Source organism: Epinephelus lanceolatus, chromosome 20 (genome assembly GCF_041903045.1).
Source record: "Epinephelus lanceolatus isolate andai-2023 chromosome 20, ASM4190304v1, whole genome shotgun sequence".
Taxonomy (NCBI): domain Eukaryota; kingdom Metazoa; phylum Chordata; class Actinopteri; order Perciformes; family Serranidae; genus Epinephelus; species Epinephelus lanceolatus.
Window position 1 is genome coordinate 8,176,226 of NC_135753.1, and position 72,089 is coordinate 8,248,314.

The 72,089-nt window shown below is 40.1% G+C and overlaps 2 protein-coding genes and 1 long non-coding RNA gene across 4 annotated transcripts; all 3 read right to left on the minus strand.

Annotated features, from left to right (window-relative positions):
* Positions 1 to 1,285: 1,285 nt before the first annotated feature.
* LOC144458856 (uncharacterized) lies at positions 1,286 to 12,432 on the minus strand. The gene is made up of 6 exons (XM_078162528.1): positions 12,263 to 12,432; positions 6,578 to 6,895; positions 6,063 to 6,323; positions 5,579 to 5,869; positions 5,313 to 5,484; positions 1,286 to 5,110 (listed from the first exon to the last, which is right to left on the minus strand). Exons 1-5 carry the CDS (start codon positions 12,330 to 12,332, stop codon positions 5,345 to 5,347), a joined length of 1,080 nt encoding a protein of 359 aa, XP_078018654.1. The 5' UTR covers positions 12,333 to 12,432; the 3' UTR covers positions 1,286 to 5,110; positions 5,313 to 5,344.
* A 3,341-nt stretch (positions 12,433 to 15,773) lies between these two features.
* Positions 15,774 to 29,944, minus strand: LOC144458855 (uncharacterized). Of its 2 annotated transcripts, none has more exons than XM_078162527.1 (7): positions 29,696 to 29,944; positions 26,562 to 26,876; positions 20,817 to 21,083; positions 20,428 to 20,724; positions 18,054 to 18,181; positions 17,912 to 17,964; positions 15,774 to 17,397 (listed from the first exon to the last, which is right to left on the minus strand). In XM_078162527.1, exons 1-7 carry the CDS (start codon positions 29,760 to 29,762, stop codon positions 17,358 to 17,360), a joined length of 1,167 nt encoding a protein of 388 aa, XP_078018653.1. In that variant the 5' UTR covers positions 29,763 to 29,944; the 3' UTR covers positions 15,774 to 17,357. The 2 variants fall into 2 exon arrangements, with proteins under 2 accessions (XP_078018653.1, XP_078018651.1); XM_078162525.1 differs by having other exon boundaries at positions 20,422 to 20,724; positions 29,696 to 29,943.
* Positions 29,945 to 32,974: 3,030 nt separating this feature from the next.
* Positions 32,975 to 34,415, minus strand: LOC144458857 (uncharacterized). The gene is made up of 2 exons (XR_013488226.1): positions 33,614 to 34,415; positions 32,975 to 33,241 (listed from the first exon to the last, which is right to left on the minus strand). It is a non-coding gene; the product is annotated as an uncharacterized LOC144458857 (long non-coding RNA).
* Positions 34,416 to 72,089: the final 37,674 nt, after the last annotated feature.

The following is a 72,089-nucleotide window of genomic DNA, read 5'->3' on the forward strand; positions in this document are numbered from 1 at the left end:
TGACCTGCTCCATCCTTATATCACATGTTGGTCACTTGGGTTTTCTGACCAAGGCTTAATGGTTGTTTCTCATGCTCAATTAAAAACAGAAGGTGATTGTGCCTTTAAAGGTGTGGCCCCAACACTGTGGAACATCATTCCTATAGTAATGTGATCTATGGTCTCTGCTGATGTCTTTAAAAAACAACTTAAAAATCATTTACTCAAACTGGCTTAAATGTATGTGTTTGAAAAGTCTGTTGTTTATGTTTTATTGGTTGTTTCTTCTGTTTTTATAATCTTATTTTTATTACTCTTACACTATTGTTGTGAAGCACTTTTGGATCTTGCTCTGTGAAAGGTGCTATATTAAATAACTTACTTTATTACCAGATTATAGAGTGTTGCAATACTTGAGTGCTGAGGTCATTAAAATTTTATTTAATTTGAAAAAGAAAGGAAGGCCCTCATTTTGGTCAAATGTCTCAGTTCCTCAAATCAGGATGCACCATTTGAGTCATCAGCATAACGCTCTGGGCCAAAAACAACACTGATTGTAGGTTTTGGGCTAACATCACATAAATTAAGAATAGCTATATGTTGTTTTCATGACCCACGAAAGTTCAATCAGAATTTCTGAACATGAGCTACTCTTTCTCAGAGACAGAAACCAGAGAAGTAAGTCTCCAACTTTGGATGTTATAAGTATAAAATCTGGAGCTGCTCCATAGACAGTAAATGGGAGACTGATTTTGTTTGTTTTGTTTTTATACCCAAATGAGCTTTATTCTGTTGTAGTGTTCTCAGCTCTGTAACAGAAGATGTACCCATATACCCAGAACATTGCTCTGGGTGCCTTTTGGACTTTCGATTGAGTTGTTTACGACTACAAATATTTTATTGTATATATTATATATATATTCTTAGACCACAGGAATACCAATGTGTAGATTTCTAAAATGCTTCTGCTGAAGGGCTATAAGGTGTAATAATAACAATAATAATAATAACAGTAAAAAGGAGAAGAAGAAGAAGAAGAAGAAGAAGAAGAGGAAGAAGAAGAAGAAGAAGAAGAAGAAACATTATTTATATAGCACCTTTCATACAAGAAGTGCAGCACAAAGTGCTTTACAACAAGAGCATGAAAATAGACACAATGAACATAAAACAGACTAACAAAAAATTCATAAGATGAAATAAATCATGAAAAATCATAAAATCATAGAATTGTAAAACTAAAAATCATAAAATCAACTAAGATACAACGTTTAAAAAGAATTGTAGCTACGTGAAGCGTATAAAGAAATATATTAGACATGATTTTATTTGAGCATTAACAGAACTACAAAGGGACAGACCTATACACCTGCAGCGGAGGTATATACAGAAACGGCACTCATAAAAATCACCAACGACCTCCTCATGGCAGCTGATTCTGGACTACTCACTATTCTCATCCTCCTGGACTTTGACACCATCTGTCACACCATCCTCCTCAACAGATTATCCTCCATCGGTATCACCCACACTACACTAGACTGGTTTAAATCCTATCTCTCAGGCTGCACTCAGTTCATTCAGCCAAAATCTTTCACATCCCAACCTTCCACTGGCACTTCAGGTTTGCCCCAGGGCTCTGTCCTGGGGCCCCTTCTCTTCATCATTTACCTCCTTCCCCTTGGCAATATCTTCTACAAATATAATATCAACTTCCACTGTTACACGGATGACACCCAGCTCTACCTCACCAGTAAACCCACTTCTAACCTCCCACCCTCCTCCCTCACTGACTGCTTGGCAGAATCAAAATCCTGGTTCTCTTCAAATTTCCTTAAAATAAACAGTGATAAAACAGAGGTTCTCCTCATCGGTACAAAATCAACACTATCCAAAACCAACAGTTTTTCCCTTACTATCGATAATTGCTCTTTTTCCGCCTCCCCAAAGGTTAAGAGTCTGGGTGTCATCCTTGACAGTACCAATAACATTACCCGGTCAGCATACTTCCACTTACGTAACATCAATTGGCTCCACCCCCCATACCACTGCTATCCTTGTTCACAGCCTTGTCACTTCCTGTTTAGACTACTGCAATTCCCTCCTCTTTGGTCTCACTCACACATCCCTCCATAAGCTTCAACTGGTCTAGAATTCAGCTGCCTGCATCATCACCAGAACCCCCTCCATCCACCACATTACTCCTGTTCCGCAGCAGCTCCACTGGCTCCTGGTTAAGTCTCGTATTGAATTTGAAAATCCTTCTGTCAACATTTAAGGCCATTCACAACCTTGCCTCTCCATATCTGTCCGATCTCCTTCATGCTGCCACTCCCTCCCGTACCCTCAGATCTTCCTCCTCCTCCCATCTGACTGTCCCCTCCGTCCATCTCACCACCATGGGGAGCAGAGCTTTCAGCCAACTCAGAAATTTCAACTCTCTATCCACTTTTTAAATCCACACTCAAAACTCATCTGTTTAAGCTTGCTTTCTCCCTATGATTTCTATTGCTCTGTCCAATTTCAATTATTTTAATTTTAATCTGTTTTGTGTATTTCTTATGGCTTCACAGTTTGTTCTGTATTTTCCAATTTATCATACAGTGTTCTTGAGTGTAAGAAAGGCACCTTTAAATAAAATGTATTATTATTGTTATTATTATAATACTGTCTATAAAACCACAACTCTGAGTAATCTCTGGATAGAAAGGTAAAGAAACAAAAATAATTTATTAATCAAGAAAAACAAATGCTTTTTTTTCTTCTTCCTGTAACATTGACACAGTTACAGAAGGGTGAACTGAAACAATAGAGTAAAAACTACAGGTACTCTCTGACTCCATCTACTGTTCAGTCTTGGTAGAAGATATGACAGTTTGACTAAAAGCTACTCAGTTTCCTCTGCTGCTGTAGCACTACAGTCTGCTTGTCTGCTCATGCTGTGACTCCAAACATTTAATATATTTGTGAAAGAGTCCTTAGACAAGGAGATTGATAATTACCGTAGATACTTAACTGATGCAGGTTTGTTGTCATAAACCAGAGTATTGGACAAGATTAAATTTGAACCTGATAATGGCGCTAGATGAGAAGTCAGGCATCTTGTACATGCAGAACTATTTCAGAAGTTAAAAGTTTGTCCTGCGCTAGAGGAAAAGTCAGAGGTTGAATGTAACTAAGTGCATCTAATCAAGTCCTGTACTTAAGTACACATTTGAGGTACTTACACATTACTGGAGCATTTCATTTTATGCAACATTATACTTCTCTACTACATCTCAGAGGTAAAAATGTATTGTACTTTTTACTGCACTACATTTGTCTGACAGCTTTAGTTACCTCACAGTTTTTCATCCCCTTCCTGTCCAGTGAAAGCCTTGTATCTCCAGATGTGTTGATGTTGAAGATCTGTGATAAAATGAAGGATGAAGTGTTCCCATATGTGTTGAGAAAGTTCACCTACTTCTCAAGTTGGATAAACTCTTTAAAACCTTCTTGGATCAGCTGGAAAATCCATCGTCACAAAGCTGAAAACAGGGCCGTTTTTCTGACGCCATGAGAAGTTGACTTTTTAGAGATACATGGTTCTTACAGGACAGCCACGCTACAAACATATGATGATCTTATAAAATTTGATGCATTACTGTAGATTAAACTACCCAACAGTTTACAAAGGAGTTAAAACGAGCACAACTACATCTACAGCAGTAAAATGCAACACACACATTATATTTATCTGACAGCCACAGTTACTAGTTTTGTTTCAGGTTAAAATTTTGTAAAATAAAAAACATAAAACATATGAAATACAACACAGTAGCATGTTTTCTGCTTGTGACCTCTTACAAAAAAGCAGCATCAACTTCAGTCTCTTGTCACCTTTCAGATGTTGCCAAACAAGTGACATTTCCCCGCTTAACTTCATTTAAATTATTGTTCAAGGCCCAAAGAACTGAATTATCCAATACACTCTATATAATGTAGTTAAAACTATCTCACTTCAAGCAGCTATAATAATAATGTGCTACTTACACAGAAGTGTATTTCTATTGATATAACCACTCACCAAAAAATGTTTTTTAGAAAAAATAGAAAAAATATTATTTAGAAGTCCAGTGTGTAGGATTTAGGGGGATATATTGGCAAAAATTAAATATAATAAGTATGTTTTCTTGTGTTTCTTATGTTTCTACAGTAGTCCAGAGCGGACAAACCAAACACTGGCTCCAGGTAGGGACATTTCACATTTTCACATTGGCCATCATAGTTAGAAGCCTGCACGTGGTGAGTGTCGTAAAAACATGAAACTGCTTTATTCAGTGTTTTTACCTGTTTAAATCATGTGGTCTGTTTGTTTCAGAGAGGAAGAGACCTCCGTGGATAATTCGGCTCCTGGAAAAGTTTGAGCTGGTTGCAATCTGCAATCCTCACCACTAGACACCACTAAAGCGTCCTAAATCTTATGCACTGGTTCTCTAATGTGTTGGTACTTTTACTTACTTAAGCAGAGGATCTTTATACTTGTACCATTACTGGTAAAGCTTTCCACATGAATTTGCTCTATAACACTTTCTGCCTTTAACACTTAGACAGGTTACCAGTAACCATCAGTAACACTGTGCAGTATTTATAGTGCATCAATACTTATCTACATAAACACTTGTTCTATATTTACACATATCAAACATGTACACATAATAAAGAGTGCACAGCAAGTTTTGCAGTGTTTGTGTGAGGAAGGTGTGTGTGCAAGCATACAGCTGATAGTATAGAAAAAATGGCTGGTGTTGAATGATAATGAAATAGTGTTGATTTTTCTACTAAAGCAAATACTGCAAAAGTCAAGACACATAATAAAGAACAGAAAAATGTACAAAAATATATTTAAAAACAATATATAAACAATAGCTACATGATAGATATAAAAAAGCTGCCTTAATTATGTACATTCATTTACGGTCTCCATGGGAGATGTGCTCATTTAATACAGTCACACTTCAACTTAACTGAAGTCTTTTTCCATGCAGTGAGATGTGTTTGTGGTCCATCCTTCAGACAAGATGTGGCTCCATCCATATAATCACCCTGCATCTCATCATGTACCTCTCCTGTCAGTTTTTCAGTGCTTTTTGTCCTGCAAACAAAATGAACTCAAATTCAGGTTTGAAAAACTCAACTCCCATTTGTTCTTCTTCATTATAAATAACTTTCTGCAGGGTAAAATTAACCATCTCAGCAAATACAAGCAACATACACAAGGCAAACTACCCCAGTGCATGCTGGATTTGACAGTGTGACCAGTGCTTTATTGTTGCACCAAGGTGGGATATACTTACTCTCAGTTTTGGCTGTTTGACTGTTGCCGAGCTCATGTGTTTCTTGTTCCTGTCTGATTTGTGGTCTTTCTGCATTTTTTCTGTCGATACATAAGGAGTACTGCCAGGCCTATCATTACTACCAAAATGGCTCCAATCACTCCAACTGCAATTCCTGTATGTGTCTGCTTATCTGCAGGAATTGAATGGTACAACAGAAACAGAAAAAGAGTCTGTTAATTTAACGTTCTACAAACCAAACGTCACTTCTCTGGACTGTATCTTACCTTCTCCAATTTTCAATAGAGTGTTTGTCACATATGTCTCCTCATCATCACTGAGCTCACAGGTGTATATCCCCTCTTGACTGGAAGATAAGTCCTGTACTGTGAGACTTCCTGATTCAGACACACTCTTCACCTGCTGCCTCCACTCCTCTGAGACTGTGTAGGAGATGTTGGCCCTGGTCTGGTTCAGGATGATCTGACTGTGGTTGAACCTCCAGATGAGGCCTGTTCGGGAAGTATTTGAAGAAGTGCAGGGTATTGTTGTTTCAGTGCCCAAACCACTGATTGAAGCTGAAATGATACAACACAAAAACAGTGATGAAATACTTTTTATTTCTCATAAAGATGTGGCTCCAGATTCTGAGTAATTACAGGAGGACAGTGTAGCCTTGGCAATATGAAGATTTCATAGCAGCTGTTTAGGGCAGCCTGACCTATCACATACAGTTCTTTAGTTACTGCAGGTCTCCTTGGAAACACTTACTTGAGTTAAACAAAGTGGCTCTCCTCCTGTTTCTGCGAGTGCTGACGGTGCAGCTGTAGACCAGATCAGTAACTGAAACTATCAGATAACTGTTGATGTTGTAGAGCTGCTGTTCAGTCTGATGGACTGTGGTTTTGTTCTGGAGGGTCACGTTGGATGGAGGGTTGGTGGACCAGGTGAGCTCAGGTTCAGGGTAGATCCCCTCTGAGCTGCAGGTGATTCTGTTCTCTACCTGCTGAATGTCAACTTTTCGGACTGGAGCTGCAGGAAAAAAAAAAAAACGTATCCCTTTTATGACATTACAGTGTTTGCCCTAGGATTTTTACCAGCAGCAGTGCTGAGGTGCGTATGTTTTATTTTGAGCTGCCAGAAGATATTTAGTCCATTCACTGACACAAGAAGGGCCTAGATGTTGAATGATGTTTAATAAAATACTCCATAGCCTACCCACATGCTGTTACTATCACTCGTGGGGGTAGATGTAACATTGAAAACTGAGTAACTGTTTCTAATACCCTCCACTTTCAGGTTGATAAATGACTCCTTGGTGCCAGTTATGGTGCTAGTGTAGCATCTGAATTTGCCCTGGTCTTGAAGCTCCACCCCTGTTAGCTGCAGCGAGGCGTTTCCTCTGGAGATCTGGTCCTTGAAAAGTGACGTCCTGCCTCTGAAGCGCTGGTCCTGGAGGGAAAGCTGGTCTTGGTCGCTGTAGAAGGAGTGGACATGAGTGTCTCCTGCTGTCAACTGCATCCAGTGGATGACCATTTCAGCGCTGCCCCAGAAAGTGCACGGTAAGATGCAGCTCTCCTCTAAAACACAGGACACCTCAGAATCTGTAACACGTCACATAAAGAGACAGCCATCAGGTTAGTTTAGAGAACGAACAATGAAATCCAAGTTAACTCCCCTTAAGTTACTTGTTGACCATATCTGAAGTGTATTTACTGAAATAACAGAATTAGGTCATTCTTAAAATACATTCTCACGTCACACCTGATTAAAAAAATCATCACTTTAATGTGAACAGATGTTGTTTAAGGGGAACAGAACAGGACAGGAAAATCTCTGCAGTGTTGGTCAGCCAACTACTTTGGTCCAGACTGAAATATCTCAACTACTAAATGAAATCTTTTATAGACATTCATGGTTGCTAGAAGATAAATCCTGAAATTAGATTTTTAAACTGTTTTATAGGTGGAATTATGTGGAGCTACATTAGGGTCAAAAGTTTTGTACTTGAAAAAAATAAAATTTGAAACTGAAAATTCATGTGTTAATCTTGAATTTTGAAAAATACAACAATGTATTCAAAATAAAAATAAGTGTATGAAATGTTTTTTCAGGTTAAATATAATTTTGATTCACTTTGGTAATTCTTTTGAATGAATAATGTATTTTCACTTTTCACTTCCATATATATTTTGACATTTGAGGTCTTATTTTTTTCAGTTGCATGTTTTATCTTTTCAGATTCAGATCTTATTTTTTACAGTTTCAAATCTTATTTTTTCACTTTCAAATGTTTTTTTCACTTTCAGATCCTTTTTTTTCAGTTTCAAATCTTTTTTTGAGTTTCAGACTTTTGACCCTGATGTGGCGTGGGGGGCGTGGCATCTACTGAGAGGGGCGTGGAATCATGAGTGACAGTGCCTTCAGGGAACGTAGGAACTAAAAAAATTCTGACTCAACACTTACATACACCATATTCATGTGATTGGCAGTGTAAAAATTGATGCCAGTGACAAACTTCCATTTAGAAATCTGTTTTAGACAGTACTGAGCACCAGTTGCGGTATAAGAGCGATAAATTATGCCAGATTTTGCAGTTCAACAGCCACATTTTAAGTGCTGATATGTCTGATTTCCACATAGCACTGTGAACACAGCGTAGTGTCCGTTTTGCTTGCGATGATGCCGTCCAGTCGGTCGGGTCAATCTGCTGGAGCCCATACATCCAGCACACAGGTGAGAAATGTTAACTAAGTTTTGGGAAATCATAACAAATATTAAGGTGTGTATTAAATATTATTAAATATGTTTTTAGTTCCTACGTTCTCTGAAGGCACTGTCACTCATGATTCCACACCCCTCTCAGTTGATACCACGCCCCCCACGCCACATCAGGGTCAAAAGTCTGAAACTCAAAAAACAGATTTGAAACTGAAAAAAAAAGATCTGAAAGTGAAAAAAACATTTGAAAGTGAAAAAATAAGATTTGAAACTGTAAAAAATAAGATCTGAATCTGAAAAGATAAAACATGCAACTGAAAAAAATAAGACCTCAAATGTCAAAATATGGAAGTGAAAAGTGAAAATAAATTATTCATTCAAAAGAATTACCAAAGTGAATCAAAATTGTATTTAACCGGAAAAAACGTTTCATACACTAGTTTTTATTTTGAATAAATTGTATTTTTTTAAAAAAATTCAAGATCACATGAATTTTCAGTTTCAAATTTTATTTTTTCAAGTACAAAACTTTTGACCCTAATGTAGCTCCATAGCATGACAAATAAACTTGAATGCTATGAAAAGACAAGTTATACATGAATACACATTATTTTTGTTTATTAGAATTGTTAAATTTTTTTACATATATTATTTTAAATGTTTTGGTATGATGAGGACGCAGATTTGGTTATTACAGCAACATTGCATTACTTTTTGTTGAGTTACATTATGTTTTCAATATCATGTATATGCTCATATACATGCTTTCTTTCACTCAGGTTTCACTGTTTGTGTGAGTGGAGTAATGTATCCTGACTGGTTAAAGCTGGCAATTTGATGCTTTCAATATCTTCCCACTTTACATTATACACTGTTAAAAACATTAAGGGAACACTTAAAGGACAACTTATTACATACGCTATTTCCCCATGTGTATGTGTGCGTATGATTCATGGGTATAACTCGTTCTAAAATTGGTTCAGTATTGAGGGAGGCGGATGCAGCCGGAGCCGCGAAACGAGCTAAAATGGTGACGGGGGCAAATGCGTCCCGTATAAGTTTGCACATTAAAAGTGCTTTTTTTCGCCACTGACCGGTTCAGATCACCAGTGCTATGAGTGCTATGAGTGGAGTCAGCTGTCAGTCAGTGTTGGAGCACAGAGGGGGAGGGCTGCCCCGCTGGGTACTGTAAGTGAGTATGTGTGTATGAAGTGTGTGTTTTTTCATCACTGACCTGTTCAGATCACCAGTGCTATCTCTGTAAATAGCATACTAGCCTTTCCCTTACCTCTGGGCTGTGTGATGTCACGAGCTTTGCTCCACTGTGTCTGTAGCTCTCTCTACTGGTGGAACAGCTGTTTTCTTGAGGAAGAGGTGTTTCGGGATTGGATGTCTTCTCTTCTTCGAGCACTGCAGACCCGATGGTCTGCAAGGCGCAGTGTCTGGACAGGAGTGTTAGCATCCATTTGTAGCACAACTAGCCACAACTTCAGCATCTCGCCATCCGACAAAGACAGCCTGTGAAAGCTGTACGTGGTGTTGCGCGACATCCTGTTCTTGCGTTCGGGAAAAAGGCCCATTTATTTGAGCACTCTAAAAACTCTGGTAACACTCCAGGGGGTAGCACGTAAAAGACTCTGGCCCAAACTCTGACTCTTCTAGCGTAACACACACACTTCATACACACATACTCACTTACAGTACCCAGCGGGGCAGCCTTCCCCCTCTCTGCTCCAACACAGACTGACAGCTGACTCCACTCATTCACACTCACCACTGCCCCAGGGCCACTACAATATGCTATCTACAGAGATAGCACTGGCGATCTGAACCGGTCAGTGGCGAAAAAAAGCACTTTTATACAGGACGCATTTGCCCCCATTACCGTTTTAGCTCGTTTCGCGCCTCAATACTGAACCAATTTTAGAACGAGTGGTACCCGTGAATCATACACACACATACACATGGGGAAATAGAGTCCAGGTTGAAAAATACCGAAGTTATCCTTTAATTCTCACAGTATAAAACGAAGTCACTTAAACTTCAGGGATATCAATCTGTCCATTTAGGAAGCACAATGACAATGAATCAGTTTCACCTGCTTTGGTGCAAACGAAAGTGACAACAGGTGCAATGGAGAAGTAAAAGCAAGACAACCCCCAAAAAGGGAATGGTTTTACATGTGGTGTCCACAGACAGTTGCTCTCTCCTTATCCTTCCTTACTGATTCCTCTCTAGTTTTGTGTTCTGCTAGTGTCCTTGTCACTACTGGTAGCATGAGGTGGTACCTGTAGGCCAATCAGGTTACACAGGTAGTCCAGGTCCTCCAGGATGGCACATTCATATGTGCGGTTGCAAGACGGTTTGCTGTGTACAGCACAGTCTCAAGAGCATGGAGGAGGGGACCAGGAGACCGGCCGTTACACGAAGAGAGCTGGACAGGGCCGTAGAGGGGCATCAACCCAGCAGCAGGACTGGTATCTGCTCCTTTTGTGTGAGGAGGAACAGGAGGAGCACTGCCAGAGCTCTACAGAATGACCTCCAGCAGGCATGTTTCTGACCAAACTGTCAGAAACAGACTCCATGAGGGTCTTCTAGTAGGACCTTTGCTCATTTATTTCTGGGATTCACCGATGTTTTTATTTTCGCTCTTCTCTTAGGTAAGATACAGTGATGCACCGATTGTGAAATTCTGGGCCGTTTTTGATTTTCCTGTAACACCAGTACTGACACTCAGTTTGATTCACTACTGCAGAGTTCTTCCTCCTCTCACACCCTTTTTGTTGAAATCACTGCAGTCTTGGGCATGTGCCAGAGCACACAGCACAACACCTGCCCTTATTCAGTGTTTAGGGGGTGTTAGGTTACTGACGATTACATGGAATTGATTGATTCAACACAGCTGATCTGTACAGAGCAGATCTGGATGGAGAATGACGTTATCATGTTGTTGTTAGATGGGTGACCTTCCACAAACGCTCAGCTCTGCAACAGCTAAGTTTAAAGAATTGTTCATCCAGGATCAGGACAGCAAGGAGCCAATCTAGTCTTAATAGGAGCAACTTCATAAAAACAGTGCTCATTAAAAGACTGTATTTGAGAATTCACATGACTATAAGACATAATCAGAGGGCTATTGTGAAATTAAGCAGAAAAACTTTGCTGCAGTGAAATGGTTTAAGATGCCAATGCATGATCAGAAGGCAATATATCTATATTAAAAAACAAGTCAAAGAGAACAAAACTGTAATCTGAAATAACAAGAGCATTGTAAAAAGACAATCAGTATTTAAACAAAGATTAAAAAAAAGGTCCAGAGTGCCCTGGAAAAGTCTATAGGGCCTTACTCATGATGAAGCATCAATATGAATATTAAAATGAGTAATGAGCAGCAGACTGACTGAATGTTGAAAAACTGAGACATATTGCTTAAATTGCACATATTTTCATCTCAGGCTGTTTATCATCTGTTTTGTAAATGGATGAATTTTTTCAGAAGGTATGTCTTTACACAAAACAAAAGGAAAAATGTAGGGGTTGTTAGGCCTATAGGCCAGAGATGGGCAAAAATACATCAAAATGTATTTTGATACAAAATACAAAATACCCCTCAAATAAATGTATCAAAATAAAATACAAAATACTGGTGCCAGAAAATGTATCAAAATAAAATACATGTATTTTGTATTTTCAAATACAGAAAAGACTTTTTTCTTTCTCTTTTTAGCAGCGACCCGCAGCTTTATAGGTCACTCTGTCAGTTGGTTGGTTGGTCGGTCGGTCGGTCCACAAAGCTTTTCATGAATAACTCAAAAAGTCCTTGACCAAAAATGCTCAAAATGTACATGCTGCAATTAGAGCCCACAAGTAACTATGAAAGAAGGAACAACTATGATTCGTCCATTAATGTAATGTTTAAAAAGTTGAAAACCAAAAAGTATGGAGAAATCTCAGCACACCCAAAAACAAAAGGTGCGTAGGAGGGAGGCTGCAACCCCAAAATATTGACCGAGACAGTGTGCGGGAGCCTCTTTTGATTTTTAAATGTTTAAAAAGTGAAATGAATGAATAACACCTGAACCATTTGAAAGATTAGACAGCTTACCACTTTCCTGTTTTACTGGAAATCTAACATCATTTATTGTTTCTTGGTTTTCTTGCATTCCTAATACAAAGTACCAAGCTTTAACACGCCTGTTATATCTGCTCAGACTGGATTACATCAGACCTGCTATAAACATTTAACTCACCTCCTCTTGCAAGACCCTGCTGCAGAGAGGACAGGACAACGATGAACACGACACACTTGACTCCTATCATCCCTCTGTTAGATTTCCTCTGTTGATACTGTTTTAATGTCCAGAAGAGAATGTAAATCCACAGTGCTAACAACTCTTACAGGATCTTTGTCTGATCTGACAAGTTCTGACTCGTCAAAAATGAATACCTGCTCACTGTAATGTGGGAGTGGCATGTCACATGCTTGGACTTGAATTGTCAAAATATACATCATATCACTTCCATTCTTGCTACTAGATTAAAAAAAAAAAAAAAGCTGCTCTTGGTAGAGGATATGAGGTTTTAATTGTGATGAGTAATCATTGACAAAATGCACAGCTGAGGCTGATGGGAATATGATTAGTTCTGCAGGTATTCGGTCAGAAACCAAAGTATTGGTCAAAACACATTTTGACCAGATGAGAGATTTTGCAAGATATTTTAAAGGTTTGACCAGCAGAGGTGAGGTTCTCAATTTCCTTTTTGCCAATGACTCTTTAAAAGAAAAATAATATCTCATGTATGTCCCTTGGAATAATTTGACATAGCCTATTTTTTACACTTCTTAGTTACATGAAGCCACATCTGCACTAATATGTTTTTGTTTAAACTATGATCCGTTTTGCGCAAGGGGTTTGATTTTGGACTGGCCCAACCCCCCACTGCATCAGAAAACGTTGTTGCTGCTGTCAGTGGACACCCTCTCAGTAATATATTTCAGTAATATTGTGATTCCAGACCTATCTCATTTCCACAATTTCATTAAGTCTGGATGAGTGGAAATGGAGAGTAGGGTCTTATCAGTTGCAACTTATTGAGCTAAAACGTCATTGCTAGGTCCACATACTGTATCTTTTGTGATTTCATCCTTCTTGTGTGGGTACTCCTTTCCCTTGGCCATGGCTTCCTCCAGGGAGGTATATGTCGCTGTATTTGCTTATCAACAACTCCCACTCTGTTTTCTGCTGCACTGACTGTGTTACTGCAAAGAAATCTCTTGTCCCACTTTTTGCCATCTCTGAAGTATTTTCTGTAACTGAACAACCAACCAGAGAGTACACAGTGTGCTTCCTTTCACACCAGGTCAGGCCATACCCAGTGTACATGAATGTGCTCAAACGCTCATGTGTCCAGGGATTGTTTTTGTTTAAAGCACCTTTTTAAAAACATATTTGTGTAGGCGTGGCCTGAGATTAGAATGCAATCTATGAGCTATTAAGACATTTTTTTTAAATCAGAATAGTTGTTGAACTGTAAAGCCTTTTGAAATATATAAATGTCGCAGTGATGGGAAAAGTGGAACTCTTTACCCAGGGCGCTAATGCCCTCAAAAAGCCTGGAATGAAAAGTATTTGTTGTTTTTTTCCTAAGTAATTAGTGACATAACCAGGGCTGGACTGGGACAAAAAATTGGCCTGGGCATTTTGAGCCTAGTCCGGCCCACCAGGTATTGATGGAAAGACAATGAAGCCTATGAATGAAAACAAACTTTCTTGTGACACTGCTTGTACGCTGTCTTGTTGGTGTATACAGTGGTGGAAAAAAGTTTTCGGACACCCCATGCATTTGTGAAATATTGCATTAAGAATCACTCTTAGGTCTTCAAGTGCAATTTCTTTTAGTACAGTCACAGCCAAAATACTAAATAAATCCTAAAAAAGCCATTAACAACTTAAAATTGATTGGTTCCATAAAAATACATAAGAAATTTTGAGTATTGGGTCATTTTGGTACCAGTGATGAAGGTCGTTCTTTTTATTAAAAGACACAATTTTTGTTGCCAAGCTTCGTGTCTACGTAAAGCCAGCACATTTGAAAGTTCTTCAGACACAAAAATGGCTAAAACAAGGAACCTAACGCAGGAAACACGCCTGAAGATAAAGATTCTCAGGGATTCGTCTCTAAGTGCAGCTAGAGCCAAGTGAGTGGCTGCTCATACTGCTGGATAACCAGCGTACACTGTCATGTCTTTCCCCAAGACAGGGGTATAGGGTTTCCAAAAATGTAAAGAAAGACAAAAAGGAAAGGGAAAGATAGCCAACAGGCTTTGTATAAAAAAAAAAAAAAAAAGATTAAACGGTGTGTGAAATGGATAAAGAGAGAAAGGGCAGGGGGCCCACAGAGACTAGGGCCCAGAATTTTGTGCTACTCCCCTGCTAACACGCACATGCCCAGTATACATGAGTGGTTATGTAATACGTGTTTTCAGGCATGTTAGTATGGATGGAGATTGAGTCTAAAACAGTGCTACAATGCACCTGTGTATGGAGATTGTTTTCGTTGAACATCTTTTTTAGGTCTGAGACTAGAATATAATCTATGAGCTATTTTAGATTCAAAAATTATATTATTTGTTGAACTTTTGTTACAAATAAATGAATGTTCCTCACTTTGAGAATCACTGCCGTAGAGGAAAAGTCAGGGAATCACCAAAGTTCCTGCCTTGTGAAAATATGCACAAAGCTGACCCTGAATGTGTGAACAAAATTTCATGGCAATCCATTCAAGATACTTCAGGCTGGACTGAAACACCTCTATCACCAGAGCTGTGCTGCTAGTGTGGCTAAAAATAGCACCAAATGCAAGTCTGTATTTGTGTTGTGTTACATATCACAGAAAACACCCCTCATGTCTCACTGATGGCAGCTCCATGATGACAAGTGAAAGTGAAACAGGTGTATTTATTGGAAATATACATGTCCTTAGTGTAAGGGGTGGTCACAGTTGTGATATAACCAGATAAAACCTGTAGTCTGTGTGTGGTAAGATTTCTAGAACATCAAACCTGTACAAGTACTGCTTCTGAGTAGATGTGAAATTAGAATTAAAGTAAACTTTCTCACAGTGTGGTATTTTATATATCACAGTTATTGCTGAAAGATCCCATAGCTTCTGTTTTTATTTCTGCTGACTGATAACAGTTTATTGCTCAACCTTTTTCACAAATACAAAACCATATAAAATAAAATCATAACATGACTGCCATCAACCTAAATATTACACATGGCAAATACGCGCATCTATTTCTCCCACTCTACCTCACTGCATTCTCAAATCTAAAACTTCAACAAATTTGTGCATTTAACTTAAGTTTATAGAGTGGTAGTATGTTATCCTGTGGATATATTTAATATAATAGAATTTAGTGTTTTAGTATTTTTATTATAGTATATTTAAAGTGTATTATAGCATATTCTTTATTTTGTATATTCTATAGATAAGTAGACAAGTACCGTATTCTTCCAGAATATGCTTGTGCATAAGGTTTCTTTATTTAGTGAGACACATTTTTTCTCTTCTAGTGTGATTTGCATATTACTGTGTTTTTTTACTGCTCCTGTGCAGTGCCTTTACAATCTGCTGCTGTAAAAGATCTTCCCAACTTGGGATCAATAATGAGCAATCTGTCTATTTATGGATCTGTCTGTCTGTCTGTCTGTCTGTCTTTTGGCAGTTAAATAAAAAAAAAGATACCAAAACAGATTTCAATGAATGTTTTTTTATATAAAACCTTTACAACAAAAAGTCCACAAAGAAAAGCTTGATTTCATGTCAACTGTTGGTTACTGCAAAGTACAAACACACAAAAAATACTTCATTTACATTCTTACTCCAATACTATAACAAGATTTGTTCTTTCACATCTTTATCTAATCAGTAGTGTTTATTGTAAATTTATTGTATGTATTCTAGACTTTTATGATCTGAGGCAGCTCAGTTAATGCTAATAAACCTCAGCTGAATGTTGCAACAGATAATGAAGCTTTCATCCAGAAGAGGTCAGTAAAACAACATGTCTGATCCAACACTTGTTGTATTTGCAGGTAGTCAAGTGAATGCTTGTGTGATGTACGTCTGGTGCACAGTGTTAAGGCAACAAGCATGTAGAGTTTCTCAGATGCTTTTTGGTTTATCTTCATACAATAAAACATAACATAAAAACAAGTGGTATCAAAAAATACAGCAAATGGCAGCTGAACACATTTAATACTAACAATTCATCACAAGTTATTATTGGGGCTTCACAGACACTCACCCTTTGTAAATAAAAGAAACATTAAAACAACAAACAAAACCACAAAACAGTTTCTTTTTAACTGTACAACATATTAAATCACGATCACACCTGCAATAATGTAGATGTGACAGAAAATATCTTAAATCTGTCATATTTGTACCAAGATTCAGAACAATCATGGGCTACTTGGATGTTTAACTCTGAATCACTCTTGTTCAGTTTACAAAACATTAAAGGTCCAGTGTGTAGGATTTAAGGGCGATATATTGGCAGATATGGACTATAATATAATAAGTATGTTTTCTTTAGTGTATAATCACTTGATAATAAGAATCGTCATGTTTTCGTTCCTTAGGATTTCCAAATGGCACTGATGATTGAGCTCTGGAAAGCCAGCTAACGTGACAAACATTTAATCAGGATGACTTTACCATTTATATAAATAACTCGTGATTTTTTTATAGACAAATCAGAATATCACAATACTTCCTTTTCTCTGCGTGAGTCACTTTTTCTCTTCTTCTTTTCGTGTGTGTGTGTGTGTGTGTGCACGCACAAGCGCTTTTTTTAAAATTACTTCTTTTCTATTTTGTGTGAGTGTGGAGCACAAGGATGTCAGGTAGAGGAGGAACAGCAGGCTGTACTTCACGGTCCAAAGTCTCCCACATAATAAATAAATTAAAGATTTGTACCATAGCATAGAAACAGTGTAGTGCAGAGTCAAAGTCAAAGTGGCCTTGTACTTCATTTATCAGTCTGGATAAAGATGTTTGCAAAACTTCTATAAAACAAAGAACTGAAGGTCTTGTTCTTTTATGTTCTCACTGAAACTTCAGTTAAACTGATATCCAGACTTATTTCAGCCACTGTTTTGGCTTTGCTACCTCAAATTCCCAGTCAAGCAGACACACCAAAGAAATCCTTCCCTGAGATACTGCAGGACAAAAAGCTCGTGTCCACTTCAGTGTATCCAAGTGTGGATTAATCCTTCAGTCCCCGGTGGAGAGGTCCATTTGCCTCCAGCTCTGTTAATGTGTAACGGCTCATGTTCATTCATGTCCTGCACTTTCTTCAGTTTGACTAGAGGTGCTGTTGGATGACATGATTTTCTTTTTAAGTTCCAATGTTATTTTCATCAACACTTTGCCAGCAAATACAATTGAACAGAATTCAGCCCGGAAAAACATCAAGCTCAAACTCAAAATTATTCTGCTTTGTTATAAACAACTTCTGAAAGGACAATAAAAAGTGACAGCAAACATGAAGACATTTGTTTTTGGTCAGATCTTATTTTTTATGCTCACTCTATTAGGTCACTACAATTACTTCATATAATACCTAATGTTATGTTTCTCTTCCCAACACCCTTAAAAACATGCTGTTTTAAATACGAGCTGCTAATTTCAGGCTAGATTTCAACTTTCAACTGAGGAGAAATTCTTGATTGATTATTCATTAATTAAATGGATTACAGCATGAGATGCACTGCAGAATGATCACTGCAAATGTAAACTAGACTTGACCACAGTAGATTTGGCTGCAAGTTAATAACAACACTATTCTTCTTTGGTGTAGCAGTGTTGTTGTTATATCCAATACTTACTTTAAGGGCACTTCAGCATTTTGCTCTTTGTCCTTTTCTTTACTCGTTCCTGTCTGAGTCCAAAAGACATAATTATTGGTACAAACTGCACACACAAAATAAATGAAAAAATGGAGGCTGAATTATTATTATTATTAATTACCTTTTTAAACAGTCTACAGCTGGGTATTTTATTTTTCTTGTAGAGCACCAGAAAGGCTAATATTGAAAGCACAATGGCTATAATAGCTATAACCACTCCAACTATAATTCCTGCAACATGACCAGCGCCTGAAACAGAAAAAGATTTAATTAAGGTTTCTGTCGAACAATCTTCCAGAAGTGGAATTATAACAGCTGTAGCATGAAGGTGTGATATGTGAACCTCTACAATGGGCAGATTGCTGTGTAATCAAATTTAAGTTAAAAAAAAAACCAATATATTGATATAATATTAGTCAGCTGAGGAAGAAATAGCGCCACCTCCATAACGTCAAGCTGGTGTAGACCGAAATCTGACAAAAGTAAACAAAAAACCCTGCAAAATTCAAAAATATACCCTCCTCCTGCAGCTCCCCTCTCTTTGTCCAAAGATACTCCCACCAGATGACCACAGACATAATGCACGCACTTCATACAGTAACCCAGTGTTTCTCACGCATTGATTTCATTAATCTTATCGTACTGAGCACTCTCTGTTTATCAGACCACAAATGAGACACTAATCAACAAGCCAGCCTCCCTCATGGTCTCTCCATCTTGCTCCACACTGTTGTGGACTGCTTCCCCAAGGAGGAGAGCAGGAAGCAGCTGCAGAGACAGCGGCAAGATTTTGACTAGCACAAACCCCCTACTGCCAGGGGTTCACAGCAGGCTGGTGGCCAGCAGCAGTGCCAGGTCCAACCTTTGCCCAACTGAGACAGCTAACCAAAATCAGATCATTCCTCTCTCCTGCGGATTTAGAAAAGGTCAGCCATGCTTTTATCACTCCCAGACTCAACTACTGTAATGCACTTTATTCTGGTATCAGCAAACGAAACATTAAAAGACTACAGTTGGTATCTGCTATCTCCTTATGAGCCTGATTGCTACCTGAGATCCTCCAGCAGGGCTCCTATAGTTCCAACTTCTCGTCTTGTCACTAAAGGTGACCGGGCCTTTGTTGTTCGGGCCACTCAGCTCTGGAACTCCCTGCCTGGAGATCTCAGGCAGGACAACTCAGTGTCTTCTTTTAAATCTCTTCTTAAGACTCACTTTTATCATATGGCCTTTTCTTAATTGTTGGTAATTATTGTAACTGTTTTTAAATTATTTGATGTTTTATTGTGTATTAATTGTTTTTATTGTTAAGCACTTTGTAACTCCGTTTTGAAAGGTGCTATACAAATGAAGTTATTATTATTATTATTATTATTATTATTATTATTAGTGTTATTAACCTGTGTACAGCAGCAGCAGAATGTTTGCTGATCCAGTGGGGTCGGGCTGCCTGGCCCCCCAAACTGGGATTTGAGCTGGCTGGATTTGGGTTTCTGTAGCCTTGAGTGGCAGTATGTCTCCAAAGCTGCTGCCTGGTTTCCTTCTGGCAAGGTGGTCCGTAGCGTCACAAACTGAGGCAGAGGACATGCTGTGATTCAAGGCTCTAGCTAATATTAGCTACATAAATGTGACCTTGAAGCCACAGCTATGAGCCTTTAACTTTGGTTAGCAGAGGGCTAACTATTAGCAACATTTCTTTTTCTCCATCACTGATATTGGTACATGTTTGTATTCTGTTTATTGTCAGACTCTTTTTGATAAGTCTGTCTTCCTATTTAGGGTTGCTTTGCAGTGTAGGCAGTTTTTTTTTTGCCATATAAGCAAAGTTCAATCTTTCACAGAGGGGACGTGGCCACCGATCTGCATTCGTAGAACAGCCAATAGGACCGTCCTCTCTCTGGACTGACTTGTGATTGGCCAGTCTTTTGTCACAGCCTAGATGTTTAAAAGCCTGAAAACAGAGCCATGAGGAGCTGTAGAAGTCGTTTGTCGTTTTCTCTCAGTCCACTTGAATTACAATAAACTCAAAGTTTATTATGAGATTATTTCCCTTTGATGTCAAATGAAACCGCCCACCCCAGCTTCAACCGCATAAAAGATAATACACTTACATGACAAAAATGTAACATATTTAAATAATTAGTTCATTTGCTCTTTTGTTCAATACAAGCACATTGTTTACTACCAGCCAGTAAAATTTATTATATTATGTGCAGCTGTAATGTTTAAATTTACCTCATGGCATTTGTGTTAAGCTTTTACCATCATGACTCGTAGCTCATGTTTTATATGTTGTAGGTTATACAGGAGTGTGAATCCTGTCTGGGATTGATAGTTTATGATTTCATGATGCACATCAGCACAGTAACAAAACAGTCTGGTAACAGTTTCCAAACTGTTTAATACCTGCCAAAGGGTTTAAACTTAAATATGAAAGATGATAACAGTTCTTGTTCAGATAGAGTCAAAGTTCCCACCTCATGCTACCTTACCTTGACCTTGACCTTTCTCTATCCTCAGAAAGGTGTTGGTTACGTATGTCTCCTCATCATCACTGAGCTCACAGGTGTATATCCCGTCCTGATCTGAAGATATGTCCTGTAGTGTGAGGCTGCCTGACTCAGACACACTCTTCACCTGCTGCCTCCACTCCACTGACACTGTGTAGGGGACGTTGGCCCTGGTCTGTTTCAGGATGATCTGACTGTAGTTGAACCTCCAGATGAGGCCTGTTAGTGGAGTGTTTGAGGCAGTGCAGGGGATTGTTGTTTCAGTGTCTGAACTATTGATAGGAGCTGAAATGACACAATGCAAACATAAAAAGAAGTGATAAAATATCAGGTATTTCAGGTTCCAGATTAAAATCATATGTCTTAGGAAGGCTTACTAGGTTTAAACAAAGTGGCTCTCCTCCTGTTTCTGCGAGTGCTGACGGTGCAGCTGTAGACAAGGTCAGGAGCACTGTATGAAACTATCAGATAACTGTTGATGTTGTAGAGCTGCTGTTCAGTCTGATGGACTGTGGTTTTGTTCTGGAGGGTCACTTTGGATGGAGGGTTGGTGGACCAGGTGAGCTGAGGCTCAGGGTAGATCCCCTCTGAGCTGCAGGTGATCCTGTTTTCCACCTGCTGAATGTTGACTTTATGGACCGGAGCTGCAACGAAAGTTCAATAAAATTTTAGTTAAGTGGTGATGTGAAACCTGACTTTGGTGCTTGTGCTGTGTTTTTTCTGCTTTGATTTACCTGCCAATCAAACAGTACTATAACACAGGGGTTCCCAGACTCTTCCATGCCAAGCCTCCAAACAACTTTAGCTTATGGACAGGGCTTCCCTTTTGATGTATTTAAAAACCCATGGAACCCATTATCAGGATTTCAGGATTACTTTGCAGTGCAGCTTTGTGGCAGGCACAGACTGTTCCCAGTCAACACTGACCGTTTATGACGAGCTGAATAATGTCTTGACTGGCAGACAATTAGAAAGATGGACGTAGCAAATGGACATGATTTAAATATGTCATACATTATTATGAATTGCAGTATGGTGGTGCAGTGGTTAGCACTGTCACCTCAAAGCAAGAGATTCTAGGTTTGGACTCGCTGACCGGCTGGGGCCCCTCTGTGTGGAGTTTGTACGTTCTCCCCGTGTTAGTGTGGGTTTTCTCAGGGTTCTCCAGCTTCCTCCCACAGTCCGAAGTCATGCAGGTTAGGTTCACTGGTGACTCTAAATTACCCACTGGTGTGAATGTGAGCCTGAATAGTAGTCTGGCTACCTATCCAGAGTGTACTCAAAGAGGGCCAGGGCTTCCACTTTGAAAATCACTGCTGTAATTAACTCAACAGCTAGAAGAAACCATGGATATGTTACATTAGCACGTCATTATGTCACGGATACGTCGCTGAAACCTAAAAAAACACTAAGTTTCTATAGACACTGTGGTTTGCTTTAGGTACAAAAAACACTTGGGTGAAAAAGATCATGTTTTAGCTTAAAATGCCTGGTTTTGGAGGCAAAGTTTCTGCAGGAAACGCAGCGTTGTCTTGGTACAATACAACCACTTTTCAAGGCACTATCCCCAGTGGAAAAACAGCAATGGGTCCCTAACAAACACCCAAGTTTTGGGGCTGAAAAGTCGCAAGAAGCACAGCAACAGTTCCCTACAAAACACCACCTTTTGGGAGCTAAAAAGCCAGAAGCAATGTATCGATGACCTACTAACATCCAGTGTTGCTGTTTGTTCGTTTTGAACAGTGCTCTGCAGTGGTCTGCAGCCTGGCAGATGTTTGGTCTTCCACCACCCCCTCCACCTCTTGATGACAAAGCCAGCTCATATACTAAGTCACTGTAGAAATATTCATATGATAAATGTAACACATTCATGGTTCGCAGAAACTGGTGATAACATATCATAAGTTGTTCCCTTCTTTGCACTTATTACACCTCCCTCTAAAATCATCACAGCCTCCAGGACCTAGAAACAAGGCTCTTATGATTAAGGATATTTAAACTTTCAAAAAGCCTTTACAGCAAAATAATCTGTCATTCTTTAAAATATGTGGGATGTTAGGAATTTAAATGGCTCTATTGAGGCCATAAATTAGTACCCAGTGAGTGTGCAGTCATTTTACAGCATTTGCACTTCAGCCTTTCGATCTCTTCTCAGCACAGAGTACACATATTTTTATTACTTTATGTTGGGTACAAGGATTCGTTTCTTTGCTTTATATAAAGTGATTAAGGAAAAAGTTTTCACTGTTCATGCGTATTATTGCTGTCCTTCCAAAGAAAGCAGAAGTTCAACATTTATTACGTTTTAACTTCCAGAAAGGCTGATTTGTTTTAGAAACAGGGATTAAAGATATTAATCTATAGAGGTGTATAATAGACTTTTACAAAATGTTTAGTAAAGTTTATTTGCGCATAAATGCATTTACTTGTGTGGTGGACAACAGGCATTGGACGCTTCAAATTTAACTTTTAAGAGAATTATAACTTTCCCTTTAAGATGTCACTTTATCTAAACTTCTCTCACACAGACAATATCTGCTTATATTATGTTTTTTTCCTTTTTCTTTCAATGAGCACATTTAGTTTCTCCCCCTACTGTGAGATAAGATTGAGTATGCAGGTGTCCTATATCTACTAGATGACCTCATTCTCACAGCCTTGAATGAATATCATGCTCTTCCTCCTGGGAGTGAAACATTATCAGTCAGATGTTTGCGTGCTGTAGCTGAGAGAGCTCAACACACTGCAACATGAGAAAGTGGCCTCTAGCAGTGAGATTTACAGATGACATCCACCTGAAACTACAGGAACTACTGGAAACATGGTAGTGCAATATGGTGTTTTCCGTAGATATAAACGGCTCATGGTAAGGTAACAAAACACAATGATTCTTATTTTCAGGTGATTATACACTAAAGAAAACATACTTATTTTATTATATCTGCCAATACATCCCCAAGCCCTACACACTGGAAATTAAAACATTTAAGTACAACTTAAAAACATATTCTAAGTTTACCTGCTGCTTTAAAAATGTGTTCTCAGCTCATTTGGTTTCATAATACTCAAGTTCACTGAGCTTACAAAAGAAACTTTAAGTGTTTGTCACACCACCAACTCTCAGTCATATGCACTGGAGTGTGCGTTCACATGTCACTGAGTGAGCTGGAGAGAAAAAAAGTTCAAACAGAAAACATTTAGGCACACTTATTCTAATACCACTATGGAGCAGTAATCGGAGCTGATGTTCCACAGGCACAGTTTAGCCTACTTTCATCACACTGAGCTGAGCCAAGCCATAAGCAGACATGTTTTCCCTGAAGCTATGCAGCAAGAGATTGCTGCTTTGGGACGTGCTGTTGTGGTACTGCTTGGTACAAGGCCAACCAGGGCCAAGCTGAGATGCTGCCTCTAAATCAAGCCATGTTTGGCACTAAAATGATTGGATATAGTATGACTGAACTGGCAACTAGAGAAAGCTGTGTTTTTAGTGTGTCCAGCTCTGAGTATTTGTGTTGCTTTCAATTGAATCTCTTTGGTGTTGTATTTGGTTTCACTCTAACATTAGACGGACTGCATTTATAAAATCATTTAAACAATCTGTCCTCTCACCCCTGTATCCCCTCATCACTGTCTACTTGGTGTGGCTGTGCAAGTAGAGCAGGTCGTTCACTGATTGGAAGATTATTGGTTCAATCCCTGGCTCATCCAGTCTGCATGTCAGAGTAACATGGACAAGATAAGGAACCCCAGACTGCCCCAAACACCAGTGTATGAGTGTGAGCGAATGGTTAACTAAGTAGCAGGTGTATGGTATCCTTGGCCACAAGAGTATGAATGTGTGTGTGACTGGGTGAACTTGACATGTAGTGTAAAAGCACTTTGAGTCACTGAAAGACTAGAAAGGCCCATTTACCTTCTACTTTCATCTCTTGATGAAAGGTGAAATAACTGAAAACATGTTTTATATTCTAGTTTCTTCAAAATAGCCACCCTTTGCTCTGATTACTGCTTTGCACACTCTTGGCATTCTCTCGATGAGCTTCAAGAGGTAGTCACCTGAAATGGTTTCCACTTCACAGGTGTGCCTTATCAGGGTTAATTAGTGGAATTTCTTGCTTTATCAATGGGGTTGGGACCATCAGTTGTGTTGTGCAGAAGTCAGGTTAATACACAGCCGACAGCCCTATTGGACAACTGTTAAAATTCATATTATGGCAAGAACCAATCAGCTAACTAAAGAAAAATGAGTGGCCATCATTACTTTAAGAAATGAAGGTCAGTCAGTCCGGAAAATTGCAAAAACTTTAAATGTGTCCCCAAGTGGAGTCGCAAAAACCATCAAGCGCTACAACGAAACTGGCACACATGAGGACCAACCCAGGAAAGGAAGACCAAGAGTCACCTCTGCTTCTGAGGATAAGTTCATCCGAGTCACCAGCCTCAGAAATGGCAAGTTAACAGCAGCTCAGATCAGAGACCAGATGAATGCCACACAGAGTTCTAGCAGCAGACCCATCTCTAGAACAACTGTTAAGAGGAGACTGCGCCAATCAGGCCTTCATGGTCAAATAGCTGCTAGGAAACCACTGCTAAGGAGAGGCAACAAGCAGAAGAGATTTGTTTGGGCCAAGAAACACAAGGAATGGACATTAGACCAGTGGAAATCTGTGCTTTGGTCTGATGAGTCCAAATTTGAGATCTTTGGTTCCAACCGCCGTGTCTTTGTGAGACGCAGAAAAGGTGAACGGATGGATTCCACATGCCTGGTTCTCACTGTGAAGCATGGAGGAGGAGGTGTGATGGTGTGGGGGTGTTTTGCTGGTGACACTGTTGGGGATATATTCAAAATTGAAGGCACACTGAACCAGCATGGCTACCACAGCATCCTGCAGCGACATGCCATCCCATCCGCTTTGCGTTTAGTTGGACGATCATTTATTTTTCAACAGGACAATGACCCCAAACACACCTCCAGGCTGTGTAAGGGCTATTTGACCAAGAAGGAGAGTGATGGAGTGCTGCGGCAGATGACCTGGCCTCCACAGTCACCGGACCTGAACCCAATCGAGATGGTTTGGGGTGAGCTGGACCGCAGAGTGAAGGCAAAGGGGCCAACAAGTGCTAAACACCTCTGGGAACTCCTTCAAGACTGTTGGAAAACCATTTCAGGTGACTACCTCTTGAAGCTCATGGAGAGAATGCCAAGAGTGTGCAAAGCAGTAATCAGAGCAAAGGGTGGCTATTTTGAAGAAACTAGAATATAAAACATGTTTTCAGTTATTTCACCTTTTTTTGTTAAGTACATAACTCCACATGTGTTCATTCATAGTTTTGATGCCTTCAGTGAGAATCTACAATGTAAATAGTCATGAAAATAAAGAAAACGCATTGAATGAGAAGGTGTGTCCAAACTTTTGGCCTGTACTGTATATATGTGTGGTTGTGGTGGATGGTGGACATACAAAGTGCAGGAATACCAGAATCCCAGGTCTGGTCCAGACTCCTGTTGGTGGTTATGTTAAGGCAACAAAGGAACTTTGGTTAAGGCTACCCAGCAGGCACCGAACATCAATATGAAGAAAGATGTAGAACTCTTGCGTCGGACAGATGTTAAATTTAGGTTGGAATGAAAATCATGTTGAAAATATTTCAGACATCTACTGATGTAAGAATGTCACATTGTGTGGACAATAACATTATGACATTGTGCAGACGTTGAGTTTAGTTCTCCAAACTTCACGACTAAATCTACATCTCAAGATGACAAGGGCATGAGAGGTTTAGAAAAGGCTGAATTTTGGTTATTTAACGTCACTTAAAATCAGTAAAATATCAACATCATCTGTCGTCAGTATTTTACATCAAATTGACATTGCCATCAAACGTTGTCCTGACATTAAATTTTGGTCACCCGATGTCACAACCAAAATTCAACCAAATATCAGCGTCTAACAATGTTGGTGACCAGCTGGCTAGAGAAAGAGTTCTGCTGGAAATTTGAACTTAATAAGAAATTATTGTACAGTTAGTTATCTCACAACATTCCAATATGTTTTAAAGAAATGCATTGCATTCACAACATCAGCAAACAGCGGTATCATATTCGTGTTTTCTCATACCGTCCACATTTAGGTTGATGAATGACTCCTGGTTTCCAGTGATGGTGCTGGTGTAGCACTTGTATTTGCCTTGGTCCTGAATTTCCACCCCTGTCAGCCAGAGCGAGGCGTTTCCTCTGGAGATCTGGTCTTTGTACAATGATGTCCTGCCTCTGAAGCGCTTGTTCTGGAGGGTAAGCTGGTCATGGTTGTGGTAGAAGGAGTGGACAGATGTGTCTCCTGCGCTCACCTGAATCCAGTGGATGACCACTTCATCACCAGCACGAAAAGTGCACGGTAAGATGCAGCTCTCCTTTAAAACACAGTCCACAGCACCTGTAAAAACATTAAATGAAGAAACATCCATCAAAGTTCAGTTCAGCCTCTTTAAAAGCCTGACTATTTACTTTTTTGACCATATCAGTCAAAACCTCACTAATCACTGATGTATAATTGAATTCGTCTATAGCGCCCCCCTTTGGCTAATTGATGTAATATCGCTTCATTCACATCCTCCCATGACTCTCTACCACTGTGCCACATTTCACATGGATTGACCAAGTCAGTGAGGAGAAAAACATGGAACAGACACACACACACACCCTCAGACAGAGTTTTCATCATTATATAGTAAAGATATAATGTGACCTGGTGGACAGTGTTGTGCACGTTCACATTTTACAAGAACTAGCTGAAATGAACTAGTTTTAAATCTTGCGATGCGATGACACGCAGCTGGTTCAATATCAGCAAAGTTTCCCTGCTTCCCTTCACTGGTTCCTGTACAGCAGGGTCAATATTTGTTTCACTGTTATACACATTAAAAAGTAAAAGCAGCATGTGTATACATTAAGTAGGCTACATCTTCCCTAACCCTACACTTTTCAGTGTGTGATTTTGGTTTTGGAAGGGGGAAGAAACCAACATCTTTTTTCAACCTCTCCGGGTAACGAGTCTCATTAACACATGACGTGCCCCAGGTACAACATTTAGCTCAAAATCCACAAAACCAGCCTGAAAATGAAGGAAATCTGAAACGATTACATTAGAGTCAATGGAACACAGCTGTGTTGTCGGACCCTGGTCTGAGAGGGGCCAATGCTACATTATGATTGGCCAGTCTGCGTCCAGGGGCGGGACTTAGTGAAGGGTCAGTTGTCTCTGTCCTTGTTTTAGTCTACAATACATAAAGCTGACAGTATGCGGCTCGGATCCATTTTGCTTGCTTGTCACCTTTGTTTAAACAATATTATCGCTTATCAGTGTGGATGCTCATATTTTTATCATTACAGTCATCACTTTAGTTATTGTTCCTGGTGTGGATGCCCTTATAATTGTGCCTGCCTGCTGTCATTTGATCCATGAAACTTTAAAAGTAGTAGGTACATGTTTAGAAAAAACACAACATTTAAATTTCAGCAACTCAACACTGTTTGGGATAAAAAGGAAATAGGTTAGTTTGGCAGTGAGAAGTAAATGATATTAATTAAGATGTTGCATTTTGTTTTTCAGTAACTAGAAAACAAAAACAAAAGCATTTATCTGGTGTGTGTGTGTGTGTGTGTGTGTGTGTGTGTGTAGAAATGTGGTTTGGCAGCTTATTCAACATTCCAGTTGAGACTGAAAGCATGACGCTCTTAAGCTTCTTTCCACAGAACTTCATAACAGATTTATTTTATTGTTTCACATTTTGAGTGTCAATAAAAATGTTTTTTCTTTATCCATAAAAATGGGACAAACATGGTCACTCTGAACTTCGCCACTTTGCTGTGACTTTCTCAAAGTATGATTCAACCTCTTTCCCACAGGACAAATAACCCACTAACACCCACCACTAACATTCATCCATCCATTTTCATCCGCTTATCCGGGGCCGGATCGCGGGGGCATCAGACCAAGCAAAGCACCCCAGAAGTCCCTCTTCCCAGGGATGCTTTCCAGCTCCTCCTGGGGAACCCCAGGGCAGTCCCAGGCCAGATGAGATATGTAATCCCTCCAGCATGTTCTGGGTCTGCCACTGATCAGATGCCCGAACCACCTCAACTGACCCCCTTCGATGTGATGGAGCAGTGGTTCTACTCCTAGCTCCCTCCGGAGGTCTGTGCTCCTCACCCTGTCTTTAAGGCTGAACCCAGCCACTCTACAGAGGAGGCTCATTTTGGCCACTTGTGTCCGCAATCTCCTTCTTTTTGTCACTACCCAGAGCTCATGACCATAGTTGAGGGTTGGGATTGACCAGTAAATTGAAAACTTTGCATTCCAGCTCAGCTCTCTCTTCACCATAACGGTCCAGCGCAGCGCCGCATCCTACCACTACTAACATCTGGTTTTTATCTTTAGGGGTAAAGGTTACAATCGGCATTCATTCTTGGGAAAAATGACTCTGCACTAGTTATGGATATTTACTATTTACATGACGCACCACCACAGATTCCATCAGCATCCGTCCAAGCAGTGTTGCAATATCCTTCCAAATAAGTCTACACCAAGTTTGAAAGAAAGACTGAATAAGAATAAGTAGGTCTATAAAGTAAAGAGACTAAGTAACATATAAAAAAGAGGTAGCCACCATAACATTTTCACTGGCCTCCATGATGCTTTCCACTATTTTCTGGCCAGTCTATAATGCAGAACGTGACACACCAGAAAGAAAAAAAAAATCAGGAAACATACTCCTCTACTGCAGCTCTAGTCTACTGGCAGTGGGAAAGGAGTCTATCGTCTATTATTAGTCTGTCGTCCCGTGTCATTTTGTTTTGAGCCAGTGAAACTCAGCAGCAGTTTATTTTTCATTACAATTCTTATGAGGTTTATAGTAGGCCTACCATAAATTAAACTGAGTTCACCTCCATTGTATTGTGGGCGGAGGCTTAAGTTTAAGATTACAATATCTGAAAACTTTGACATATAACACCCAAACTATCTAAATGTCACTGAGAGGGAAAAAGACTCAAAACAAAAGGGTTTTTTGGTTGTGATCTGATGCGGATTGACCTCATAGGTTTTAATATACATCTATCTTAATTATGTTTCCTGGTATTCTTACTGTCCCTGGCATGAGCAACCAGTGTATCAAATTATAGTAACAAGTTAAACAAATGTGATTTAAGATTAGACTGGAAGAAGATCAGATGGGCTGTGAACGCCTCACTCACCTGCTCTGTTTAAAGTCCAGAGAAAGGTCAAGACCACAAAAAACACGACACACTTGCCCACAGCCATCCTGCTGGTAAATTCCCTCCGAGGCTACTGTCGTGTACTGAAAAAAAAATCCAGTGTGACTGTCATACCAAGGCTGACTAACCTGTCTAACTACTGTACAAAATCAGAGCAGCTGAAGGCTGTTAGGGCTGGCTAACTTTAGCCTCTGGAAAATATTCAAGAGAGAGTCTGTCTGTGTGTGTGTGTGTGTGTGTGTGTGTGTGTGTGTGTGTGTCAGCTGACTAAAGTTCACAATGTAGGCCTGGGTACAAGTTTACACAAGGAACACTTGTAACATATTAACTGATTTCAAGGGCAGAACCTGCTCAAGGAAAGAAACTTTTCTGCTGCTGTCACATTAACATGCAGCAGTCCAGTCCTCAAATGTATCCCCACCCTAGGCACCCCTACAGCACCCCATAGAGCAAGGGTGGCCAACCCGCGGCTCGCGAGCAGCATGCGGCTCTTTGCCTATCAGTGTGTGGCTCTTCGATCCATTAATTAAAACCATCGGCGTGCGGCTCTTCCGTCATAAAAAAATCAATTTATTGTTATGAGTGTGTACATGGACGTCGGAACTATTTTCTGAGAGGGGGGCGGGATTTTTGTTGGGAGGGGCAGGGGAAGCACGCACACTTAACAATGATTAAGGATTTGATTTGAAGTTATTTTATAATAACGTGGTTATAAGAGAACTAGAATGGATGAACACGGCATCTTTATTGTTAAGAAAATGAAACTTTGATAACTAAGTCAAACCATTTAAGGAACATAACATTATTTGTAACCTTGAATGCAAAAAAGAAAAGTCTGCGCTCCTGACTCAGGGCCGAATTCACAAAAGGATTGCGTGGCTTTTGCAGCCGCTAAACCGGTAAAAATGGAGCAAACACAAAGCACGCGCAGAGGGTGAAATGCTCCACTAACTGCGCTGCTAAGCAGATTGCGTCTCAGTGCTCCGGTGTTATTTGCACGTATATAAATGAGGTAATATGCATATATTTGGCGCAAAAATATAATATATATATTCATGCAAATGAGCCTCATTGATAAACAACGTCTAATTCACTAACACCAGCGCTAATAGCCACATGCAGTTTGAGTGAAGTAAATAACATCTTTAGAAAGCTGGTGCAAACTGGGCGCTCCTCTGTGGAAGCCTCTCGCCCAGACTTTCCAGTGATCATGGCAGCAGTGATCGTCTGTTAAATCAGTCTGTAAATAATATTTTGACATTATCATTATAATCATTATTACTTTAATGGTATCCGAAGATACTGATGCATTGAACAGGTGACAGTCTGTGGTCGTTCTCAAAACGCACTTCTGTCACGCACTTCAAAAGCAACTTTCAATAATTTATTTTACGAAACCGGGGAAACAAACGTGAACAAAAACGGTTCCATAATTCATATTAAATTCAAAAGATAACGAAAAACAGCTGCAAGTGAGAGGGAATAGTGATCAAGTGGTCAGACTTGGTCAAATCCACAGCCTCAACCCATCCGACACTGTTAGACTGACTCACCAGCAGACATCACTACATGAGGGTATACAGTATTCAGTACTTTGCCAAACAAAGTCTAATTAATACCAGGGCTAATAGCCACACACAGTTAAGTGAAAAAAATAGCTTTGCCATGTGGCTAATTGCAATCAGGGGCAAATCAGGGGCAAACTACACTCAGCTGCCAAACTTTGTGGGCGTGTTTGCGCTGGTATATCATTAGCGCAATATCCTTTGTGAATAGGACCTTAAGACGGCGCAAACTGCGGGTGCAAGTGAAGTGCAATTCAAGGTGCTATCAGCGGCCGCAGTTCATTCTTTGTGAATTCGGCCATCAGAGCTTTCATGCATTTCCAAAAGTGGACCTTCTCTCACTTGACCTACTGATGAAGATTTTAAGCAGGGTCGAGACATCGCTTTCATCCATAAGGTCACTGTGAGCGTTCATAATGGCCAAATGTGTCTCTCCTGCGTCATGGTGTTGCGCAGCCAGGTTTTCAGCCTGCGCAAGGCTGAGAAAGAGCGCTGGGATGCAGGGCAGGGCCAGACAGAGCTTAATGAGCTTCTCCACCTCCGACAGCATGGAGCGGGTTTGGGACTGCAAGGTTTGCAGGATGGACACAACATCCTGGATGCCAAGGCTACTGTATGTAGTCAGGCAGGTTGAATATCACATCAAAAGCATAGATCTATGCATTAATGATATGAAAGAGATAAATGTAAGTCAGACAAATTGAATTTAAATTCAGATTCTTTTTTTTTTTTTTTAAAGCGTAATGCAGTGGGTAGGGAGGCTGGGGTGCGGGAGTACGGATGGGAGGGGGTGCGGCCGCACCCCCCGCACCCCTAGTTCCGACCGGTTCCGACGTCTATGAGTGTGTATGGCCCTTTAAGAAATGTAACAGGCTTAAGTGGAGCGAGTGAGAGAGAGAAGAGTGCGCACGGGCAGGTGAGAGGGTGTGGAGTTCGGGAGGAATGCAGGACTGCCGCGCGGTGGCGATATCGCACAACAAAAAAATGTCAGGGAAGAAATGCTTGTCTTTGTGTGTGTGTGTGTGTGTGTGTGTGTGTGTGTGTGTGTGTGTGTGTGCGCGCGCGCGCGCGCGCGTGTGTGTGGAGAGATGAGTATGAGAGAGGGAGAGACTGTGTGTGGATGTGTGTGGAGTAGTGTCATAGATATATAGTCATAGATATATATGTAGATGCTGCATTCAACGGTGCTCCTCATTGGAGCCATACGTCAACGCGGCCGCCATCTTGCCCAGGTGGAGCCGCGCTGCCTAATGCATGTATGTCTATTGAGGCAGGAGATTATTTATGATTAAAATCATCATTACTCGCTGAATTCTCAACCGATTTTCATGCGGTTTGGTTTGTTACAATTGTCAGACATGTAGGCTAGTTATGATACAGGATACTTGGTTAAATAAAAAATGCAGCTTTTCATACCAAAATATTTGATCTTATGTAGATAAAGTAACAGTAATAGTTCTACAACACATTTAAACTAAACTTTCCCCATGTAATAAATATTCTGTTTTCTTACTAGATGTACAATGCCCACCATGATGTCATTTAATTATTAATTTTGACTATAAATGTTTATTCACATTTCACACAATGTGCAAAAAAGTGTATCAGCAGGGTTGTGCCGAGCTGCAGTGCAGATTCTGATTAACAAATGTTGGTTTTGTACAAGTGAAAATAAATGACTTAGAGCTGCATGTTTACACAAAATTTTGCTTTAATCTCATATGTATAACACCACAGTGCTCATGGGAGCCTGGACACAGAACTGTTTACATTATTAGGTCATATTTACAAAAAATACAGTGTACAGTAGCTAGTATTATTTTTAGGAGTCTGCCCAGTCCTGTCGAAGTCCGCAGGTCTGAAGTGACAGCTGCAGATGACTGAGGAGTCACTCGGGACAAAGTCCTTTCTCCTCACTGCTGCTACCCATGCCCGTCTCCTATCTGTGCTTTTTGGGAAACTACACACAAAATAAGTGTGTCAGAAAAACGCAGTTCCACATAATATGTAGTTACAATTCAGGCCACAAATTAACTACTAACGTTATACTGCGTTATGTCACGTTGGTGCCATGAAACAGATAGTTGACAATTTGGAATAACACATACACCGACATAGCTGTTTGACAAAGCATCATAATTTTATAAGTAATATTATATAAATGTTAACTTTTTTCTTTAAGTTGTGTGACATAGCCTTAGCTTAATTTGGCATTAGGACCAGATCAGGACAGTTACTTTACTTGATTAGCTTAAAAGAAGGATCACTTTTTGAGATATATATCTCATTAAACATGTTCGTAACAGTAAAATATTGTAAAACAACTTCTTACCTGTGGAATGTTATTCCCTTCTGCTTGGTTTTAACACTTCTTTCATTCGTACACCCAAATGCAGAGCAAAAATGTGGCATTTTTGCCGAGTCTGACATGGGTCTGAACCGGTCAGAGCACCTAGGCAAGATGGCGGCGGTATTGACGCATCCCACAAGCCAGGGTGCGGCATCTATGTATATATATCTATGGAGTAGTGTTGCATGGTATACTGGTACCAACGGTAGACCACAGTAGGCTGTTACTTAAACACCACGGTACATGACATGGTGCCACTACTGTGGGATAAGTTCAAAGTCCAATCAAAGGAGAGTGAGTGTCCATGCGCTGGCCAATAACAGCCATAGTGCTCCGCGGCGCAAGATAATGGCTTACCGGCGACCGAGAAGCCCGGCTCCAGGTGAATAAATTGGCGTCATGACTGCCCAGAAATACCTAAACAGCTGAGCCGTGGCGGCACACAGGTATGTTGTGTGTCAGAGGAGAAACAAGCCATTCACATTTCTCTCTATGTGGCAGGTAACGGCCCACAAACCTCACCGCACTTTAGGGACTGTTCTTTACTTGTCAGGGGAGGAGGGTGGCTGGTTGATTTTTATTTTATTTATTTATTTTATTTTGATCCCCCCCTATGTTAATCACTTATTGATGCTGTTTTTGAAGTATGAATAAGTCAATAAGTAATTTATTCCTTTGAAATATCAGTGATGTATTATAGAAAAGTGATTTATCTTTTTATAAATGACAAAAGGCACATCTGCCTCATTTTTGCTGTGGTATCGTGATACTACTCAGAACCATGATACTTTCACTGGTATGGTACTGTGGATCCCAATTTTGGTACCGTGACAACACTAATCTGGAGAGAGTATGAGAGTGGGAGAGACTGTGTGGATGTGTGTGGAGAGCAGGGGCGAAAATCCCATTTCATAGTTGGGGGGGACAATAAACAGTAAAATTTTAGAGAATAATTCCAGGGGGGGGGCAAGGAAAAAAAGTTGTAGCCTATCTTTTATACAGCATCTTTTACTGCAATTTGACGCTTTAATCTTCTCTCTATCTTTCCAACAGGCAGAGTGAATATCTATACTTATGAGAAATGGCTTAACAACTAAACATTTCCTGCAATTAAACTGGTAAACTGGTTTATAAACAGTGTGTTGTCAGATCTGCCGGTGCGCACCTCACAACCGTGCATAATAGTTGCGCATAATGACCGCTCCTCGTCCATTTGACAGCACGTCTCTCATGTTTGTCTAACTGACAGGTGGAGAGCCTATAGACAGGTACCCATTAGCTACGAGCCGCCACAACCGTGCGTAATAGTCGCGCGTAATGACCGCGGTTAGACTGCACATCTCTCATGTTTGTCTCACTGACAGGTGGAGAGCCTACAGACAGGTACCCATAGCTACGAGCCACCACAACCGTGCGTAATAGCCGTGCGTAATGACCGCGGTTAGACTGCACATCTCTCATGTTTGTCTCACTGACAGGTGGAGAGCCTACAGACAGGTACCCATAGCTACGAGCCACCACAACCGTGCGTAATAGCCGTGCGTAATGACCGCGGTTAGACTGCACTCTCTCATGTTTGTTTCACTGACAGGTGGAGAGCCTACAGACAGGTACCCATTACCTACGAGCCGCTCCACCACTGACTGCTCTTGTCCTGTCCTCTCCCTCTTCTTTCTCTCCTGTCCTCTCTATGACTAAACTCTGAGCTTAATCATTAGCTTTTAGCTTAGCAGCACTGGTAATTGAGTAGGCTTTTGAACAATGCAGGTGAAATGTTGCAGACAGTTTATATTATCAGCCTGGGCCTGGGGCTTGTTGTAACAGTAAATGGGATGTGTTGTAACTTGTGTAAGTTAAACTGCGTCTGTGTGAGTGAACATCTTACCCTGCGATGCGCAATGTAGACAGCGGTTCCAGCCACACGCTGCTGCTGCTGCTGCCAAGCAGCCCCGCCCATTGGAAAGAGTGTGGGATATACCACTACTAGGATTTAAATAGCACATTATTGCGCGATTATAATGAGCACCGCTTACATTGTGCTTTCAATAAATACTACTGTATTGTTCAAAAATTATTAATTGTGTCTCAAATGATTCCAGGGGGGTACAGCTTTACTGAAGGGGGAGTCATGTCCCCCCTGTCCCCCCCGGGATTTCCGCCCCTGGTGGAGAGAGTGGGAGAGGGAGAGACTGTGGGTGTGGAGGGGGGATGGAGAAAGACAGTATGAGAGGGAGAGACTGTGTTTGTGTGTATCTCTGTTCATGGTTATTCATTTGTGTGTGTGATAAATAAATCTGGCTTTGAAAATTGGAAATGTATGGATTTTGATTTTATGTCATTTCGTGTTTGTGTGGGGAGTGCGTTTGTAAGCACACGTGTATGATGTGGCTCTTTGTACTACCACGGTAATTTTTGTGGCTCTTGGTCTCTGACTGGTTGGCCACCCCTGGTCTAAACGGTGATACAGTGATGTGAAAAATGTGAGATATTCATATATATATGTAGCTAAACTCTGCTGGTTTTCTACCCAGAAGTATTTGTAAACAACAAGGTGATACCCTCCGAAGGGACACTAACAACTCAAAGTACACGTGAAATAAAATTTCTCCAAACATGTTTTTTGTTATTTTAGGTACTCATTATCACACTAATGTATGTTCAAGTGTTCATTTCCCCCGATAAGTTGGTTTTAATTCGTTATTTGATTCTATAAACACAGTCTGACCATCTCAAGCTTTTATTTTGGTACTTCCGGTGACCGGCAGTGTGAATTTGCATATTAGCTAAATATTTAGTTTTCCTAAGAACATTTAGATTTAACATTTAACATTTAGATTTAGATTTAGCATTTAGATTTAGATTTAATATTTAGATTTAGATTTCGCATTTAGATTTAACATTTAGATTTAGATTTAGATTTAATATTTAGGTTTAACTATTTAATATATTTCTAAGTTAACAAATATTGCTGTAAATGTGGGAAAAGGTGACGTTAAAAAATTCACAACACTTTTTTAAACATTGTTTGAAGCTAAATGTGGCAAAATGTTGATGTTATTTTCAGCGTGAGCCACTTTACAAATGGCACCCCATACACCCTCAACCTTATTTTGGAGGTTTACTTTTTTTTAACTGTTTCACTAACAGAGAATCCTGCTTTTCCACAGCGCACAGCCTTATTTGGACTCGTAGAGGCCACTTCATGTTAGTTTCATTTGAGTTGGATGGAATTGTTTTAAATACGAGGAGCCCTCTTTTCAGTTCTGTGCAAATAAAGGCACAGTGAAAGAGAAGGACAAGTGATGGAGTTGTCACATGAGGCTCTATTATCTGTGCAAAAAATGTAGCATATTTTCTGCCACACAAAAGTGTACTTTCAGCAAAGCAGCGTTTTCAGAAGGTGGTTACGATTCAGTCCCAGAGCAAACAAGACATCTGTTTTTTTTACCATGCCTGATGTTGATCAGTTTTCTGACATGGCCAGTCGGAGTTTTTTTGTCACATCTATTAACTCTGGCAGCGACATGTGCCTGTGACAGTGACTTCGTCAATCTCTTCCACTTCACACAAGCTTCTATTATATTGTTGAAATAATGTTCTGCAAGAGCCACATACAATCAGCGAATCGTCTGTGGTTTTTCTTTGAGCTTTTCCATAGCTCAAGTACAGTCAGGCTTCACCTTTAGGGAAGGTTACCGAGGTTACCGATTATCAAATGATGTTCATCTTTTTTATCAGGGAAAGTTGAATCACACAGTGACATATATCTGCTACAATTTTTTATGGTGTGAAGCCATTTTAATGACAGTGTTCACCTCCCCATGTGCAAATGTTCCACCAAAACAAGTGGTCCAATGCGGAGGTGTCAAAAACTGCACTTTCTCAAGTGGCCACTTGAGGCTGGCTCCTAAAGTGAGTCAATCCCCCACAGTATATGTATGACAACTGTACAGGTGTGAATTTTTTATACAACTCACCTGTTTATATTTTATGAAGGCTGAAAGCTTTGAGTGACAGGCTTTTGGCGAGTCGTCACCAGTCAGGTTCACCCCTCGCTCCTCCACAGCTCCACCCTCTGGTCCAAATATGGTCATGTCTGGCTCCAAAAGTCCGAGATGGTGATGGCAGAAATGCTGAAGTCGAGGCTTCAGAATGGGAGTCCACATACTAATGGGTGACATCATAGTAGCTACGTCCATTAACTTTTACAGTCTAGACTGGTTGATGTGAAAAACATCACTTCCAGTTTACCAGCACAGGAAAGGTGCCAAAGAAACCACAATTACACTACACTGCGTAATACATAGAGCTTTCCCTGGTGGTGATGGGCTTAATCAGCATTGTGTAAACTCGTATGGCAAGGGCTTGAATGTAACAGACGTTCATTTAAATGCAAAAGTCCTGCCTTCCAGCTTTCAGAAATGCGCATATGTCTGCCCAGTGAACTCACCTGATACTTTTTTTTTTGTCAGATTTACAGTCAAATTAATTTAACTCTAAATGGAAGTAAGTAACAGAATAATTTCCACAAGATGGGCACCCAGAATTCATCCAAAAGGAAATTTTCCCCTGCATACAGTGGACGTGTGAGGTAAAGAACATCCAGTAGTCAGTTACTCACTGCATATACAGTAACAACTGATCTTGAGTCATTTCCTTGTAAACCTCCACCCACAGATAAGATGGAGCATTTTTAACTTATGACTTTAATGTTAACCAAGATGAGTAACTTTTGATTAGTCACTTTATCTATGCTCTACAAAGCTCAGAGTCACACCCAATAATACAGGTTCAATGGACACAAAGAGACAATCTAACAATATGTCATGTCGTGGTGAATTGGGTCATTCATTTTCCATAACTGGTTATCCTGGTACAGGGTTGTGGATGCTGGAGCCTATCCCAGCTGTCATTGGACTAGAGGCAGGGTACTCCCTCGCCAGACTTTCACAGGGCTGATACATAGAGACAGACAACCATTCACGCATTCACACCTATGGACAATTTGGAGTAAGCAATTAAGCTAACCTGCATTACTTTGGATTGTGGGAAGAAGCCGGAGAACCCAGAGAAAACCCACGCTGACACGGGGAGAACACAAAAGGGCTTCACAAGCCTGGATTCAAACCAGGAACCCTCTTGCTGTGAGGCAACAGTGCTAAATGCACCACTGTGTCGCCCAGGGAATTGGGTGATTGCTCCAATTTGAAATGTAAGGAATCAGTCTGGTGATATACTTTTCCTCTTCTAAACAAATCCCATGAAAAGACAAATCCACCAATGAATGGATCTGCTAATGTCAGGAAGGAGACTGTGAGGCAGTAGGAGAGATGCAAATGGTTGAGGCAGAAAAGGACAGTCCAATGTTTTGATGACCAGTCGAAGATGCAATTTAGTGTACAGGCAGAGACAGGCAGGCAGGCAGACAGGTAATATGGCAACAAGATAAAACACTACAACAGTCTGACAACTGACTGGAGAAAAGGGACTGGTATATGTGCTGCATATATGTTCTCTTCTGCTGTAGAGCTCCAGTGTCGTTAAAAACACATCAGTAAGCCACACTGTGGCTCTGGGTGACATCTTCCTTCATTATGAACACACACACTGTAGTTTAATTTGAGTCCCACATACACCATCCTGCTGCCATGAATACTCACTAGAGCACCAAATGTGGATTAATCCCCTGCTAAAAATAGTCCCCAACAATTGCACTATTTCCTTCTGTTTGGTTGATAAAAAAAAAAACTACAGTTCACAGCTACTTTAGGAAATCACTGAGATTTTTTTTTAAAAATGAGATATATTGTTTTAAGATTAACATCTTCAGTAGGACTCAGGGGCTTGGAGCTTAGAGCCACAGAGAGGAAGTATTGCATATATGAGATAGATTAGCACATTATTCATTTCGGTATTTTTAATGGATTTGTTGATTAAAGACAAATATAGAATAATGCTGACCATTTCCCAAACACATCTCACACACTAGCCAGAAAAACATATTGTCAGAGAACAGAACAGTAATCAAAGGATAAAACATGTTCTACACTGTCAAGTTTACCAAGCGTAGCTTAACAACTCCTGTGACAGAGAGAGTGGTGGTCACGTGAGCCCAAGCTTTAAACCTCTTATGTATAAAGAATCCTCAGGTAGAGCTGTTTAAATAAATTTACAGTCAACACAGATATTTTGGTAAGAACTGGAGAAGAAGAAAATGTTAACAACAACATGACAAAATAAGAATAACATGCATTAATTATCTTACACATTATGAAATCTCCCACTATTCCACAGATATGAAACAAACTACACAGAACAGAAAACTATGAATTCACCTAATGTATCAAAAACAGAAACATATTAGCATTAGCTTACTCAGTTATACTTTTACTTATAACTGTAGTTGAGATGACCCACACATTAAAAGAAATATGAGAAATATACACAGAGTGCATTAAATTAACCAAAGTCATGGATTTCAATAATTTCAATTTCAATTCTTAATCTTGAACGTCTCAACAGAATTATTTATCAAAACCTACAGTCTCAGGGACACACAGGATCCTTCAGTCCACAATGTCTTTAAATAAAAGAATCCAAGATGGAGATACTGGAAATAAAATAAATATATCCTAGGGCTGTGCGATTGCCTCAAAATTTCATATTGTGGATTGTCATTGCTCTAGATTGCCAATACATGATTAAATCGCCAAGGGGGGGCGGGGGGGTTACAGCCTTGGCACGTGGGGGGTTACGGTCTTGGCACATGTCTTACGTCAATCACTACCAGTCAGCATGGCAGCCAACACTGACACCACTGTGGCTTTGGTGGCAAAGAAAAATGCCACATCTCCAATTTGGGAGTTTTCTGGGTTTATCCCGGCTTGTCAGCGCAGGTGCCGGAGACGTGTTGCTCCTCCTCACTTAAAGTCGCTGTCATTAACTTTTAACCTGCAAAGGCGGCAGTGCCGCAACATTGTAGGAAAGCCCTTGTGAACATTTCAATAGTTACACATTAAAACAATATTTATTTGCAATTACTCTATTGAACAACCCTGAAGCATGAGCAAACGGGTTGTGTCACTTCGGATTAAAGAGATGTGCCCTGTCACTGTCAGCACAGGGCTGACAGGGCACCCTCCGCTGAGAAGAGAGAGAGGAGAGGAGAGGAGATGGATTGTAGGTCTCGTCTGTTTGTAAACGGGGCTTCTCTGACAGTCATGTATTTTCCCCAAAAAAACATTTCTTAACGTATGGTGGAGCGCCGTTTTTTGTTTTGTTTTTTTCAAAATTGCCTTGATATCCAGCAAATCGCCTGGCAATCCTCCAATCGCCAATATACGATTTGATCGCTGATCGTCCCAGGCCTAATATATTCCATAGATGAGGCTGGTGAGAGCCAGGCGGTGCAGTCGATGGAGAGCTCTGGAGACGGCGGTTTTATCGCCGTCCACTTCTGTAATACGTCAGAGCAAGTCAGGATGAAGTCAGACACAAAACTAACTGGCATGCATTGTGCCCCAATCGCCGGTGATCGAATCTGCGCAGGCCTGGCTCATCTCAAACGAACCTATATATAGGCCTGCGTAGACGCCGCATTGAGTGGGTTTGCCCGCTGCTGCGATACGTCAACGTCGCCGCCATATTGGATGTGGCAAGGCTGCGCTGTAAACTAATACAAGTAAATGGACTTAATTTCATAAAGTGCCTTTCTACAAAGAAATTTACGTTAATGCCTCTCGTTTATTCATTCACACACGCACACACAATAATATACTTGGGAAACAGTTAGGCACCAAAAACAATGTATTTGATCTTCTCAGATGGCTAAGATAAGAACTTTATTGGTCCCACACAAGAGTAATTCACGTTACATCAGCTATAGAGAACAAGGTAGTGCCGAAAAACAATATGCGCAGATTCGATCACTGGCGATCGGCACACAATGCATGCTGGTTAGTTTTGTGTCCGACTTCATCCCGACTTGCTCTGACGTATTACAAAAGTGGACGTCAATAAAACCGCGAGAGCGAGGCGGCCGCAGTTTTTAGAGCCAGGCGCTGCAGTTGCTCTCCATCGACTGCACCGCCTGGCTCTCACCTGATCTAACAGCTGATTGGTTCAGATGTAGACTCAACAAGATGACGTTTTAGATAAACTACTCATTTTTGTTGAATTTTAGAGATTAAGATTGTATTTGTCTGACCTGAAGGTTTATTCTGTAACAGAAAACATGTTGTGTGACTGATGGTGAAGTTTAGTTGTCAGAGACTGAATACATTCATCATAAACTATACAGAGTCTACTGTACTATATTAATATTGGATGGTTTAATTATTGAAGTATTTAGCAACACAGAGACTTGTGGTCAGTGGGATGTGAAGCGCTGACTGTATCTGACTGAGCCTTAATGAAAGCTGTTGTCTTGTATTTTTTTTCCTCTAAAAATATTAACCTTATAGTCAAACACAGTTTATTCAGCCTGTGTAGTTGAGGGGACAGGTCAAACTGATATGATGCTGATTCACAGGAGAATTCATATCAAATGGAGGATAAACCATGAACATAAACTACAGATCACCTGTAAAGCTGGTCGGAAACTGTCCGACTTCACTGCGGCTTTTTGTCACCGCCCCCCGCTGCGGCCGCCTGCTCTCGTCTACTTTTCAGGCGAGGCGCAGTTCATCTCGAACGAGCCTATTGTGTATGGTCTATGGGTCCGTCCCAAGTCTCTTAAATTACTGCTAGTTATCTTACCTAGCTGACTTTGCTGTTTAGCCCCTCCCACCTAGGAAAAAATGTGAGGAGCTAGCGCTAGGAGCGATGAGCGAGCATTGTCGGTTTAAGACATAGACATATATACATAGACGCCGCATTGACTGCCGCTGCCTATCAGAGCCGACGTCCTCGCCGGCCGCCATCTTGGATGGGTCTCGCTTCTCCTCCACGGTGCATTCACTTCTATTGAGGAAGGAGCTGTATGCACAAGTAAAATAGAATAACTTACTGAATTTTCAACTGATTTTCACGCGGTTTGGTTTGTTACAAACGGCACACATGTAGTTATGATACAGGATGCTTTCGTACATTAAAAATGCGGGATTTAATGCTTTAATACTTTCTGCAGATAGCAACAGCATGTTATTTAGGTCACAACACAGTTATTTTATTCACCTCAACCCCAGAGTGGAATATATATATATATATATATATATATATATATATATATGTATATATATATATATATATATATATATATATATATATATATATATATATATGTATATAGCCTACACAGTATTTATATACTGTATAAACACAATATACACAATACAAAACACAGTATAGCATACTATGTATAGCACACCTTTGTGCACATATTCACTTTTCCACCAGCTGTGCTGCAAATATCCCCTGCTGCTCATCCTTCTGTATCTTTTTTCAAGTTATCTTGACCGCAGTCCCATTTTCATAGTTATAATACCAATACCAAAATTAATTAATTAATATTCGCTGATCAAAGCCGCAAAAAAACCCTTTAATGGGGAAAAAAACGGTAGAAACCTCAGGAAGAGCAACTGAGGAGGGATCCCTCTTCCAGGACGGACAGATGTACAATAGATGTCGTACAGAACAGATCAACATAATAAATTAACAGTAATCCATATAATACAATGAGACAGAAAGAGAGAGAGAGAGAGAGAGAGAGAGAGAGAGAGAGACAGTGACAGAGAGAGATGCAGGACAGACGATAATGACAGTAGCTTACAACAACATGAAAGTAATAATATTAATTAATATTAATATTAATAGGCTAATATTACCTACAAGCTATTAAACATTATTCCACTCACATGACATGCAGGACAATTAATGATAGGCAAATGTGTGTGTGTGTGTGTGTGTGTGTGTGTGTGTGTGTGCGTGGTGTTATATATACATGGCAGGTAAGAGGAAAAATGTGTATTTTTTTATTTTCAGGTGAACTGCCCCTTTAAGGTCCACTTACTAGCTTTTTTTCTGAGCTATGAGCTGACTTTGTGCAGTTGTCATGGAGATGCAATTTCAAATCTTGTATCAGGTTGTGGATAACAATCTTACCAAAAAGCACAGCAAAGCAAAGAAACTGATGTGAAATGTGGTTTAAAGCTTTTTTTTGTAGTATATCAGATAAAAAGCACAGACACAACGCTTCAGTGATTAGTCCTTTTAATAAAGTTACAATAATTATGACACATTTGTGAAGGAGGTCAAGTATACTTCATGAAAACGTGATGCAGGTTTACAGCGGTGCAGAGAGAAAGAGAAACTATTTCAATCTGCTGCAGATTAAATATTGACAGGATTTCTTGTTAGTGACTGATAGAACATTATCTCCACCTCAAAACAAAAAGTCTTTTGTTCAGTCACATCACTGATATACAGTCACATTCAGTTTTATAATTCAGGTAGGAAACAATTCCCAGCAGGAGCTTGACTTCATGAGAGTCCTTCTCAGTGAAGGTTTAAATGCAGCAGGATAGAGTAGGTAGTCTTTTATTTTGGACATCCAGCCTGTTCAAATGTCCAAGAGCTGAATGCTGATTCCTTACAAGTGCAAGGCATGATTGATTACAAACAAAAGAAAGGATGCCATCCTCACCTGGTTTAAAAGATAAGTTACACAGAGGCTCTTTTACACAAGATCACAGGGGTTTTTTTTTTTTTAGGTTTTCAGCCCCTTTGTTAGGCCTACTTTGCAAATGATCCTCCAAGTTCTTCTAATGCCTCTTTCCCACTAAATTGTGCCAAGAACTGAGGAATCACAGAAGGTAAATCAGGAACTAGAAGTCCAATTTACGCATTCTTGTTTCATCTTCACCGTATCTGAAGAATCACAACAACATACAACTTAAAACATTAGAAAAAATGTCCTCCTTTTGTCGCAGTGGCAGCCAGTACTTATTTACTCCATGAATAAAGACCTCATCACACCTGCATTTTAAAAAGGTAAAAACAATATTCTTGCTGAGCCACAACTTTATCTGGTACAAAGGTCTGGTTGAACCATAGATGTACAAAGAGAACTGGATACAGCATTGGAGACAGGACCCTGTTTACTTCTATGAAAGTTGCTCAGTGGTGCATGAAGTTGCGTATAAAATTACCTGGATGATTGGCACTGCTTCCGTGCTGTGTGGCCCATAGAGCACTACAGACTTCCGCTGGCTGAACTGGCTACTCCCAATTTAGCCCTCCGTAAACTTAAATTGGGAAAAATGATTCAATCATGCAGCTCTTCTAGACTTTCCAAATATTATTAGGCTGAATGGATCAGATCCTGATGGTGAAACAAATCATTTTATGGGGGTTGGGACGCTCAAAAAAATTGGCTTCAAAGCCAAATGCACTTCCTAGGGGCCTGGCCACAAAGTCTGCGTAGGGATGTTGAGGTGGTGGCGGATCAAACAAACACAGGTCTTTGATCAGGACAATAGGCTTTGTATCCCATGTGGAACAAAAAAAAAAAAAAAAATCAGCCTTGTTACGTACATATGTAATGTCACATTGTCACATCACGCAGTCACATCATGTTAGGTATGTAACATGACTTTTCTTAAAAATTAGGTTACAAGTAGGGTGCTAATACATGAAATATCATTTGAAAAGTTGTATGTGCATAACTTTTTATAAGATATCATACACACCTTGAGCAATTAGCTCATTAGCTATAGCAGTTCCCCCACTGGTCCTGTCCATGTATGCATAAAGAAAACTGGATGCAGTGTTGGAGCCGCCTTGTTCATTCCTATCAAAGTTTCTCAGTGGCGCATGAAGCCAAATAAGCTTGATTGTTGGGCCCATAGGGCAGGCGCACTACAGACTTAACCTGCCGAGCTATTTCTGGTTTAGCCCTCTGCTAACTTGAATGGGAATAAAATGATGTAATTGTAAAGCTCCTAGATTTTTTGAAATGTTATGTGACCAAATGGATCAAATCCTGATAGTGAAACAAATGTTTTTTAGGGACTATGACGCTCAAAAAAATGTCTCAACTGATTTACAGACGTCTCTTTCACAGTGTAAATCTACTGGAAAAAGTCTTTTTGGGCCCCGTATCACATGACGGACATGAAGTTATAATTCCACATTTGCTCAGTATGTAAAACTGGCTTCAAAGCCCCAGCGATGTTCGTGGGGGCTTAGCCCTGCCACGTCAGCATCGCTCAAAACAATTATTTTGCAAAGAAGTGTAGATATTTTTTACCACTTTCTGGTGTGAGCAGGCCTTCTATCTGTACACAAATAGATGTGTCCAGCACTTTAAACTCTGCCCGAAGAGTTCCTGGGCCATTCAAGATTTTGAGTACTTTATTGTTTTTTTTGGACATTTGGAGGAACTAACTTCCTTTTGTTCCTCTAGTGAAAACACAGAAAAAGGTTCCTAAGTCCTAAAATGGTTGCTTGGTTGTTCCAGGGTTTTCGATTCAACAGGATCCCTCTCTAGGGTTCTTCATGAGAAAACATCTCTCTAAAAAATTCCTGAAATAACAAGAGATTCATAACAGCACTGTCAGAGTCCCCAAAACCCTTCATGGAGATGTTTAAAGCCTTCTTCACACTTCAGCATGTAGCAGTTTATCAGGGTTTCCCCTAAAATCCACAGGAGCCAAAAAAAAAAGAGTTCCTCAGTGGAAAAGCATCCAGATACGTCAAAATAGTAATTTAAAATATATATCTTTTTAAAAACAGCTGTTAAAAACTTTGTCTCTAAGAGGCTCTTAGTTCCTCATCAGAGTGTAGCTGTGCAGGTTTGTTCTGTTAGTATTTTGTTAGTTAGGTGATGCCACGATGTTGGTTGTTCTCAGGTTAACTGAGGTCCAGTCTGGGGGTTTGATTGTCCGTTGGTACCTCCAGCAGTCAAAGGGCTGCTCTCATTCAGGTTACTGTCGGCTGTCGAGTCTGTGAGGATGAGAGAACAGTTTCTGGGTAAGAGGATGAAGACACAAAGGTAAGTAGAAGAACAAATTCTGAAGTACACATCAGATTTTTTTAATCCTTCATTGTCTTTTCACCTATGTTCCTGTATCACTCAGTACTGTTATGTAAATTAAAGTACCCATTTTCATACTTTATCTCCTTAAAACATATACACTCAGTTTTCAGTTTATTGGGTCCACTTAGCTAAAATTGTTGTTGTTTAGTTCCCAAACCTTTTTGTTCGTCAGCTCTTAAATGCACAGTTGAATCACTTTTCCTAGTCCTAAAGACCTTAAAGTGATTCACACAGAAAAAGATTAGCACACTTTCTAATAAGCATTTATAAGCAGCACAAAGCTTTTAATAAACGTTTTGTGGAACATTTAAATGTAGTTGTAAGCAGATAAAAGTCCCCTACTTATTTGTTAGCAGCCATAACTCCTTCTGTGGAAGAATTAAAACTTTACTGTACAATGATAAATACTTAAAAATGTCCAAAAAAACTGAAGATACCCTGTGCACAGTAGTGCATCTACTGGGTGCCAGCTGGTGCAGGGTTAAACACAGTTAACCACTATTTAACTAACTGCTGAATAAAAGTAATAATGATTATGCATTTATTAGATTTTAATTTTATAAGCGGCACGGAAACATTTAAAGAATGTTTTTTAAAGCACATTTTCAGTTGTACACATTTGATTCACAAACACACACACACATATACAGTACAGGCCAAAAGTTTGGACACACCTTCTCATTCAATGCGTTTTCTTTATTTTCATGACTATTTACATTGTAGATTCTCACTGAAGGCATCAAAACTATGAATGAACACATGTGGAGTTATGTACTTAACAAAAAAAGGTGAAATAACTGAAAACATGTTTTATATTCTAGTTTCTTCAAAATAGCCACCCTTTGCTCTGATTACTGCTTTGCACACTCTTGGCATTCTCTCCATGAGCTTCAAGAGGTAGTCACCTGAAATGGTTTCCACTTCACAGGTGTGCCTTATCAGGGTTAATTAGTGGAATTTCTTGCTTTATCAATGGGGTTGGGACCATCAGTTGTGTTGTGCAGAAGTCAGGTTAATACACAGCCGACAGCCCTATTGGACAACTGTTAAAATTCATATTATGGCAAGAACCAATCAGCTAACTAAAGAAAAACAAGTGGCCATCATTACTTTAAGAAATGAAGGTCAGTCAGTCCGGAAAATTGCAAAAACTTTAAATGTGTCCCCAAGTGGAGTCGCAAAAACCATCAAGCGCTACAACGAAACTGGCACACATGAGGACCGACCCAGGAAAGGAAGACCAAGAGTCACCTCTGCTTCTGAGGATAAGTTCATCCGAGTCACCAGCCTCAGAAATGGCAAGTTAACAGCAGCTCAGATCAGAGACCAGATGAATGCCACACAGAGTTCTAGCAGCAGACCCATCTCTAGAACAACTGTTAAGAGGAGACTGCGCCAATCAGGCCTTCATGGTCAAATAGCTGCTAGGAAACCACTGCTAAGGAGAGGCAACAAGCAGAAGAGATTTGTTTGGGCCAAGAAACACAAGGAATGGACATTAGACCAGTGGAAATCTGTGCTTTGGTCTGATGAGTCCAAATTTGAGATCTTTGGTTCCAACCGCCGTGTCTTTGTGAGACGCAGAAAAGGTGAACGGATGGATTCCACATGCCTGGTTCCCACTGTGAAGCATGGAGGAGGAGGTGTGATGGTGTGGGGGTGTTTTGCTGGTGACACTGTTGGGGATTTATTCAAAATTGAAGGCACACTGAACCAGCATGGCTACCACAGCATCCTGCAGCGACATGCCATCCCATCCGCTTTGCGTTTAGTTGGACGATCATTTATTTTTCAACAGGACAATGACCCCAAACACACCTCCAGGCTGTGTAAGGGCTATTTGACCAAGAAGGAGAGTGATGGAGTGCTGCGGCAGATGACCTGGCCTCCACAGTCACCGGACCTGAACCCAATCCAGATGGTTTGGGGTGAGCTGGACCGCAGAGTGAAGGCAAAGGGGCCAACAAGTGCTAAACACCTCTGGGAACTCCTTCAAGACTGTTGGAAAACCATTTCAGGTGACTACCTCTTGAAGCTCATGGAGAGAATGCCAAGAGTGTGCAAAGCAGTAATCAGAGCAAAGGGTGGCTATTTTGAAGAAACTAGAATATAAAACATGTTTTCAGTTATTTCACCTTTTTTTGTTAAGTACATAACTCCACATGTGTTCATTCATAGTTTTGATGCCTTCAGTGAGAATCTACAATGTAAATAGTCATGAAAATAAAGAAAACGCATTGAATGAGAAGGTGTGTCCAAACTTTTGGCCTGTACTGTATATGTACATATACATATATATATATATATATATATACATATATATATACATGACTTAAACTTAAGTGTTACAGATCAGGGAAACGTCTGAAAGCAAGCAGCATCTGTAGCAGAAACATGTTTTTATTTTATTTTTTTGCTTTTTTTGCTGTCATTTCTATGTTAATTAATTGAGTTTATGATCCCCAGGTTGGGGACCACTGGCTCAATAATACAATGATGGTTATAATGTTCACTTTTTGCTGAAAATATTTCAGAGAGGTGTTGATGTAACTTTGAGAACATTTTGGAGGCTGTAGTTTTTGGTGCTTTTGAATTTTACTGCATCATACTAAGATGTGCTTCATTATATGTGCCCAGCCCACTCATATCGGTGAGATCAGACTGAATGTTAATATCTATGAGTCGTAAAGGTGAACGGTTCCAACAGGAGAGGAAACCCCTCCTGAGATAACAGAGCAAAAACTTGTTCTTTGGCTCTATCTAGTGTCTGATATTGGTAGTGCTAGTGATATTTTAAAATAGTTTCTGACCGACCTTTGACTGAATGCAGCTCTGTCACCTCCTCAGGGTCATTTCTGGGCTTTGAGGGGCCTCCTGAGAACAGACGAGAGAGACATAATGTGTGTGAGAATGTCTGAAATTGGTAATGATTTCTGAATTTGAAAGCACCTGTACAGCCTCTAAAATGTCATTTAGCTCACATACACCAATTTTCTAATCCAAAAACTCTCTCCATCTTTGTTCTTTGATTCTAATTTATTTGATTTTCTTGCTTTTATTGAACTCTTCACTGTCAGTTAATGACTACATTTCCTAGAATGCATCTGGATAATGCCTGAAGAAACAGACGTGACCCGGATCCAATTAATCATAACTGGTGTGACTAGTATGAGCGTGCACTGTAATGAAAGGCGTAATAACTATTGTAGCCTGGTTTGGATCATCTGTTTTCATATTACTTTTTTCTTTTACTGTGTTATCAAAAACTTGTTTTAGAGAAAAAGAGTAGTTTTGTTGATGAACTTCTCTGAGCATTCACTATGAGGCAAAGAAGCTTGACTTTACACTCAATATTTTATGCAGAAACACACATTTCCCATTCACACACAAACACACACTCACACACACACACACACACACACACACCACTTCTAAGTGGAGCTGATTTCGTAAGAGTAGTTAATTTTTATAATTTAGATTTTACATTATATTTTATTATGGTTATTATTATTATCATTATAACTATTATTTTACAAAATCTGATTTTTGAATGTGTTGTCATCATTAGTGTCATCTCATCTCATAATAATTGACTCGCAGTTGTTGAAAATAACAAGTATGGTTAATTTATTACTGTATTTGAGTGGAGTTTCTATGTATTTGCAGCCCACTTTACTTGAGTTTTCACATTTTTTTACTATTTTTTGCTCCTTGGAATATGATAATGCTATTCACACCATAATGTGTCAGTAGTAATAAATTAATCACACAGTATATATTAATAAAAAACTGAGGAGAGCTATTCTGCTGCATAATGAGTAATTTTAATTTTGATGCCTAAAGGTTCAGTGTGTAGGATTTAGGGGGATATATTTGCAGACATGGAATATAATGTGAGTATATATTCTTGAGTTCATAATCACCAGAAAATTAGAATTGTTGTGGAGCAGATCCACATCTACAGAGTTTGCCATGCTTCACCGCCATGTTGCACCGCCTGGTTGCAGTCTGCAATCCTCACCACTAGATGACACTAATCTCCTTAAATCTTACGCACTGTTCCTTTTAATTACATTTTGCCGATGACACTTCTGCACTTTTTTACTTTTACTATAGACCATTTAGTCATCTTGATTTTTTTTGTCAAAGCTGTTTTTATTTGTTAGTTGTAAATTGAATAGTTCATTTCTGCCATAAAGTAATGAAGACTCTTCCATATTTACAAAAATGTGTTATGCTCCACATTGGTGAATTGCATTTTTCATTTAATTTTGATTTTTTTGATTTAATCTAATTTACAGAAGGCTTATCTGTTCAGAGTTTGGTGGAGAATCAAACTAAACAGTTGCCAGTGTTGTTGCGTTAAATTAAATAAGCATTTTTGAAAGTGTCCTGTATTTGCTTTCTTGATCATAAAATGTTGTATCTTCGACCAAGACCCAAATGAAAATTAGTCCCTTTAAACAACTGAAATTTTAATGCAGTGACCTCCACATAGTGTATAAGTGATGATGCTGAACAATTTATGACCAAATCCAGACATCCCAGATTGTTTCTGCCCACTCCCAGTTTGTATCTTAGGATGTGAATGCAAATGTTTTTGAAATCAAATGATCAGGGATTGTGAATTGTGTTTCGTGTCAGTCCAGTCAAGCTATCTTCTTTGCATCAGTGTTTGTCCACATCTTCTGAAGTCCATCTTTACCTTTCACCTTCAGGTAGACCAGCATGCCGGCCAGAGCCAGAACCAGCACTGCAATCACCAGGCCGACAATCCACCAGTAAGATGTCTCCTTCAGACTACTGTGCTTACCTGCACACAGGTAACAAATACACACAGATTAGTAAATATATACACACTTTTAATACATGAAACAACAAAAAAGAGCTGCTGACTTTTGTGTTTATGCAAAATGATGATGTTTTCTTTACTTTTTTTTTTACCCCATTGTTATATAAGACACGTATTTGCATTTAATAAGTTTGGTGCTCTTGAGAAGTGCAGCTGTATTTTTCTTACCAAATAACCATGCTGGTGGCTCTGCCTATTTTTATCCCTTCTTGACAAATCACTTAGACATGAACGTCAATCATCATTTTAAGTTTAAGGTGCAAATTAATTGCTTCACCACTCAACTCCCACAGTTTGGGAGTGGTATATTGCTGTCACATATATGAACCTTCAGTTAGTGGCTGCAGCAACTTGGCAGCCCAAACCTCAGTGATGGGGATCTGATCACCCTGACTCCCCATGGGATCATCAAACTTTCTGTTGCTGCCGTTACACAGGTTAGACCCGGCACTTTTGCTGGTCACCAGCCTGCTGTGAATCCAGGCACTGGGGTTTGCACTAGTGGAATTTGAATCACTACAGCCGCTAACTGAAGGCCTGTCTCCAGAGCTGTCTGCTCTTCTTCTGGCAAATTGTCTCCCTGCAGCAGGGAATGAGGGCGAGGGGCTGTGGAATGCTCTAACTAGCTAATTCCTGGGAATACTGAGGTAGCTTCTTCTAGCTGGTGGAGTGTGACTTAGTGCCATAAAGCATTCTGCTGTTTGACCGAGAACTTCTACCTGCTCATATAAGTTACATAGTGCAAGAACAGATGTTCAGAGTGCATTTTATATTTTTAATTGTCAGTAAATCTAATGAAAAGACCAAAAGCAAAAATGAAACAATCCAACTAAAAAGAATTAAGTAATTCTGGTCTGATAAAGCTTAAATATTCTGTAGAGCACTAAATGTGGATTAATCCACGTCTGTAAATAGTCCCCAAAAAATGCACTATTTCCTCTTATTTGTTTGATAATACTACAGTGTTTGGCTATGACTGTGTTTGTGACCTCACCAGCAGGAGCGTCGATGGTAACATCAGTGCGTTCAGTGTGAGTGTTGCGTGGCACGGAGAACACACAGGTGTAGCTACCCGTGTGCTCTGAGTGTTTAGGGTCCATCAGTCGCAGGGAGCCATCTCCAAACGGGACCCTGAAGCCGTCCAGCTCCACGTGTCTGTCCCAGGGTGGTGAGGAGACGCTGTTCCCAGACTGGCTGTCATAGGTGAGGATGTGGGAGGGGTCCTCACCGTTGGAGAAGCTCCAGTGGAGGAAGGGGTTGTTCAGGTAAGGAGGGGCGGAGCAAGGGATGGTCAGGTCTTTCCCTTGAATTCCTCTTATTTCTGCTAGAGAGCAGAGGTGTAGTGAGGATGGGCACAAAAAGTCTCTCCAATAAGTAAATCAATAAATACAAATTAAAGATATAAAAGATATGTTTGCATTTTACAATTTCAAAAATAACACAAATTGTTACCTCTTTCCCTGAGTGAGGCAGTCCAGCCTGGACCCCCATAGGTAGCCATGACTCTACATATGTAGATGAGGTCAGGCTGTCCGTTCAGCCTCTTGAGGCGGCTGTCAACTGTGTACAGCCCCTGTTTGTCGGCCAGCATACGTGTGACCGGTCGGAGGTCCTCGAAAGTGGGCGGCTCAGTTGCCCAGGTTACACGAGGGGCTGGGAAGACATTACGGACAGTGCACTTCATCTCCTCATAGCCGCTTAGCCTGGACAGCTCCAGAGACAGTCTGCGGATAGGTGCTACACACACACACACACACACACACACACACACAAGACATTCACAGCATGCTGAAATGTTTCCCAGCAGCCCCTGATGATAGACTCTAAATGCCAGGACCTAATATAGCCTCACAGTGGGTGATATCTCTCTACTGCCAATATTATTAGAGCTCTGTTAACACAATATAATATAACCACAAACACTGACATTGGAAACACTGTTTTTAGAATTTTAAAAGTACCTAATGTTGCTTTCACTATGGTAGAAACTATGGTAGAAAAAAATATTGGCATGGACTTGTGTGTAGAGAGTCTTGAAGTCCTTTTGAAGTAATTATACACCCAGTATTCAAAGTAAAAACAGAGAATTATAAAATAAGACTAAGAGTTGACAGCCATGCTGGCGCCTCTCACAATTTGAGCTAAATGCTAGGTTCAGCTCACAATGACAATGCTTGTGCTGATGTTTAGCAGGTATAATGTCACCATCTCAATTTAGCATGTTAGCATGCTAACATTTGCTAATTAGCACTAAACACAGCCCATATTATGTTTCGAAGTGAGCGGCAACCTCTGGGGCTGAAAAATGAAGCCAGTGTGGAAGTGCCAAAAATTGCAGTTCCTCAATTGGCCACTTGAGGCTTGCTCCAGAAGCCAGTTAATCCTTAGACCCCTATGTTAAAATGCTCAACTTTACAGCACTGTATGGGGGTAATTTTTTCTGTAACTCATCTCTTTAAGTTTTTTAAGGTTCTGTTTGTGACATTCAGAGCATTAATATAGGTCTGATATCATAAGTCGGTCTAGCTGCACATACATGCATATAGCTCACTGCCACCGCTCTGTACTGCACTCATGTGCATCATTGCTGAAGCCTAGCATCCACCCTCGGGTTCCCCTCAGATTAACACCATTAACACTATCAAAGTAGGTATAGCTATGGCTAGAACAGCTATGTGATACACCCGCTACATGATTCACCCACCATATCATCCCCCTTTCACTTCTTTGTCCGTAAGCAGAGGCTCTAAAGAAAATGCTAAATTAGCATTTTAGCTAGCTATAAAGTGTTATAAGAGTGCCAGTTAAGGTTAGGGTAAAGGGTTTGCTTCTAAGGGTAAACTTCCACATTGACTTAATTTCTCAGCATTTCTCAGAGGTTGCCTCTTGATGGCAAAATGCCAAATTTGAGGCTTCAAAACAGGAGTCCCAAACCACTGCAGTCATGGTGGCTATTTCCATTATTTTTATACAATCCATGCTTTATGTGAAGCAGCCAATGGAAACACAATGTATTAGTCACTAAGGTTAGCGGTGACTGCAACTGATTACCAAAAATGCATCTGTAAATTATTTTTAGTTGTTTTGATTTTTGCAAGGGAGTAATGTCAGAGTCAGGAGCAGCCAGAGTGAGCTATTAGATAAGGAACTCCATGCGCCGTGTGCGGCATAAAATTGCAGTTGTCTTTGACGGGCTACTGTTTGTTTGGCTGCACTGTAAACATATATACCAGCTTCTGTCAAAGTAGCTGCTCAGTGAGTGTTTGTTGTAGTATTAAACCAGGCCAGTAACCACCCACAACTGAAATTTTAAAGATAATAAGTTTACTATCAGTCGAGGCTGTACTTAGATCTCATGGTATGTCATAAATAATGACAGATGGGTTGTAAACAAGGCGTCTTGCACTGCAATATAGAGTAGTAGTCGCTGTTAAATAAACTAAAGTTGCTATGTTTTACCTTCTTTGAAAACAGTTTCACTTGTTTCAACCCCATTTTTACTCTCTGGTGCATCAGGGAAAACCACTGCATAAATGTCACCAAATTATCTTGCATAATTATGTAGGTGATTGTTTCTGTCTAGGCTATGTATTCTGTGCTTGGTGCATCACAAACAAACTGCACCTCCTTTTCAGTCAGTTTGTGTAAACCTCTCGAGACCTGTTCAGTGTAACAACATCCTCAAAGTGCTTTCACCTCTAACCTTTTGTGTAAACTCACCTTCCACCTTCACAATGACCTTTGCATTGTGTTCGCCCTTTGAGGTGTGCACGTGACACCTGTATGTTCCTCTGTCCTTCAGAACGCTCCCCCTGAGGATCAGTGTGGCATTGCCACGGGATATCAAGTGTGGGAAAACTGAGGCGCGGCCAGCGAGCCGCTCATGCTCAAAGTGCTCTTCGCTGCTGTCATCATCGCTGTCATCCTCGTCATCATCTTCTCGCTTGAACTTGTACACCACCACGTCCTGTCTGAACCACTCAATGGTCTCCTCGCTGCCCGGCTGGAAACTGCAGGGGAGCACACACTCCTCGGAAACAAAGCATGTCACAACGACGTCTGAAACAAGACAAAATGAGTTCAGGTGAGATACTATGATGTTAGATTAGAGATTTGTGTTAACTTTAAGATGTGTTTTGAATTGAACTTTAAATTAAATTTAAAAAAAAAATCGAAAAATAAATTAAATTTTTTTTGTTATATCAGTAGAGTGGCACAGGTTTCTGAGGTTGTTGCACTGTAAGCCTCTTCCTATCATCCAACCTCATGATGGTGATGTTGGTGGTTGCTGTGACCATGGGAACTGTGTTTGTGGCCCTGTTTGCTGCTTTGACCAGGTGGTAATCTAGCCTTGTAGTTAGGTAACACTGTACAAGAAAGCATCAAACTTCTTTTTTGTTAAACACAGATTTCCTTGAGACTGATACCAACATTGCTCTGCTGATAACTAGAAACCCTTGTGTTGCTGAGTCATCCCATGATCTTGTCGCCTCACTTCAGAGCTTCAGTGGGTAGCTGTAGCAACTTGAATTTGGCCAGCGCAAACCTGCAAATTTTGAGTGTCACAGCAGGTTAGTGGACAGCGGCAGCACCTTTTCTAACTTGTTTAATGGCAGCAACAGAAGGGGCATCCATGCACATCTGCATTTGTAGAACAGCCAATAGGAACGCTCTCTCTGTGACATGACCTGTGATTAGCTCTCCAAGTCTCCAATCACAGGCTGGATTTTCTAAAGCCTGAAAACAGAGCCAGGAAGACGTGCAGAAGTTACGTGTTCTCTTAGTCTGGTTAAATTAAGATATGCTCAAGGTTTTTGGGGAATTTTTGCACAGTGACAACAAAATAAAACTGCCTGTGTGACAAGTGATATGGCAGACATGACTAGTCGCTCATTTGGGCATTATTCATTTATATTGATCCATGCCTCATAATTGTTTGTACGTCATTCTGACAGTATTTAGTTTTAGTTTCATTTTTGATTGTGAATGTGTTAATATTGATTACTAATAATATTGTGTTTCAAAGAAGAGTACAGACAGGTGATGTAGAGCCACGTCTGTGTGGGTTAATTGTTCGCTGCTCTGTTAGTAATGTCTCGGGGATCCAGTAGGGGGAGCGCGCATCTCTTCCTCACTCATTACAGACAAGTGAAGGCGAGAGCTGTGTGTCACGTTCATTCTTCTCCTGTCACTATTCCCCTTGTTTAAGGTAAGTATCGTACGCAAAGCACTGTAAACTTGTTAATGTGTCGATAAGAGTTTCCTCTGTGTGACTGTGGTTTCATATGAAAGTAGAAATGGTTGTTGTGTATGGCAAATGCAAAAGATGTTTAAGCTAAGCGGCTAGGTACCTTGTGGCTACGTCAGACTGTTTATAATTTCATTAATTCATATTTGTACTGTGTAGTTTATGTGCTTACTCTTTCACTTATCCAAGTTAGATTTTTGTTAGCAGCAAGATAAGTTAATAGGTTAAAAACATGTATCATAATTTCATGGCAATGTAATAGTTTGTGTTAAAAAGATAATTTAGATAATTTAGAATATGATAAAAAATGTACGCTAGACATGGTTACTGTGGTCCCGAAGCTGGGTGTGATATGCCTAATATGTGTATATTGTATTTGCTATGTTGAAATTTAAAACTCATTACAGACGAGTGAAGGCGAGAGCTGCATGTGTGTCACATTCATTCTTCTCCCGTCACTATTCCCCTTGTTTAAGGGCACAACACCTGTCCCAGCTTTAAACCATGAACATCTTTTGGACTAAAACAAATTCAGCAGCTTCCCACTGAATTTTGTTCACAGATTCAACGACATAGCATTTTGACAGTGCTACCGCTCTGATTCCTTTGACGTGCCTCTTCTTGCCAGCTTATTATTTTAACTATAACACTCTGTGATGTCTATCTCTGTGACGTTTGTTGCTCATCATCGACCTTGTGTAGGCAGATCGCTCGTTCGCCTTAAGCTGTTTGTGATCGGTCTCTATTGGCAAGACACTCAGAATGAGATGGAAACATAAGGATTTAATAATAATGGAAATATAGGTGGTAAGGTGGTACAGTGGTTTGCATTGTCACCTCACAGCAAGAGGGTTCCTGGTTTGAACCCAGGGTGGGGGGGTTGAACTCCAGGGTGGTGGAGCCCTTCTGTGTCAAGGCAGGACATGCAATGTTTTCTCTTTTTTTAGAACTTGTAAACTTTTGTTTTGCTTCAGAAAAGCAGCTCTGAAGAGAGCTCTTTGCTCTTCGCCTCTGTGTCTTTTATTACTTTTACTATTATTTCAGTCACTGTGTCTGTTCATATGCTAGCTGAAATGTTGTTGCAGTCACCTAAAAAGCGCCAGCAGATGGCAGGAGCTCCATTTGAAGTACTGTACGCGAACATAGCCTCTGCAGTGGTGGTGAGTAAAAGTCCTGCCGCTATTTTTTTATTTTCTTACTTTAAGTCATCTGGTGAAAATTCTTGTATTTTTTAATATTGCAATATATATTGCAAAACAAAAAAAATGTCAGTTTTTTCCAATACTGTGCAGCCCTAGTGTGAATGGTTGTCTGTCTCTGTGTGTCAGCCCTGTGATAGTCTGGCAACCTGTCCAGGTTATACCCCGTCTCTCGCCCAATGTCAGCTGGGATGGGCTCCAGCCTCCATGCAACCCCTAACAAGATAAGCGGTTATAAAAAATTAATAAATTAATGAATTTAGGAAAGTGAAATCAGAGCCGAGGCTTGTGACTTTAACTTTCCCCAAAGTCTCAGTTTGTTGTTGTAGCAGCTGCTAACACAACTGAACAGAGCAGATGTACAGCTGTTTAGGTTTTAATGGCATTTGATAACAAATTTTCAACATAAGGTCTGTTCTGCAGAATCTCCTGGACAGATTTCTTGGCAAAGGTTATCTAAAAAAAAAAAATGAAATCCTTTACAAACATCACAGTGTTACACGCAGGTTTACAAATGAAGTCCCACTGCAGTCATCGTTGCTTTACTACTTCTGCCTACAACCTGATCCATCAACAGCAACAGAGGCCTATGGGTATAGTTGTTTTTAGAGCCATGACATGGCAAAATGACAGACATAAATTATTTCTCTGAAACAATAGAACTGGTATGCATGAAATAAATCTACATGATTGTTGCATCATCCGGGAGAGTCCAACATTTCAAAGAAAATGCGTAACATTGAGGATTAAAGAAAACTTTGGTAGGGGATGTACAGAATGTGGAAAAACACCTCCAGAACTGAAGTGACATCTGATCAGAATTATTCACCCTCAACTTCCCTTTATTGCCACACAGCCAGGGTGGATGTGGGCCGTGATTAATAGATTGCAGAGGCATACTCATTACACGAAACAAATCTTATTCTTGGGAAACTAGACTGATTGAAAACAGATGATGTAACAGATATATGAAATATCGTCAGAATAGTAATAGTACTGTATAGTATTGGCAACTTGGCTTGTGTTTAATGGACTGAGTTATAAAGACGTATTCATTTCCATCGCAGATTCAAGTGTACAAACTTTTCTGACTATTGAGCTTTTTTGAAGGCTGAAATAACTTCATTTGTTCATTGAGATTTAAACAGGTGAAGCCTTAAGGATTACTGATAAATGCAAATCATAAATATTAATAGAAATAAAACTATACATAATAGAAACATATATAACAACACATATTTCCTGCTAAAAATAGTTTGCTGGAAAAACACTGTATCCACATCTGATTTGACATAGAATGACTGTTCCTCAATACTTTCACAACAAGAGTGTGCTTTCTCCCAGCTGTCATAGGCCTGAAACATCTGCTTGCGACATTTATGGGAGCCTTTTTGATCCCACAAATAACAACGCTGAATTAACTCAACTACTGAGATTATTCCCACAGAAAAATCCAACAAGTAGCAAGTAGCTCACCTCAGCCGCCGTCCTCCTGTTTCTCTGACAGGTTGTTTCAGGATGACGGTTGAAAGGCGACTGAGCCAAAACTGCAATCAGATTGTTGGTTTTGTGCCAAAGACTTCGATGTTATTGTTTGTTTCTTTGTGTGCACTCCATATGTGTTTGCATGAGTGGTGCATGACAGTTATTCGCGTGACAACGGATGACTGACTGGAGAGATTCATTGTTGCTTTATCACCTGCGTGGCTCTTCCAGCAACTTCAGCCATCTCTGACTGTGTTATGACTGGAGCTGCTAGCTCATGTTGACATTCTTCTTGTAAATCACAGCTCTGTAATGACTCAGACCTCTGACTCACACTTTCACGATGTCAGCAGCAGACCGGTTTACTTGCCTGACAGCCAGGTGACAGTCTGCACCTGTCACACAGTAACGTGACATTTCATGCCCTTGCAGAAAGGTTTTGAACAACCTGCTGAGTAAACACGGCTTCTAGCCAACAGAGTGTGAAACATTAATGTCACACACGCTTTTATTAATCACAATAAACACTTAATTCAATCCAGCTATGTACTTTAACTGATAAATAATCAAATGAGTTCTTACAAGTGAGATTACAAAACTAGTGATTGCGCAATCTGGATAACCTTCCAGACCTCGAACAAAACCTCTCAACATTGTTTTCAATGATAACGGCATCAAAAGACATGTCCCTAACAAAAGTTCATTCTCCTGCCAACAAAGATTAAGAGAAATGCATTACCAGACGTTTCGGTTGGACCCATGTGCTAGTACAGTTAAGTAGTGTATTGCACTGTAAACTGTTGTAAGGAGCAGTTTGTGTTTCTGATGGCTGACAATTTCTGTATTTTTCCACAAATTGCAATCCAACAGTTGTGCCCACTTTACGCAGTGACTTTGCTTTGAACTTCTCTCGCAGCGCTCTTTGTTCATTAGTCACACAATTATTTCTGTAACTTTGCATGTAAACAACCAAATGCAACACTATGAATGTTTTCCAGGAGAGACTTTGGAAATGTGTGCTTTCATCCCCATATAGAAACAATATCGCCTCTCCTCCCTCTTGCACTAGTATCCTGGTTTTAAGCCTAAGCCCCATTTGCACATGATTAGTGTACCTGGGGACCTCATGGGATTTAGAAATTACTTCTCTCATGTCGGTGTTTCATGCAGCACATATGCATGGTATAAACTGAGTCTGTATTTTATCCATATATTAAAGGAAGGAAGTTTCACGTCAGTCTTGGAGATCATGTGTCTGAGAAACATGACCTCTGTTCTGGGGTTGCACAAGGGAGCTGCTTTGGTCCATTATTATTCTCACTGTACATGCTGCCACTTGGTGACATCATTAGAGAACACAATGATCTCTCTCTGCTGAACCAAACAATGCTGCAGCCATAAACTCCATTACTACCTGTCTTTTGGCAATAAATTAATGGATGAGCAATAATTTCTTAAAATTAAATAAAGACAAAACTCAAATCATGCTTGTCAGCCCTAGAACAAAAAGAGAAATGCTGTTAATAATCTGGAGAATTTAAACCCTGGATGAAATCCGAAGTTACAAGTCTTGGCGTGATCCTTGATTCAGATCTATGCTTCAAGTCCCACATTAACAAGGTGACGAAAACATGATTTTTCCAGCTCAGACACATAGCCAAGGTACAACAATTTCTTAATGAAAAAGATGCTGAAAATTGATCCATGCCTTTATTTAATGCCAATTTGACTTCAGCTCATTCAAAACTCTGCAGCTCGGCTATTAACCAGAACCAAGAGGAGAGAGTCATATCAGGCCAGTTTTACCTGCTCTGCACTGGTTTCCTCTTAGATTTAGAATTGATTTTAAGGTCCTCTACCTTGTATTCAAAGCTCTACATGGGCTTGGACCAAGCTACATTGCTAACTCCCTTGCTAACTATTTGCCTCCAAGAGCACTGCAATCATCAGCTACCGGTTTATTTGAGGTTTCCAGCTAGAGATGGAAAACGTTTGGGGATGCGCCCTTTGTCAATTAAACCCCAAAGCTATGAAACGCACCACCCATAGATATCAGCAAAGCTAGCTCGCTAAATATTTTACAAAGGAAGCTAAAAACGTATCTGTTCACTTTAATCACTAATTCACTAATTTATGTCCATTATGTCTATTTTCATGTGAAGCACTCGGTACTTATACTGCCCTTATTGTAAAGCACTTTGTGCTGCATTTCGTGTATGAAAGGTGCTATATAAATAAAGTTTATTGTTATTGATATTTTCATTACTCCTCTTACATGATGCACACAATCACTTGTAACTAAACTTTACACAACACAGAAACACTATGCAGCACCACTAGCGGTGATGTACAGTATTAACCTCCTTTTTTCATTTAAACGTGGGTTTAACCAACAGAACTGATTATGTTGCACAATGTCACGTCATTTATTTTATCATCTTTCAGGATTTTGCGACTGAGCCAAAACTGCAATGCAGTTCATCTGATTGATTTGAGCTTGCTCTTTCTGCAAATGGATCGCTGTGCTGTGTGGCACGATGAAGTTTCTGTCCACAAAATTCTGTCAAACTTTTATTTGTAATTTCAAAGGCAGTCTACATAATTCTCACCCAGGAAAGAGGCAGAAACTCGCAGCGAAAACAGAAAACCCTAAGTAAGACCCTAAAGCACAGAGATGCCGATTCACAGGGGACTAATATTATCATACGACCTCTGCATTTTTTACTTCACAAATTACAGAAATGGCAGATTGACACAGGATTAGAATCACAGATGACCTCTTCAATCATTACAAACGACCAGAGGTCTCCAAATAGAACCAGTCCCGTGCAAGTAGGGCGTTAAGCCCTTTGCCTCACCTGGGGACCTCTAGTGGCCAGAGGTTGTCTGTGATCGTAATCCCATGCAAAACTGCCTTTCCATAATTTGTTAAGTAAAAATTCCACAAATTCCAAATTGTCTACCATATTTGGCCAAACACAGATGTTGTGATGGTGTGATAATATTAGTCCTGTGCGAATCTGCATCTTAGTGATTTGATGTTGTATTTTTCTTTTTTCAAGGTTTTCTCCACGCCTTTTTGTCTGCCTCTTTCCCCATCGATAATTATGGAGACTGCATAGCCAGTTACAAAGGAACATTTTGACAGCATTTTGGGTGCAAATTCAAGAGGGTTATCTGGCAACACAGCATGGAGACCCACCTCATACAGCAATTAAATTATGTGTCTCTTTGCCCTTCCAATGCCTGTTTTTCTCATGTCATTCAGGAAGCTGATGTCACGCAGAGCCTTGAGGTCATATCTGCAGGATAATGTCATAGATGTGAGTAAAATACAGATTTTGCTTATCCCGTGTGAATGTGTCCCATGAAATACAGACGTGGTCAAATGAGGTCCTCTGATAATACTAGTCCCATACAAACTCAACTCAACTCAACTCAAACTTTATTTATAAAGCACATTTAAAACAACCAAGGTTGACCAAAGTGCTGAACAGGTCAATAGAAATAAACAAGCAAATGCAATGAGGTACCCAATAGTACACCACAATAATAACTATAAGATACATAAAATACAATACAATAAAATAAAATACAAGAGTTATAAAATAAGATCAAAATAAGATAAAATGTTTGGGTGTCCAGCTCAACCTGAGTTAAAAGCCTGAGAGAAGAAGTGGGTTTTAAGAAAAGACTTCTAGGGTCTGGGCGGACCTAATGTGCAGGGGCAGGCTATTCCAGAGCCTAGGGGCAGCCGCCCCATAGGCTCTGTCACCTCTGGTCTTCAGCCTAGTCCTAGGAGTAGCCAGTAATAGCTGACTGGCTGATCTCAAGGCTCTGGAGGGAGCATGAAAGTGCAGGAGTTCGGTTAAATAAGGGGGTGCCAGCCCATTTAGGGCTTTAAAAACAATCAATAAAATCTTAAAATCAATTCTAAAACGCACTGGAAGCCAGTGGAGCGAGGCCAAGATTGGTGTGATGTGTTCGTGTTTACGCTTTCCAGTGAGGAGGCGGGCTGCTGTGTTCTGGACAAGCTGTAGACGGTGTAGCAGTGACTGGTCAATACCGACATAAAGCGAGTTACAGTAGTCCAGACGTGAGGTTATAAAAGCATGGATTACCCTTTCTAGATTTTGGGGGGAGAGATAGCCCTTTACTTTAGCTAAAAGCCTGAGTTGATAAAAGCTGGTTTGTATTACTAATCTAACTTGCTTATCGAATTTAAAAGCACTGTCAAAGGTCACACCAAGATTTTTAACAGAGGAACGGATGTTAGGAGTGAAGGGGCCCAGAAAATCAGCGGAGTAATCGGAGGGGTCACATCCAAACATAATGATCTCTGTTTTATCCTCATTGAGATTTAAAAAGTTAGTGTTCATCCAGGATTTGACATCTTTTAAACATTCTAGCAGTGGCTGTACAGAATCCTTGCTAATGGATTTAAGGGGCAGATAGATCTGCACATCATCTGCAAAACAGTGAAAAGGTATGTTGTGTTTCTTAAAAATCAACCCTAATGGCAGCATGTAGAGCAAGAAGAGGATGGGGCCCAAAATGGAGCCTTGGGGGACACCAGAGGTGAGAGGAGCCATAGCTGAGTTGAATTCCCCTAAGTTAACTGAGAAGCTCCGATCAGTGAGGTAGGACTGAAACCACAGAAGGGCAGTACCTGTTATACCTACCCACTGTTCCAGGCGAGACAGGAGGATCCTATGATCTACGGTATCAAAGGCTGCTGACAGGTCAAGCAGCACCAGAACAGCAGAGTTACATGAATCAACAGTTGACAAAAGATCGTTAAAAACCCTCAAAAGTGCTGTTTCAGTGCTGTGATGTGGTTTAAAGTCAGACTGGAACTTTTCATACATGTCATGGGCCACTAGGAATGATTGCAGCTGAGTAAAGACCACTTTCTCCAAAACCTTGGACAAAAATGGTAATTTGGAGATTGGTCTGTAGTTTGACAGGAGAGAGGGGTCCAGGTTTTTCTTTTTTATCCTGGCAAACAGGCCTTTAGATTTTGATCTTAGTCACTTATGGTGTTTCCATGGAACATAAAAAACGTGGTTATTCATATCTCTGTATACATTATCATAACAGTATCCAGGTTTCTGATCATCATCTGCAGGTGTGCCTTGATTGCTGGAGGTGTTTAAAAGCCACAGTATCCTAGTTTCTATCGGAGTACTCCAGGTACTGCAGCATATTCAAGTTTCTCAAGAACTTGATAAGATCTTATCAAGGTTTCTGAAATCAGAACATGATGTTTACATGTGCAACACCTATCTCAGGATAATTGTGCATGTAAACTCTATGACAGACAGCATTTCACTCATGCTTTCAATTGTGGCCGTTTCGAACAACTATAACATCACTTTTTTTTCTTTCAGTGGTCAGACAACACGTCTTTTAAACCATGTCTCCTCTAGTCTAACCAGGACTTCATGTTTTTGGTTTCACAGTGATGTGTATTTAATACAGGGGTTTGTTCTCCCACAGAATCCTATCTCAAACAGCCTCTCTTTCAGCCTGTTTATAAGTGTTTGCTATAAACGGTCATTTCCTTGACATAACTTTCTCTAAACTCAGCTATCCACGCAGACAAGGGCATAGGTTTTGTTTCAACATTAGGGGTGACACATTAAACAGGGAGTTTGAGGGTCCTTCGCCAGAAACTTTTGACCATCAAATACTTCATTTCCTGCATTGTGGTGATTTTTATGCGCCAATTTATCTTTTTTCTGAATCAGTTTATTGTGTAAAAGTCTAATTAGTGTCAAAATAAAATCCTAATGTTTCTGTTAGGGACAAACGCACATGCTCTAAATATTGAGGGGGGCGTGCCCCCTGTCCCCCCCCAGAAATCTACACCTATGCATGTAGGTTTTCTAAGTAGAGGATGCTATGTGCTTTAGATTCAGTGGTTAAACTGAGGAAAAAAAAGAGAGGGGAGCTGCAATTGCAGCAGCTTTTATATGCTGGGTACGTGCACAAAAACAGGCACATAATGGCGTGAAGAAGATTTGCAGCTCTGTTTTCTTTGACATCTTTATTTCTTTGCATTTGAAAGTTTCATTTTTTTCTTTGTGTTCTTGATCTCAGCAGTGAAATTAACTGTCAGGAATGACGGTCAGAGCTGTGAAAATGTGACCAGACAGACATTTCCTTGTCCAGCTCCTTCACTTGCTGTGGTGAGAAAATATTTCCATCCTGAGTTCATACCTGACGTCACCATTTAATGAGAGGGGAACAAGTTTGAATAAGCCATCTGAATATGGGACAGCTCACACATTGCAGAAAGAAAACTCCAACATTGTTGCAACTTTAAGATGTAGAGATTATTGTATTTTCTTCTACAAACTGGATTCTGTGTATCAGGTTGTGTAAAGAAACCCTTTTAAACCCTGCCGTTGTCCTGCTTACAGGTCAGTTGGAGCCACTGGACAAAGAGGTGTTTGTGTCTTACCTGGGGTTTTGTCCTGCGTGGCAACGCTGATCCAGAGGAGGACACAGGCCCAGGTGTGTAATGCTGACATGATTTCCTTTCAGCTAACACGCATATATGACTCAGACAGACACACATGCAGACAGGTCTTCAGTCCATGCTTCTTCCACGGTGGCGATTTCAGGCAAGGGTTTCCACTCCTTTTTTTCCCCCTCCAGCAGGTTTTTTCTTGGATCTTTCTGGGTGGTTTGGCAACACACACACACACACACACACAGGGAAAAAGGAAGAGAAGGAGCATAGTTAGAGGCACATTGCTGACGGAATGGATGCAGGAGAATATAAAGTGTAAAACGTGTCAGCACATGTGCACCTTTTTGAAAAGAATTCAGGTCTGATCCTCTGACGAGCAGTAAGGATTTGGCTTTTCATCACCAACAACAAAAATAAAAGTGAGATTTGCAGCTGAAGCCTTGCGGTCTTTTATCCATCACAAACCTCTCTTTTCTCCTCTGTCATTCCTTTCTGTTATATCTTATCCTCCGTATCGAGCCCTTCTTTTTATCTCTAGATTGCTTTGATAAGTGAAAAGGAAGAGGATGCATCTGCAGCTCACGCACAATAAATTCCTCTCACATTATCTCGACACTATCTTAACTCTCCAAAACAAACACAGGTGAACTTGGTACCACACATCAAAGAGCACGGTGAAGTGTGAAGTATATCTGGCCTCTGATAAAGCGGTCAGTCAGATTTAGAGGTTAAGGAAGTTTACTACTGTAGAGCATGTTTGAAGCACAGAAAATGAGTTTCACGATGATGAAGTGTTGTGACGTTTGTTGGCTGGACCTGAACCGGGCATGCAGCCGCTCACATTGTCAGAGTCTTTTTGTGTTTACTTTGAATCCTTCCTGCATTACAGCTGAAGACAATTCTCCTTTTAAGTGTTATACAGTACAGGAGAAGCACATTATCTCATAATTACTGCTCATGAAGAAGAAGGGCATACACTTGGATTTTTTCCAAATATTTCCTCTTGGTAATGAGGCAAAAGAGCCAGAGCGCACTATAGATGAGTAATGACTTTTGTCTTTGCTTGTATCCTGCCACAAAACAAGTTTGACAGTTTTTCTCAAAAGCTGATGAATGACTTTTTGTCTATTTTTGTAGCTGAAACAAAAAAAGAGAAAGCTTTGGAATGCACTGATAAAAGTCTCAGGTAAAGGGACCGGTGCAGATGTTCAGGATTCTGTAGAAATCAATAAATTACTCTTATTCCAAATGAGTAATCTTTTGACAGAGGGAACATCAGCTAAAACACTATCACTGTCTCGGGGTCAAATAAGGTCAGGTGAGGCAGTTTTACTCCCTAAGCACATTTATTAGAGTGTTTTTAGTTGGAGATAGTATTTCCAGCGGGGATTGTGACACAAGACTGGGTGTTTTAAGTCGAAACATGATCTTTTCATAACCAAAACCAAGTGATTTTTGTGCTTAAACCTATCCAAACATTATACTGTGCAAATGTAACATTGGTTTGTGGTTTGCAGGAATGTACAATGCCAGCATTTATTCTGGGGACTGGGTTGTGTGCAGGGACACAACCCTTTATGCTAGTAATGTTTGTTAGAGTTAATAAGACACTAACAATAACTCTTGACCTCATTAGTTCCAGATTTTCTGAAACAAATACCTGTAACAGAGCAGAGTTTGATTGATTGAATCATTGCGACCTGCCATCTTGCTACTATTGTTTACTCCTGTTGTGCATTGTGCAATGTCCTTCTTTGATAACACATCCCTGATTACAGTGGTTGTAATTGAAGCTGGTGGAAACATGGGCTGGTACACTACAAAGCAGTTTTCAAGTTTCCAAGAGTCCTGAACTGAACCAGTTCAAAAACCAGAGCTAATTTGGTAGAGAACGGTTATGACTGTGCTGCCCATAATCAAGACACTGACAGTAACTCTTTGACCTCAGGTGCACTCACATCCCTATCTTAAACTCTATGTGGCTCATTTCACTCACTCTTCTGCCTCCTAAATACACACTAACACTTCTAAACTCTGTATTCTGTATAAATAACACATTTATTAGTGGTACTATAACACTATCAAAAAGTCTTTGACCTGCAGTCTCAGTTTATCTCAAATTCAAGGTGCTTTGCTAAATGAACGCAAGCAGCAGGTAAAATGCACAGAAGAATACAGTTGATTCAAATACGAGAAGATGCAACAATAAATCATGAAAAGTCGTGCAGGGACACACTAACAACAGCCGAAAAAGAATCAACCTCTCAGGGTCAACTAAGGTCAGAGCACATTTCAATACACTTAAACTTGATGTGCGTAATATTAAAACACAAACAGCACAAGTAACCTGAAGTAGAATAAAATCAAATCTGAAAGTGTGTGCAGGGACTCACCGTGCTGCATTTAAAACATACTCTTTTTAACACCTTTTCCTGTATCAATAACACACTAATTAAAGTTACTAAGACACTAAGTAAGGTGTTAAGACAATAAGTCTTTGACCTTAGGTGCTGCCTCTAAAACACACATTAAAGTTAAAATCACCTTATTCCATATAAGTCAACACATACACAAAACTGACGGCCACAAACATCAGCCTCAACATTATATATATGTCTCTATACTTTCAAAATGCACACAGTGTATTTATTCACAGATGATCTTATACATTGTGCCAAAAGACAGACAATAAATGCTACAAACTTGCAGTTTATCCTGATAAAGTGTCTTTTTTCCCTCTCTTAAACTTCACTTTGGTGTTTTGTATGTCAGCAACCAACTGAGTCTCTAAATAAGTCACTAAACAAAGTATTTCACAGTTTCCAGTAAAAAGGAACAGCAGAAAACAGAATGATACTCTTTTTCTTTGTCATATAAACATAGGTGTAGATGTCAAGTCCTCTCAAAGTAGCAGAGGACTTGACAAAATTAACCATGAATCGATGCAGAAAAGGCACACCAAAAGGTTCACCAGAATGCAGAATAGGTGTTTCACGCTCAAATTTTTCTGGCTGAGGACCCTGAAACCCCCCTGTTTCAAATCTGCGCGCCGCCCCCAGTAAGAAAACGTCCTTGGATATAAAACAGATTGTTTTCATTTATCGTAATTTCAGCATTTGCTCTTTGATCTGAGGTGCACTCTGAGTTTATCTGACAACAGGAGCAGTTCAGTTCCTCTTGAAGCAGCTTTCCTCATGATTTAAGTGTCTTTGACCAGCTGATTACTTTTATGAATGACATGTATATTTTTAGAAGCAGTTTTATAGCTTCATCACAGCCCTGCTCTTCTAAATGTTATTAATGACCTTCTTATAGAAATATAACCCTTCTACACCTTAAACTGCTCATACAAGTGTCTTTGATTAGTGTCCTTATTAATAAAAGACAGAAAAGGCAAAAACTTACAGAAGCTCCTGGACATCCACAGTAAAACTTCTCTTGTGAAGTACAAAAAGTCACTTTTTTAACGACCTGATACAACAGACAGAGCTGAAATTGGTGCCATCTGTCAGTGACATGCTGGGAAATGAGAGTGAGCTGAGAAGACACTTACAGTGACTCAGCTGGAGCTCCGGTTCAGATGAAATCCAGGAAAAAAGAGAAGGAAGAAGCGTGTATTGCCTCCTGAGCTGAGTGAGTGTCAGCTTGACTGGATCAACAGGTTATTTAGAGAAAAGGCAGCTAACACACATACACTCCACTACACAATCATTTCACCACACACAAGGCACTACAGGGAGAGTAAGGCCACTCCACACACACCCTCTGAATGGGTGGAGTTTGGTTGTGATTGGCAAACTGACAAACACACACACAAACACAAACATGAGACCCTCCACAGGAGTCAGTGTTTCCTCTGCAGCTCAATCAAATGTCAGTGGGGTTGCTTTAAAAGTGCAGAGCTGTTTTAGTACATGCTGTGTACTGTGTGCTATGTGCTGTATGCCAGGCAGCCAACACCTCAACACCTGCTTACACAATAAAAAGATTGGCTTGTATCCTCTGTTCACTTTCACTTTTCAGAGGCTTAAATGACATGTACAGTAGCAAATAAATAGCTGTATCAAATGAGGCACAGTTCACATCTTTATCTTTTAGCATGAGGCGATGTGACGTGTGTCCTCTTAGTCATCTTTAAGTCATTATTTAGTCATCATTAGGTTCAGCAGAAATGAGACAGTCAAACAATCCCAGATGTAGATGAGTAACCTTTATTTAACCTGGGAAAGTTTCACTGAGTACACTGTTCTCTTTTTCAGGGAAGCCGTGCCACAGTTAACCCTAACCCTTACTCACACTCACACCTGGACACCAGTTAAACCAGTCTGATCTTGTGGTTGGGGGTTACAGGAAGTTCCTCAGGTTAAACAAAGGCCTCTACAGTAAGTGGTAGTGAAGAGGGAGGGAATGGACTTTCACCTTTTATCTTTTATTGTATCATTATGACGATCTCTGATAAGTGTGACATAGTGCAGCTGTAATCTTTGAATCGAATGAGATAACATAGTGATTGTTTCCACTGTTTGAAACAGGCAGAAGCTGAAAGTATATAGATAAAAAAAGAGCCATCACTAGACCAAAAGAAATTTCAGAAGGAGGCAGTTGACACCAGTGTTCAATGGGTTTGTTGTTATTTGATTAATGTGATTTTGTTTGTAATATGCAGTGAGGATTTTTTGATGTGTTCTGCTTCGCAATGGTGAAAAGTATGTTTGCTCTACTTTAGTTCAGCTGTCCTTAAAGGTCCAGTGTGTAGGATTTAGGATGCAGGATATATTGGCAGAAATGGAGCGTAATATAATAAGCATCTTTTCTTTAGTGTGTAATCACTTGAAAATAAAAATCCTTGTGTACTCGTTACGTTAGGGCGCATTCACACCAGGATAGTCCAGGGCACTCGGATAGATTGGGAGGGGAATGCCGAAAAATTTTACACTTTCATTTGGTTCTGTTCACTTTCACACTGCATTCTTTAAAGCAGACCAAACCACCTGGACCACGTCACGCAGTTACAACAACTGCTTGTTTGGGGGCAGTATTGCCCAAAACAACCACTGATCAGGAAGAAAAAAGCATGGGGAAGAAGAAAACCCGGCCAGGACCTAAAAAAAAAATGGAAATCCATCCAATTCAGCCGGCTTGGTCGCCACAAAAACAATCGAGCAACACTAAATTTGCCTGCACCTCCTCACTGCTCCACGTCTGGAGAGAGACATTTTCCAACATTTTCTTTTTTTAGCTCTGCTTGTCCCGGTTTGTGCTGTTGACTTTGTTTTTTTGTACCCAAAATGCACTGCACTCTACGTCACTTCCTCTCTTTGGTTCACTTCCTCTCTGTGGTTTGCTGGATAGTCCGTTTGCATTTCCCCCTGTAAGTGAACAGCACCAGAGTTCACTTGCAAGTGAACTGAGACCCCCAGTTTTCAAGTGGACCAGGGTTTGCTTGTTTGGTCCGCACCAGAGTTCGAATGAGCATTCACACCACTCCAAATGAACTGAACTATCCGTGGAAGCAGACCAGGGTTCATTTAAAGCGGACCAAATAGCGCCAGTGTGAATGCGTCCTTAGCATGAGACGTTTATATCTACATAGGGATTGGGTCCTTGTCTGTGGAGATCGCAATGCTTCACCGCCATATTTCTACAGTAGCCCAGAACAAACAAACAAACCAAACACCGCCTTTAGGTAAGGCCATTTGCATTTTCGAGTTGGACACAGTTAGCAGCCCCTCTGCGACAAGAGCGTCAGAAAGACACTGATTTTTTTTAACACAAAACTGCTATATTCAGTGTTTTTACCTGTTTAAATCACCTGGTCAATTAGTGTTGGAGAGGAAGAGACCTCTGCAGATAATTGGGCCTGTAGTAAAAAGCCGTCTGAACTTCTGGATCAGAAGGGTGAGCACATATTTGTAGGTGCCAGACTGGCGGCCCGTCTGCGACATGCTAATTAGGTCAGAAGAAACATTGATTTTCTCCATGAAACTGTTTTATTCAGTGTTTTTACCTGTTTAAATCAGCAGGTCTGTTTGTTTTGGAGAGGAAGAGACATCTGTACATAATTCAGCTTCCAATACAAACCTCCAGAACAATGAACACTGATGGAATTCTAACCAGAAGTTTCAACTTGTTGCAATCTGCAATCTGTATCTTGAAGTCC

Excerpts from the sequence above, each read along its gene's own strand:
- LOC144458856 (XM_078162528.1), bottom strand. The coding sequence starts at position 12,332 with ATGATAGGAGTCAAGTGTGTCGTGTTCATCGTTGTCCTGTCCTCTCTG. Across the intron at positions 5,870-6,062 it reads AGCCACTTTGTTTAACTCAA|CTTCAATCAGTGGTTTGGGC; the intron begins GTAAGTGTTTCC and ends GTATCATTTCAG. Across the intron at positions 5,485-5,578 it reads TCTATTGAAAATTGGAGAAG|ATAAGCAGACACATACAGGA; the intron begins GTAAGATACAGT and ends CAATTCCTGCAG.
- LOC144458855 (XM_078162525.1), bottom strand. The coding sequence starts at position 29,762 with ATGGCTGTGGGCAAGTGTGTCGTGTTTTTTGTGGTCTTGACCTTTCTC. Across the intron at positions 26,877-29,695 it reads CTGGACTTTAAACAGAGCAG|GTGCTGTGGACTGTGTTTTA; the intron begins GTGAGTGAGGCG and ends ATGTTTTTACAG. Across the intron at positions 17,398-17,911 it reads AATGCTGAAGTGCCCTTAAA|CACCTCTAGTCAAACTGAAG; the intron begins GTAAGTATTGGA and ends GTCATCCAACAG.